Raw genomic sequence first — 71,751 nt, 5'->3', positions numbered from 1 at the left:
CAGTTTTATATAATTTGCATAATTTATGCGCATGCAAGAGCATGATTGATGTATGATTATTCTGGCATCATAAAATATTTTATTTTTTTGTAGTTATCTTCTCTAAATGATAAGTTGATGTATGTAAAACTTATGCTTGATCCAATAAGATAATGTAACGTATACTTACTGAGCTGTGTAGCTCATATCTCATTTTATTTTATTTTCAAAAAAATAAGGTCACTAGAAATAAAGGATGATCCAAGATTGGAGTTCGTGCAAGCAAGCTTAGTGATTTTATGGCAAAATTTTAGTTCTTTAATTAACTATGAATTTGTAATGATTACTTTCAAAATTTTGAGGTTATGAGTTTTAGTATTTAAATTTGGATTTATTCGCTCTAAACTAGTACTTATTTATTTAATGGATGATAAATTTAGATCCTTTTGTTATATTTTATTTGTGATGAATTTGTATTCATTATGATTGTTCGCTTCATGTTATCATGGGCAATCCTCCTCGATAGCATGGTCGTTTTATGTCTAAAATTTGGGGTATGATAACTTTGGCCACTTTAGGGAGAGTTGGATAGAGTTCAAAAGTGAGATCTACCATATCCAGAAGCCATATTGCACCCCAAATTTTTAGAGGCCCTAACATGCCCATATGGAGTTCGATTAAATTGTTGTTATTATTATTTTTATTTTGAATCAAGTAACATTTCGAGCTCTATAAGGTAGAGTCTTCCCTTAAGGGCATGAAGCCCCAAGTGACCACGGTCAAGTTACATTTAGGCCTCGAAACTGACCGATCAATACATAATTTTTTTTTTAAGAAAGATTTCGATCAAGCGTATCTTCCCGTTTAGAAAGAATTAGGTGAAATGATTGAAGATAAAATTGATATAAAAGTTGAGTTCGACTTTTCTAGAATTATAGCTTTTTCATAATTACTTTTACAACTCATATCTATTATGGAAGTTGTAACTTCATTTGCATAGAAGAGAATTCGGATCCGAATTATATAAAAATAGACCTCATTAATATAATTAGAGGCATCGTAACTTGCTTTTAAAATTTATAAAGAATAAAAAGTGAACGTAGACCATCCTTTCATTTATTTTTTTTATTTGTTAATTTTAAAAAAAATTAAGTTGGGCGGGTTATTATTATTTTTTTCTTTCTGATTAGATCACTTGCACCTTCTATTAATTTACTCTCAGACGAATTTAATTTAATGAATGACTTTTGGGAGGATTCATGAATATGTAAAGGGTCGCCTTGATAGTGGTGATTCATGTATATGTATTTAAATGGTACATATCTTTTGGATTTTCTATGTGCATTTAAATGGTTTATGTCTTTTGGGTTTTCTATGTGTATTTAAGTAGTTTATGTATTTGGATTTATTCATGTACCTAGAAGTCCTATAAATAATATGTAAGTCTTATAGTTTTGTAAGTAAGGCAAGAGCCAAAGTGAATAGAAAAAATCTGAAATATTCTTCCTCTCCATCCGATTTCTCTCTAATCTCTCTTCCTATATTTCCAACAATGCTGCCACGCATGAAACAGCCGATAAGGGCGTGCGAAATAGCCCAACACCCTCAACCTTCTCCCATTTCTCCCCTTCTCCCCCTCAATTCTTCACCACGGTGGCCTATATCCCCTGATGCTGCCGCATCTCATCTCCTCTAACTTCCCTAGTAATTCATGGTGTGCCAGCCCCACTCCTTGCTAGATTCCACTGAGAAATCGGACCACCTTGCATCTCACATGCTTCAGAGATTACTTACCCTATCTGTCACCTTTCCTCTCTCTCTCTCTCTCTCTCTCTCTCTCTCTCTCTCTCTCTCTCTCTTTCTCTCTCTCCCTGGTCTCCACTCCTTGTGGTCGCTCAAGGGGCTGGCGGCATGCTTGTAGGACCCTGCCGCTCGGTGGGTAGCCAATCCAGAGTGTGACCTCTGGTCTCTTTCTCAAGGTAGAGCATCCTGTTCTCCATCTCCTCCACTATTCTAAGAGGCTCAGATTCCTCACTCCCTCAGGCCCTCATCTCTCCCTCCTTGCCATCACTCGACCTGCGGGCATGCCCACTAGATCTCGCCGCTCCATCAGGAACGATTGACCTGAGCTCTCCTTACCCTACATCCACCCAATCTAGCTTGCCGCCACCTAAGAATGGCCCTACGGGCTTCACCACCACCGCTGGGCCGTCAAGCCCAGCTCCTTTGATCTCCTCTCTCTCTTTCCTCTTAGGGCTCGTTTGGTTCGCAGGAAAAGAAGGGCGGAAAGTGTGGTCAACAGGAAAGTAATGAGATGCCTCTTATTTGGTTGGATTTTTCAAAGGAAAGAGATGGAAAAGTTATATTTCCATGAAAATATAATTCTCACATTTCATAGGAAAATCTTTTCCATGAGAAACATGAAAAAATTACTTTCCCACATGAGGCGGGAATCACTCCATCTTAATTTTTTTCCAAAAAGGCCTTCATCATTAAAGAGACATTAAAGACTTAATTTTTATTAAGGGTATAATAGGAATTACACATAACTTTTTCACGAAAGTGAATGATCAACCAAACATAAGCACTCTGAAAATCTGTCACTTTTTCATGTTTAACCAAACATGCCAAAAGTACATTTCCAGGCATTCTCTTCCTGGGAATCTTCTTCCCAGGAATCATATTCCTAGGAGGGAAATGCTTTCCGCGAACCAACTGAGCCCTTACTTGTAACCCCACCAATGGCCCTCTCACCCTGTTATCTCTCTCTCTCTCTCTCTGCACCTGATCGAAGAGTCTCTCTCACTCTCTGTCCTCCATACAACGCCACCCTCACTCGAGTTCCCCATTGTGGCCCTTCCAACGATTGGTCTTCGTTGGTCCTCGATGATTGATTAGGAACTTAAATTGATTTGTGATTGATTGTGCCTTACCAAATTTTATCAGCTTCCTACTTTTATATAGCGGCTTCTTTTATACATTGTAATATACGAGCAGAAATACAATTCTCTTTTCTTTTCCTTATTTTCAACACAGGCCATGCAAGGCAATAAGGCCCATTTAGGGGAGCTTTTGGACGGTCAAAAAGTACATTCTAGCCTTTCAAAAGCACCTTTGGATGAAAAAAGATTTTTGATAAAAAATTTGAAAAGCTGTTTTAGCTTTTCCAGAAAGCTAAAAACAACTTTTTGGAAGAAACTCAATTTTGGAGCTTTCCAAAAAGCTATTTTGAGCTTTCTCAGGAAGTTATTTTTTTGACCAAAATACCCATAATAAAGTATAACAATTACATACTTTATCCCTTTATAAACCTAAAAATCTACTGGAGTCCTAAAAAGAACCTAAGCCATGGATCAGACTCTCTTTTGTGCAAGAAAAGGTATTCTTGTTTCCTATTATTGTATTATACTATAAATATAATATTATATTAAATTATATCATAATACATAAATATGTTATGTTAAATAATTTAATATTATGTTATATTATGAAAAATTAATGTATGATAATAATTATAATATTTTGTACCTTTATTATTGTAGTATACTATAAATTTAATATTATATTATATTATATCATAATACATTTGATATGTTATGTTAAATAATTTAATATTATATTAAATTATTATGCTATAGTATACAATATTATATTACTATATTATAATATTATTTTATTATATTATAGTAATATTATTATATATCATATATTTATGTATTAATATATATTATATTTTATGATGCTTTGTTGTATAATACTATGCAATGTCTTTTATGGTAATTTTATCATACAAAAATACTTTCTTAGTTTGTTTACCAAAGTATGTTAAAGTGCTACATCACTTTAGAAATGTAGTTATCAAATAACAAACAACTTTCTATAAAAACTCTACTTCAGAAAGCTCTATTTCTAACAACTCTATTTTCAAAAGCTCTACTGCCAACAGCTTCCCAAAATAGGACCTAAATCTTTGGTTAAAATCCTGATCTTCTTGTTATTAATTTGGATCTGTGTAGCTTAGGAACCTAGGACAAGGGTAGTTTTGAGCATCAAACTTCAAGAAATTAGAAATTTAAAAAAAATTAATAAATGATTGATTTAAATGCTAGACAGGTGGTTCATCATAGGTGGGAGGGTTTTCATATTTCTATGAGCGTAAATAGTTTTCTTAATAATTTTAAATATTGATATTAAGTTGATTTTATATGTTAGGTTTTTTTCTTGGTTGATTTACGTACACACCCTGATTTGAGTCCCCTTTGCGTGCTATCTTATAATTATAATTCAAATATGTACATGTATGTTATAAAAAATGAATAAATTTGGTTGTGCATGAAAAATAACAATATTTTTCATTCTATAATGTGACCATGCTGATGTATTAAATTAATAAAATTGGGACTTGTATAGTTGGATTGTCGAGTGTAGTACTTTGACTAACTCTATGATTATGATTGCTCTATCATAAGCTAGAAATGTCACATTATCAATTATCCTGTTACATGTGTAGAAATGGAATATTATCGATTGCTCTATTATGGACAAAAAACGTAGCCGTAGTTAGTCCAAAGCCAAAAATAACTTAATATAATATAAAATTTTCAATGAATGGGTGGGTGAGGACTCTGAATTATTCACATTATTGTGGATTGCCAATCACAAGCCATAATATTGTGGATAGGTCAAAACTTCAAATATGAGTTCAATCGTGATAACCTGATCCGATACATAACCTATTTATTAAAGAGGTTAAATGGGCAAAATAGATTAGACAATTTTTAACGAATTAAATAGATTTAAATAGGTTAAACATGTTAAGTGAATCGAGTTAAACATGTCAGAAATAGTTAAACTGATTTCAAACAGGTTAAACAAGTTTTAAATAGGTCAAACGAGTCCGACCATAATCCGACTCAATTATTAAATTGGTCAAAATAGGTTAAACGGATTAAAGGCTTAAATTTGAACCCAATTCATTAAATAAATAGATTTAGACAGGTTGACCCATGTACGACCTATGTACACCTTCCATGAGTTAGAGTATATCTATATAGTTACATAAATAATAGATGGTCCTTAACGAGATTAAAAAACCATGACAGTTTATAATTCCTCATATTCGTCCCTCATAAGTTAACAGTTTAGCTTCAGTGGCGAAACGAAGTAGTGCGGTCCAACCAAAGAGGTTCACATAAGTACTGCATCTGCAGAATCCAACTTTTTCCCATAAGTATACTTGATTTTTTTGAAATAGAAGAAAAAGAAAATTCTAAAACCATTTGGAGGCAGGTCACAACTTAGAACAATCTCTTTTTTTGCCATTGTGAATTTACATGCATCTCATCTACATGATAGGGTTAGTTTTCCCTATCAATTTTATCTACATGAAAACATTAGTTTCATCAAATTTTTGAATCCTCGTTCATTTGGTTCATTCCTGCATGCACGTACACCTGCTATCACATTGGTATGGAATACGCCATTGTTTATTCTCATACTCTGAGAAGATGGCATGATCCCAGTTGCAGTTTCTAGTTCTGTACTTCAGCTGCAAGGTTTGTTGCATTGACAGCATTATCTCATGAGCATCTGGAGGGTGGATCTACTAATAATAATACGTGGTAGATCAATGGCAGTAATCTCTACTATCAGGTCAAGCATGCCATCAACAAAATAGGGGCTATCAGCTTCCATGAACTTGTCCCATGGCACAGAAAACAAGTCTTCATAGACTTCTGGCTTCCAAGACTGGACGGATAAACCCCATACATGTGTGGGATTTAGAAGAGATAGATAATTTTTCTTTGATCTGAATGAAGCCATGCACATGTAGTGATCATCTGATGGGGCAAGCTCAATTTGCACAGAAAGCCCAAAGCAGCAGCATCCATCTCTCAAGGTGCGGCGGGCAGCTGTTAGGACGAAGACGCCCTTATCGAAGTGGAAGCTCTCCGAGTGAGCAGGTGGTGATCGAGAGAGTCTTACACATTCATCTTGTGTAAAGCTGAGGTAGATTGTGCAAGTCTTGTGCTGCTGGTGATGGATGACTACCTTCACTGGCTTGCGCTTGTAGGCCCGCTCAACAACTTGCTCGTCAGTGCTCATCCCTGTAGTGCCTGATTCCCAGTCTGGTGAACTTTTCTTGTATTTTAATCCCCTATCAAGACCTTCACTCATGAATTTGCTTGTATCCTCGATCCGATATTTTGTTGTCATCTTCTCGATGTAGTTGGCCGACATGTACTGGTACCGAATGAGGGGTGCGAGGCGTGAATTCAAGATCTCAAATCTTTGCTCTAGAATTTCATGATTGTCATAATTTGATTTTATCCACTTAAACACAAATTTAAAGACATCGTCTTCTGACTCTACCTCAAGACCATCACTGCTCAGAACAACCTCGACTGCAGCAAGGGGAAACCTCAGCAGTTCTTTTCCTAGTGTTCTGCACTGGTGCTTTAGCTCTGCAATACACTCATTTAAGCAGGACTTCACTTCAAACTTATCAGCAACCATCAGCATATGTGCTAACTCCGAAGGTTTCCATGTCGATGGAGTGGTTGTCCCATGCATGAACTCCAGAAGCTTCAGAAATGCAGGTACCTCTGTTTGAGAAAATATGAAAATGGAGGTGTTGGCTGAGGCATCTAAAAGTATTCAAACTACAATAAGCTGCCAATTACCAAACTTAACTCTAAATGATACTCTGGCTGTAGGACACTACTGGGAATCAATGATTCTTATATGAAATTCTACATGTAAAATTTTCTACAAAACGCAAAATATTTTTCCATGGTCAACAAAACTTTGTCAAGCTATGTGCTTGCAAAAGGAAGTAGTGAAAGAAGCACTGGACGAGAGAATCTCATATCAACCTTGATAGCTGAGAATGATCATTCTGTTCAGCTTTTTGTCATCTTGACTATACATTCTTCTTAACCTTAGCGATCGCTACACTTTAATAAGAACCTATCTATGGTAGAACGAGTCACCCTGAGTTCTTGTGTTTCGAGCACAAGGCCACCGGCCCACCATATTAGTTGAAGAGTTCCATTGTTTTGCGGAAACTACATTAAGGAATTGATTTACTTGGGCAGGCATCCTTTGTAATTAATATACCTGATGCTTTAATCCGTAGGCTCACCACCTTCTCTTGTGAACTTTGATCAGCATTTTTAAACAGCTGTACATGGGAAGGAGGGATGGAGAGAGAACTAAATTGACGACACTAGACTAGTTGAAAAACAGAATTGCAATGCCAGAATCGGATCTTTACCTTGTAGAAGTACTGACTTTTTGCTTTCAAAATTATAGAACTTATGTGACACAATTTCCCAGTACAAGCAGAACCATCCATATCATCACAGCCGAGGTTGTCATGCACATTCTCATCACCTTCATAATCATTATATTTCAAATGGTTATGTACATGAAAGGAAAATAAGAAGATTGCAAAACTTCAAAGAAAAAGATATTACACAGTCATATTCCAGTAGCATCCACCATTAATAATTTTAGCTGCACACATTTGTTATCACCATTTGAGAAGCCTGTTCTTTTCTGTGGTTGTCAGGATAAGCTGCATTATTTCATTTTAGTGGTACTGTTAACTTTCATTTCAGTTTCTAAGATTCTTGATCTAAACTTTGATAGTATGATGTAATTTATTTTGGTTACCTAACTTATTTTCTGGTAGTTCTTTGTTTAATTTGTACTGATGTTCTCTATAAAATGACTTGAATGGGGTTTTACCCATACTCTCTCCAAAAAAAAAAGGAAAATAAAATAGAAGAAAAAGAAAATTTTAAAACCATTTGGCGGCAGGTCACAACTTAGAACAATCTCTTTTTTTGCCATTGTGAATTTACATGCATCTTATATACATGCTAGGGTTAGTCTCCCCTATCAATCTTATCTACTTGACAACATTAGGTTCATTGATCTTGAACTATAGGACATAAGGCTACCATATTAGTTTAAAAAGTTCATCTTAAGAAACATCTTAGATCGTCATACATCAAAGAGTAATTTAAACAGATTTCAGATAAGGACCTACACTATAGCATGCAGAAACTTTATGAAGTAATTGATCTACTCAGTCAGATATTGATTGCTGAAGCTTTCAGAATAAAATATATAATGAACAAACAGGAAACCTACTATGGAGATAAATTTCTAGTCCTGAACTCTTTTTTGCATCAGATATATTCACATGAATGAAAAACTAAAGATGGTAGACTAATCTTTTTTAATCAACAAGACTCTAAACTTCTACTATGTCAGAGACAGTGATTGCTACACTAGAACAAGGAATAGCATGATGTTTAGCAGTGAGCTACTTCCTTTGTACATGGTATCAAAGTAGATTACGGATTTCCATAAGTAACTATCAATTATCAATTCTCAGGATACAGATATTTGGAAGACTACAACTAAATTTGTGTAGAACTTTTCTTTTCCAAAGTAGAGATATCTTGACCTTATAGGTGGGGATGAAATAACTTGTGCAAATTCTCATTTCAGTTTGTTGAAATCTGAAGGGAATAAAAAAAATTGAGGATGCTTACAAAACGAAGATGAAAACTTATACAAATTTTTAATAAATTATGAATTGTAAAAAAAGTTCCTTTTCAATCTCTATTTAACATAAAATACCTGATTCATTTTCTATTCTTAATCACATTTTTCTTTAATGACCAAAACTCTAAGTATCAATTCTTCAGAAGTAACCATATCTACATAACTTAGATGATGTTTTACGGAAAAGACTGTGATTCTTTTGAGGAACTAAAAAAATGAATTATGTCAAGAATAGTAACAAAAATTAAGATTCATGTAATTGTTATCAGTTGCATATAGAAAATTGCTATAAAATGTTGGACTTTAAGTGATCCAAGACGATTCTCAAATTTGATGTGAAATACTTTGGCCACTACAAGCAGGGCTAGATAGGGTCCAGGAGCGAGATCAGCCAAATCAGGAAACGAAGTCATAGGCCAAATTTTTAGAAGCCATAACTTAGTCAAATGATGCCCTGTTGAATTTTTTTTTTTTTGAAATTAGGTATCCTTTTGAGATCTACAACTAGAAGAGTAAATTGAGATAAAATTCCACCTTTTAGACCCCAAAACGGTTCAAGCGAAAAGTTTCCTTTTTGGGTAAAATTTTGACTGAATGTAGCTCTCTATCCGAGAAGAATCAAGCAGAGTTATATGATGCAAAGATGATATAGAAGTCGAGATCTACCTTCTCAAAAATTTTAGATTTTTTTAAAATATTTCTAAATTTTAGCTTTTTTCAGAATATAGCTATTAATTATATATATTTTAGGATATCTAGTTCTATTCAAACTAGAAGAAAAGTCCAACCAAAATTGTGAAAGGGAAGACCTCGCTAGTATTATAAATAGGGGATGCGTACCTCAGTTTAGGAGGTGTGGTGGATGATCGATGAAAGAAAATGGGACTTAAGCTCTATTTTCGCAAATCTTCTATTTTATTGTTTTTTTTCAGAAATTCGAATTGAGCGGATTGGAAAAAATCTTTCTACCTGATCGGATCAATAGGGCACAAGGAAACTACACAATCTAAGTTTTAGCATGCAGGAATCGAAACTTTGACAAGAAGCATCAAGTGTTTTACCAATTGGTTAGAATATTCCTGCAACATACCATGCATATTATGCATTTGATGCTGCATAAGTTCCCATCAATGGGACTGTAACAACCCAGGACCTCACCCAAAATGGTTAGCCGGAAGTTATTATTTTGGTTCCTTGATCCTGAATAAGTACCCAAGATCTACCCAGCGAATAACCGAGTGGGACTAAACACACGACTACACGGGTCCTCACATACTCTCCCCGTTCAAGCCCTGACGTCCTCGTCAGGCTAAGGGTTCAAATCTATTCAAATCTAATCACAAACACTATGATTGGCCCATGGTCAGCCCTAATGGATCATTGCTGCAGTGTCCCCTAGTCCACATAAATTATGGGCCGGGTCCGCTCTGATACCATTTGTAACAACTCAGGACCTCACCCAAAATGGTTAGCCGGAAGTTATTATTTGGATTCCTTGATCCTGAATAAGTACCCAAGATCTACCCAGCGAATAACCGATGTGAGGACCTGTGCGGGCGTTGTTTAGTCCCACATCGGTTATTCGCTGAGTAGATCTTGGGTATTTATACAGGATCAAGGAATCCAAATAGTAAATTCCGGCTAACCATTTTGGGTGAGCTCCTAGGTTGTTACAAATGGTATCAGAGTGGACCCGGCCCATAATCTATGTGGACTAGGGGATACTGCAGCACGGATCCATTGGGGCTCACCATGAGCTGATCGTGGTGTTTGTGATTAGATTTGAATGGATTTGAACCCTTAGCCTGACGAGGACGTCAGGACTTGAACGGGGGGAGTATGTGAGGACCTGTGCGGGCGTGTGTTTAGTCACACATCGGTTATTCGCTGGGTAGATCTTGGGTATTTATATAGGATCAAGGAACCCAAATAGTAACTTCTGGCTAGCCATTTTGGGTGAGGTCTGGGTTGTTACAGGGACTTCTGAACTTTGTTTCATAATTTTATTCAGTTAACACTTTGCTCCACCAAAAATCAATGTGACTTTGAATATTTTCATTACCAATCAGATTCTGAATAATGTTAAATTGCAAGTTACTTCATATTCTGGCACTTTCCCTACACCTGTTCCTTCTTGTAAGAAGAATTTCTATTGTACTATTTTCTTGGGCTTGTGGAACTAATCCTGAATTCTAACTTAATACTCTAGATAGCTGAATAGCTTCGATTAAAGTTTGATAAGCCATAACCTCAGACCTGCTTTATCATCAAAAAATTATTCAAGAATCTCCTTTCTTTTTTCTTTATGCGCCTCCGTTTTCTTCTCTTTATAACATTCAAATCATGTCTCTTTTACTACATGTTTTGAAACATTTCAAGACCGATAAACCTATGAGCACTGAAATTCTCAAATGTCAAACCAAAATTTGTTACAAGAAAAGCTACATGAATCATAGTGAAATTGGGAAGAAACAAAAAAGCGCCAGAAAGAATAGGGGAAACAATCAAAGAATGATACTCGAGAAGAACACTGGATTCTCACCAGTCTTCTCCATTTCTATATACTTTATATACTCATCAAGTGTCTGAGTAATCAAATCCAATCTCAGAGGTATCAATGTGTTCTAACTCGGTTCTAAAATATTCTAAGATAATTATCAAAAGAAAGCAAGGAATTGGACAAAAGCAAACAAGAAAGAACTGAAAATAAAAATGGCATCAAAGATTCTGGAGAAGAGCACTGAAACCTCACCAGTCTTGGCCGGTTCATCCATCTTGTTGAAGTCTGGAAACTTTTGATTGTCTGAATCATCAGAGTCATCCTCCGTGCTCTCATCCACTTCTGTTTTGAAAGCAAACTACAGAGAACTGAAGAACGGAATGGGATCAAAGGTTCTGGAGAAGAACACTACTGAAATCTCACCAGTCTTGATCGGTTCCTCTATCTTGTTAGAGTCTGGACGCTTCTGATAGTCTGAATCATCAGAGTCATTTTCCGCGCTGTCCAGATCTTTATACCCAAAAAATTATGACAAATATTAAAGAAAAAGTTAAGGAAATATGGTTTTCACAGAAGATGTGAAAGGCCAAAATCTCACCATTCTGTTCCTGATCCATATCTTTTAGTGAACATGCTAAAGCTCTTGCATCAGGCTCAACCTCAATCTTGAGATAGCAGTCACATTTCGTGGTATCAGCAAAAGCTAGAACCGGACTCTTCCCTCGTTCTTGCAGATTCATCTTCATCTTCTATGATGAATGCAACACCAGAGTGGAGAGGAAGACTAGTTTCCAAACTGAAACAAATCAACAGGCCAAGCAAGTGAGGAGTACAAGCTTGTGAATTCGTGCACCCACACACACACATGCTCGCATGCAAACATAACAGAGACAGACAAATAAACACACACACACACACACACACAGAGAGAGAGAGATCAGGGAATCTCAAGGTAGTAGTCCTATGAGTTATTGAAATCCTCATTCCCAAATTTCAAAAGGAACCAAGAAAACGATGCTACTAGTAAAAGAACCGTTCAAGACTGATAAAATGTCTGCTACTTGTAAAAGAACCATTCCAGACTGATAAAATGTTTCTGTCCTAATAAATCGGTTGTTCTTCTTCTTCTCATCACTACTGATAACTCCTTGGTTCTTAGAATTTATGATATTTCTCAAACTTAACGAAAATAATAGTTGTTGTTAAAAATATCTATATGAATTAATGATTCTTAAAAACACTGTGTTAACCAACCACTGTCCCTCATAATTCTTGCCCATGTCAATTCTTAAACAGTAAAAAGAAAAAGAAAAAAAGAAATTTACATTAATAATCTATCACCAAAGCAAGCAAAAACAACACGTAATTAAAACCGTGGAACAAGAAACAATCAACATAAAGGGATTAAGGGATCTAAAATTCGCACATAAACCTCAGTGTTCAAGAAAAATTTCGTGGATGTTGACATATAATCTATATCAAGTCCCCTACCTATGCATCCAATTCTCAATAGAGTTATCCAAAGAAATATGTTCAAGAAAATTAAAGAAAACTAATTAAACAGTCATCCTGGCACCTTATCATGAAGAAGAAATGATAACGTGTCCAAGCTTTATTTCCAGTACATGGATACAGTTCAAGAAATGGGAGGAAGATGACAGCCTCACCTTTCTTGACAATGCTTGAATCTTTCTCTGCAGGCTTCAGAGGATCTTGTGTGGTGTCTGACAAGAAAGGATTGAAGCGTTTCAGGTCGTGCATTCCACCCCCTTCACTCTTCCTGCAGGCTGCTCCTCAGATCTCAGCGGGAGAGAGGGAGAGAGAGAGAGAGATGCGTATCTTAGCTGAGAGAGGCAAGAGAGAGCGATTAAAAAGAAAGTGAGCCCGCCAAGGAGCAGAAGAAACCGTTTAGGAGAGTACCGGAGTTTCCCCATGCCAGCGTCTGGCACGTGATAGGGATGGGACGATGGCATGGATACATGTGAGTCGCCAATCTGAATGCATTTCTTTTAACGTCTTGGAATTATTTGTTAAGTATAATCTCTATTACAGGAAATTCAGTTCTTCCCGAAAATTTGATTAAGGCGTTATCTTTAGCTGAAACAGTAAAATATGTGCGAGAAAATGAGAATAGGCCTTAATGGGCTGAAGCCGGCAGGCCGCCCAGCCAAACCCCAAATCTAGAATAGGGGAGCTTTGCTCCGCCTCCCTCGGACTAGAGAGGCCACAGAGTCGGCATGACTCTACGGGCAGTTGAACTCCCCGACCACGCGAGGAGTTAGAACAACCGCCAGCCATTCCATGGTGCCGTTGCCCACGATCCTTGCGGGCGGTGCAACCGCCCTTGTGCTTATCCTCTTTGCCACTCATCGGTGATCTTCCTTTCCCTTTTCTTCTCTATTTTTCATATATTTCTCTGTTTCGGCCCCAAATCGAGACTATTCTCAGTTTCTCCTTCTCGATGGTCGCCGCAGCAGCCGGCGGTCGCTACTACGGTTGGCTGGCCGTCGACCAAATGACAACCTCTAGCCACCTAGGCCCGGCCAACCCGCCGGCTTCTCTTTCCCTCTCTTCCTTCGTCTTTCCCTTCCTCCATGTTTCCTGTGCGCGTCGAGATGAAGAATGCCTATTGTGGGCCGAGCAGGGCCGAGCTTGGGCCCAGTTTAAATGTGAGCCCAGTTCAATCATTTTGGGCCTTATTGGGTTGTGCCCATTGTGGGCCAAACTTGGGCCCAGTTCAGCCATCTTGGGACCTATTGGGCCATGCCCATTATGGGCCAAATATAGTCCCAGTTCAACCACCTTAAGCCCCGATGGGCCATGCCCATTGTGGGCCAAACTTGAGCCTAGTTCAGCCATTTTAGGCCATGATGGGTCGTGCCCATGATGGGCCAAACTTGGGGCACTCCAACCATTTTAGGCCTTGTTGGGCCATGCCCATGGTGGCCCAAATTTGGGCCCAGTACAGTCATTTTGGGCCCTATTGGGTCGTATGCATCGTGGAACAAGTTCGGGCCCTATTGTGCCATGTCCATTTTAAGCCGAGTTTGGGCCCTATTGCGTCGCGCCTATTGTGGGCCCAGTACAGGCTCTGGTCACACTGTCGGGTCATGCCTATTGTGAGCCAAGTTTGGGTCATGTTCACCTTGGGCCTTTTCATCCATTATGAGGCCATGTCGAATAGTATTTTTGACTTTGCTTAGTTCTAAAATTAACAAAAAAATTAATTATATTTTAATGACATTTAAACAGGTGAATCTGATCTGCTTACCTAAAGTAGGATTTAAAACGAGAAAAGTAAGTAACCTAATGCTACAAAGTGTGTTTTTCAAATTTATTTGGATAAATTAATTATTAGTGGATTAGATTTTGATACATATTTTGTATTTAGTTAAAAAGGGTCAGGCATGTTAATAATCATTTTAAAATTATGTTATATATTATGAAATCTGAAAATTTTGACTGGGTCAGTTATCTATTTTGTATATACATATTTTTAGCATGGCTATGATCTAGCCCAGCCAATAGAGATTATTCGTTGGCCTTGTCGACTTGTAAAATGTGAGATACCAGTTTCAATACAGCACCACCAGTGGTTAGAATAGTAGTATTTGGACACCGTTACTACCGGTGGTTAATGATAGTGGTTTTTGGCACTTTGTGCGACCCATACCAATGCGTTGCGTGGCCATAGCCTATTGATGATGAGCTCCTAGTATCAATTTTTTATAAAAATGCTTAATAATTTTTTTAAAAAAAATATGTTTATTTGTGATTTATTTTTCAGTCATTATTTTATGTTTTAATTAAATATCTGGCATGCTTGACCCACTCTAGGATATTATGTTGCTTACTAGGCTAGTTTAGCTGATTATCATATTTTTTTCTATTTTTCAGATCTAGAGGCATGATCTCATGGGACTGGAGAGTGCGCTTGATTTTGAAGATTTTATTTAGTTATTAGCATTTTAGTTAGATTAGCAAGATTATTTGATTTATGTTGGCACATGTTACTCTGAAACTTTTGTATAAAAACCATTTGAATAAATTAATGATAAAATAAATTTTAGAATTTGTCATTTCTTTGATATGATCCGTTGCCTTGCATGCTTGTACGGTCCGCCATACAAGCATGTGGTGTCTACCGCACTCCGAGCTCGAGGCATAACAGATTTGGTGGTATCAGAGCCTAGGGTTTAGGATTCTTAGGATTCTTCGGAAAGTCTGAGAGATAGGTAGAAACTAGACAAGGGGATAATATTAATTGCTTGCTAAAAACCTTTCGTTATTCCGTTTGGATGATCTTATGACATTTGCCTATTTTTACTGAATCAAAATGCCGCCTCATCGTGCCTGTAGTCTAAATCAGATAGTTAGGGGATCTTGGGATAGAGTCCCTACTAATAAAGTGGCCGAGGCATCACAAAGCCCGGGGGCCCAAAGTATGGCCTTCAGAATTCACCAAGAAGGAGGGGCTGGTCAATCAAGCATCAATCAGTCAATCCTGGGTCAGTCAACAATGACTCCAAGAAATGTTGCTGGAAATCAGACCTGGGTGATCGAACTGATTGAGGGGGTCGTGGGGTTGGTACGTCAACAGAGGCAACAACCTCAGCAATCAGTCCAGTAAGATGTTGGTTCTTCTAAACAAAGGAGTATAATGGAATTTAAGAAAATGGCTCCTTTAGCTTTTAAGGATACAACTAACCCCCATAAGGTTGAAGCTTGGATCGATAAAATGGAGAAAGCCTTCAGGGCAATGGAGTGCACTGATGAAAGAAGGTCAGATTTGTCATCTATATGCTTCAAAATAGAGCTCATCATTGATAGAAGTCTATGGAGCGCACATTGGCTCAAGAGCATGAACCAGTTACTTGGCAGAGGTTTTGCACTGCCTTCTACTCCAAATTTTCCCCTTCTAGTCGTCTAAGGGAGCTACAAAGGGAATTTCTCAATCTATCTCAAGGAGCTATGACCGTGGATGAGTATGAGATAGAGTTTGACAGGCTGTCACAGTTTGCTCCCACCCTTGTTATGGATGCAGAGTCCAGGATGAGGAGATTCAAAAAAGGGTTGAAGCCTCTAGCCACAATGCACTCAGCAAACTATAATGATCTGGTAGATAGGCCCAAGAACATGAAGATTATCTAAAAGGAGACTCAGAATACCAGAGATGGGAAACAAAAGAAAAGGAGTAGAGATTTTGATAACCGCAGTGGACAAAAATCTAGCAGGATTGCAAAATCTCGTAATAGATATTGGCAATCAAGAAAGCATGAATCCTATGAAATCTAAGGAGTGGCAACAAAAACGACCTTTGATATAACTTGTCGTCGAGGAAGATATAGTGGGAGGCTTGTCACTTTATCCAGCAGGCCCCAACTCGGTCTACATGAACTTTTCCATCCTTTAAGAAGTCGACGAGAGGGTCCATCTAGCTCAGCTCGACGGTGGTGTTTGGCACAACCTCAAGCTCATTGATGCTTTATATCTCCAGAACGTCGAGGTAGGTGGTTTTGGTCAGTTCTGCAATCTTCAAGGAGGACAATCTCGACAGCAGGCCGGCTCTTGTATTCTCAATTCAGGGGATCTGCTATATGTCCAAGCTATGAAAGGCTGAGGTGATGTCCTTTACCTTTTGTAGATACTTGATCATCGATAGGACCTGAGCCAAGAACTCACCTCACACTTGGTTGACCACTAGTTGTGAGTCGCTGAAGACCTTCAGTTACTGAACTCCGAGCTCCATGGAAAGCTTGAACCCGGTGATGAGCACCTCAGACTCAGCCTCGCTATTTGAGGCTGAACACTCGAACCATAGAGCATACTGAAAGTGAATCCTAGGTTCTTCGGTGTTTAGCATGCTGAATTTCTTTTTTTTTTGAAAACCATGGCTGAACCTGATCAGGTTGCCTACGTACCCCTTCATAAGGGGGATCAAGCCATACGCAGTTCTTTTTAAGTTTCAAAAATGCAGCGAAAAAATCGAATCAAACAATTTAATTCATGCATGCTTACAAGATCAAATCTAGAAATTAGCACCTTAAGAACACATAGGATTATGCTGGAATTGTTTAAACAATTATGCTAAAACTTTCATGCATGATTAACTATCAGATCTAAAACTTAATAACTCTATTTTAATTAATCTCTGAATATCCATCGAATGGATTCTGGAGATATCTCCGTGAGGAGCCCCAAAAGAGGGTAAAACCTTGGGAAATCGGACCTAGATCTTGACACCATAATAAATCATTAATGCTAGATTAATACCTTTTATGATGGACGAAAGTTGTGGATCTGATCCTTGACTTTGCAGCCATGCACACGAATGGCCTCCACAAGAAGTACACGCGAAGTTTCTGAAGAGATCTAATCCTACGGAAGTGCTAGATTGCGCAAAATTTCTTGAGGCTGAAATTTGATCTTCCCAATGCTATCAACTTTTGATCCACCTTCTTGGAAGAACTTGGAGGAAAGGTTTAGAGGGATTGAAGAGGACTTAGATCTGATCTAAAGGCTCTTATCAGGGACCCCTAACACTAATGGCATGATGGACTTAGAGGAGGAAGAAGTCGAATAGATTGAATGCAGAATTTTTCCATGCATGAACTAGGGTTCCTCTCTTTTCTATTCCCTTTTTTTTCTTCCTTTTCTCTCTTTTTTCCTTCAATTCGACCACAAGCTGATGGAGGTCCTTTTAATGTTGCTATCCCCTCTAACTTCATGCCAACCATCCCATATTTGTGGAAGATTTTGTGGGGTTTTGAATTTTGAATTCAAAATTCAAGTTCATGTGCCATTACATGGAAGAAGCTTGATCTAATCTAAACCATTCATCATGTTGCCACTTCCCTCTTTCAATTTCGAAATTCCCATGCCCCCAATCAGATTAGAGGGTCACGTGGTGATTTTGTGGTGATTAAATTCGAAATTCAACCTTAATTAGAAGTGAGATAAAGATAAGGATGACATATGCCATGAAGAGAGAGAATTTGATCTTATCCAATTCTTTTCATGAATTTATCTCTCCATTTCGACCCATCTAATGATGAAAGAGGTCTCTGATGTTGCCAAATGTCCCATGGCACCATTAAATAAATTAAATTAATTTTTAATCATATTAAAAATCATTTTATGGCGCCATGCATGGATATGTGACAAGTGGATTTCAAGATCCGAACAGTTTCAGATCAAACCCATTTAATTTAATTAAATCCTAATAATTAGAATGATCCAATTATCATGGGTTGAACCTAATCCAATTAGGTCAATCTCTAATTAAGCACAAATTTAATCTAATTTAATTTGGTCAACCTAAGTCCTCTTGATTCTGACCTAATCCAATCAGGTCAAAAATCCTGATTGAGCCCAGAATTGAATCTAATTCAATTTGGCTCATCCTTAGTCTAATTACTCAATCCAATTAAGTTCATTAGCAATCTAATTACTAACTAATCCTCCGACAATTACTTTAATTATTTTATAAGATAATTTGCCAATCAAATTGACCAAATTATCCCTTAATGATTCTTAATCATTCATCAGCCTTCTTGATCAATCAGGAATATTCTATGCGTGTGACCTCATAGGTTCGAACCTAAGTCGTTAGTATAGGAACGACTTCCTACACTAATCGATGTGACCATCTAGCAATGGTACCCGATGTCCGGATAGGCCGAATATATGCGAAGCAAATATTCTGGAACCCTGAACTATGGTTACCTCCTAATGCCAGGATGACTTAGAGCTCACTGTCAACCCTATAATTAGTACATCCATTATGTGATTAACTTTAGATATCCCGTGACTCCTCACTGGGATTATCCTGGCCAAGGTTTTGCTAAATTAATCACAAGACATTATCTCCTATTTTCAGGAGGGGTCAATTCCATCTTGACTCACAATTGACTACGCAAGTACTTGACTGCACCCAGTGACCTTCCGACACTGAATTAGAAATTCAGGTAGTTTGGTACCAAAGTACAGTGAGTTGTTTGCTAGTCACAGGTTGCGGTCTCAGGTCAGAGGGCCAAACTTATACCCATATCCACTCGGAACATCTCTTGACAGTAGAGCGTTCCGGAATTGGTCACGTTCAGTGAAATGTACTCCTACACTTCACCTGTGTGGCATACCAGTGTCTCCACACTCCTTGGTTAAGAGGACAACCAACGTATATGTCACACAACGACCTAATCTCGATAATGCTGTCGTCCTTGTAACAACATATCATTTGGTCGCGAACTAGTTTAAGGACTCGAAGATAAATCTTCCTTTATCATTAATAAGTCCTAAGGACTTCATCATATAAGAGTTCATTTGAAGATGTAAAATGATGAATAATGCAAAAAAAAAGACTTTATTGATTTGTCAATTCATTTACAAAATACAATCATCAACATGCTGACGATTGACATTTAGGATACAATTCCCAACACATACTTCATAATCACTCCATCAAAGCTGGTGAGTATGAGTCCAACCCTGCTGCCCCTCGGGCTTAGTGACCCATCTACATGCAGGATGCCTGGCCACTTTGTCACCTTCATTTTCTTGGGAAACTCGGAAGGATCTTCATCAGGGATGGTGCACTCCACCATGAAGTTTGCCAATAATTGAGCCTTGATAGACATCCGAGTCTGGTATTCCAGGTTAAACTTGCCAAGTTCTATCGCCCACTTTGCCAGCCGATCTACATTTTCGAGCTTCTACCGAACTTGTAACATCGGCTGGTTTGTCAGGTTTATGATAGAATGAACCTGAAAATACAGTCTAAACTTCTAGGCCGAGACGATGAGGGCACGGACTGTCTTCTCCAATTTCGAGTATCTAGTCACGGCATCATGCAAGATCCGACTTGTGTAGTAGATCTGTTTCTAACATCCGTCCTCTTCTCGTACCAAAACCGAACTCATAGTAGTGGGAGAGATGGCTAGGTACAAGTAAAGTGTTTCTCTGACCTATGGTTTTGTGAGGAGGGGCGACGAGATAAGGTACTCCTTCAGTTGGTCGAAGGCCTCTTGACACTCCTCAGTCTATTGGAAGTTCTTTAGATGCTTCAAGGCCTTGAAGAATGGGAGGCAATGCTCTATCAATCTAGAGACGAATCTCGCGAGTGTGGCAATCCATCCAGTCAGGCATTGGACTTCTTTGATATTGCTTGGTGGATGCATCTCTTTTATTGCTCAGATCTTTCTAGGATTCGCCTCGATGCCTTGCTGCCTCACCATGAATCACAGGAACTTTCCTAAGGTGACCCTGAAGGCGCACTTTTTTGGGTTGAGCTTCATCTCATACCTCCTCAAAGTCACGAATGTCTCTACCAGGTCGGGTATGTGCTACTCCGCTACTCAGCTTTTCACAAGCATGTCGTCCACGTACACTTTCATGTTTCGGCCAATCTGCTCCTTGAAGATCTTATTGTCAAGGCACTGGTAAGTTGCCCCAATATTTTTTAAGCCGAAGGGCATTACCTTGTAACAGTAGAGGCTTTTGTCAGTAAGGAAGGCTGTTTTCTCCTCATCCTCATAAGCCATTTCAATCTGGTTGTAACCGAAGAAAGCATCCATAAAGGTCAACGGTTGGTGTCCTGAGGTTGCATCTATGACTGATCAATTCTTGGGAGCCAAAAGCTATCTTTTGGAAAAGTCTTGTTCAAGTCGGTGTAGTCGATGTAAATTCGCCACTTATTAGATTTCTGACAAGTACAACATTTACGAGCCAATCAGGATAGCTTACCTCACGAACAAATCTGGCCTCCAGGAGATTGTCAACATCCTAGTTTATGATCTGCTACGTTTCCACAGGGAAGTTCCTTTTCTTCTGCTGCACAGGTTTGTGAGTTGGGTCCACATTGAGCTCGTGAACCATCACCTCGGGGCTTATGCCTGGCATGTCAGCAACTGACCAGGCAAAGATATTTGCATTGGCACAGAAAAAGTTGATCACTTCGGCTTGGTCTTCTTCACTTAGACCGGAGTCGATTTGGACAATTCAGTCGGGCTCCTCTTCCCATATAGGGACCTGCACCAACTCTTCGGTCGGTTCTCCTCGCTTTTCCTTTAGCTCATTCCTTTTGTCCAGCCTCTCAATCGGTAGGGTTTCTACCAGCTTTTTTTCTTTGAGGGTGACTATGTAACACTGAAAAACTATTGCTTGGTCAACTCGAATTTCACCCACTCCACTCCTTATAGGGAATCACATGAGCAAGTGGTATGTAGATACTATAGCTCGAAGAGCGTTCAGACCAAGTTGGCCTAAGATTATATTCTAGGCCGACGGGACTTAAACCATGAGGAAGTCTATTCTCAAAGTGTTACTTCAGCATTTTTATCCCGTAGTGACCAGTAGATTGATCACTCCTACAAAACTGAGTCTCCCGAGAAGCTGACTAGAGGAGCATTGACTTTTCGAAGTTGTTCAGCATGCAATCCTATTCTTTGAAAAGCATCATAAAATAATATATTGGTCGAGCTTCCATTATCAATAAGTATTCTTTTTACAACATATTTTGCAATAGCAAGAGAAATAACTATAGCATCGTCATGAGGAGTTTGAACTCCTCTTAGGTCGACGTCAGAGAAAGTGATAACATCTTCTGTGCACTATCTCTTTGGGGCACCTTCGGCTTCTTGAGGAGCTCAACTGTCCGAGGTGCTTGGGACCTCGGCGGGACTATTAGTAATGGTGTTGATGACCCCAGCAGTCGAACGATTGTCAATCGACTTTGGGTGGCAGACCAGAGGCCGAAGCAGGTGCTTCTCGGTCACACCGAGTTTGGACATATTAATCCAACCGCCCGCGCTAGATAAGTGCCTCAATTTGATCCTTAAGCTAGATGCACTCTTTGGTGACGTGACCATGGTTCCGGTGGAAGCGGCAATACTTCTTCTGATCCCTCTTGGTTGTCAGGCCCTTCATCCGATGCGGGGGAGTGTAGATAGCCTAGGCCCTCAATCTTCAAAAGGATCTGAGTCCTCAAAGCAATGAGAGGAGTGTACCTTCAAACTTTCGAGGAGGGCTCTTAGGTCATCATGAGCCTCTTTCATGCTGAGGTGAAACACTCTCTCTACTCCCTTCGCTCCTCGCACCCCTCCTAGCTCTTTGGGGAGGTCGCCTGCCTACGAACTCACAATGGGAGGCCATGGCCTCCTCTATGTTGGCATACTTATCCACCTGGGCCAACATTTCGGCGAAGTCGGCAAGGAAGTGCTTCTCCAAAGAGAAGAGGAAGCGCAATGGCTACAAACCACTCTTCATCGTCGACATCGCGACTGACTAATCCAGGTCACGGGCTTCTAAAATCGCTGCATTGAAGTGGCTGATATAGTCCCTATTCTTCTGCTTGATGTCGAGCAGCACATCCAAACCACGGCGTAGTCTTCGACTGACGACAAAGTGTATTGCGAAGAAGTGGGCTAGCTTCTTGAAGGAGTGAACAGACTCGGGCCTAAGCCTGGAGAACCAAAACTGAGCCACCTTGCGAAGGGTCATAGGGAACACCTTACAGAGCATGGCATCAGTGGCTCCATGGAGCATCATGAGAGCCTTGAAGTTCTCCAGGTGATCTAAAGGATCGAAATACCATCATACAGCTCTACTTGGGGCATCTTGAACAGAGGTAGATCGGTTCCTTCATGATCTGTCGAGAGAAGGAGGCCTCCAAAGAGAAGTTGAGGTCGTTGTTCGCCCTCAAAGCCTGCCCCTAGATTACCAACCCATTTTCTTGATTCTCCGATCGAGGTCGGCATCTCGCTAGAATGGGGGATTGGAGTATGTTGTTTCCCCTATGCTAGGTGCGTCGACTTTGATGCGATCGCTCAGGGTCCCGTACTAAGAGTGGTGGCTAACCAGGTGCATGCGGTGTGCCAGCGACTGAGAGTGGTGGCTGGGCTGGCCAGATTCTGGTTGGACCGGCTCCGGGCATGTCGTTGCCTGCTGCAAGCCCTAGACTGCCGCGGTCAGCGCCTGCACCTATTGGATGAGCAGGTTGAACTACCCATTGTCCACAGGTGCGGCTCCCGCAAAGTAGGTTTTGGGCTCTGCAATGTTTCTCAGGAGATAGAATCTTGGCATTATGAAGTATGCAATATACCGCAGGCTCCTCACGACCTCATACTGGTTGTCTCTCCCTTCAATTGATGTCGATGTAGCTGGAAGGTGGCCCTTTCTCTCGCACCAATATGTTGTCGCAATATTCAGACCGAGGTCGGCGCATAGCTCGAACAACCTTGAGATTAGCTGGAAACAAGCTGAGTAGGTTGGTTGAGGCATCAGGAGTTGGTCTCCTCCGAGGTTGTTCTATAAGAAATCCGCTTGCCAGAGAGTTTCCGACGAAGGACCCTCCTATGCCTAAGTTAGAATAGGGAGACAACAACATGAAAGGGAGAAAATCTCAGCAAATTGTGGTTATGATATTGCGTAGTATGTGTTCTCGCGTACCTGAGGTCCCCCGGACTGCTCCTCTATATAGGCGAGTCAGTTTTGTTGTTACCTAGGTCGACGTGTACCAATGGTCAGGTGGCAGTCAGTAGTACGACCTCGCGTGGGTGGCATACAGTACGACCGCGTGCTAGATGCAGAGCTGTTGCAACGGCCAGTCGTTGTCGCGATGATCGATTGTCTTGGTCATTATTAGCACATGTTGATTGGTTTCTCGGTCAGAGGCAAAGCTGTTCACCTAGGTCGGAGGCAAAGCTATTTACCTCGATCGGTCGGCTGCGTAGCTAGGACCAAAATTGCCTGTCCCGATTTATACTGATATTATCAAGGTCGGTCTGATCTAGCATTGGGGTGTCCAAAATTTCTCCAATCAGGAAGAATTCTTTATCTAATCAAACAATTGTGACACGAAAGAATGGGATGCCATCCCATTGATTTAGGTTTCTCAGGGAGAGCTTTACACTCTTCAATCTTGCCTAGAAAGAAGTGCATAAGCATCTAAAGACTAAGATAAGCACAAACTACCAACTAGCCTTTTTAGAAACTTATAGATGCCCAATGGATTGACGTGGCATATTTACATTGGCTGAATTGATGTTTTTAAACCGGAGTGACAACGCATGGTGCATGTGGCTAAAGGAGGGGTCCTAATCATCCAGCTATCATCACGTGATCCCATGCATGCATGGACCAACCACCGACAAAACTCCCCATCGCCGTCCCACCGCACTTTTTCTGGCGGACACTGGACTTGCCCACCTACTAAATGCCCTTCATACTTCCCCAATCCACATTTATACCCCTTCAATAATATTCAATCCAAGGAGCTCAGGTTTTGTTTCCCTTTTTAACCATTCTTACTTGAGGGACATTTAAACATTCTGAATATTGGTATTTACCACTTTAGTAAATAGAGAGAGAGAATCACTCAAGTTAATATATTACCTACATATATATATATATATATATATATATATATATACACACACACACACACACACACACACTATATATATATATATATATATATATATATATATGCCAATGTTCAAGTACATATGTTATGGACATGTGCATACATAAACCTACTATTAGATTATTAATATTATGTATATCGAAAATATTTGCAATCATATATGATTGCTTGAAAATTGTATTGTGTGTTTATGAAATAAATATATTAATTTATATCTTGCCATACCAATTGAAGTGCTTCTTCTCTGCTTAATTTTATTACTTTTATTTGTCAATCCAGATTCAAAATAGGAAGAAGATCATAGTATCTTCCATCACACCCATGGAATACTTGTGCATGATAAAGCCTAGTAATATGCGCACCTTTCTAATTTTTACTTGAGATGCTACTGTAGCTTCTTGATTAACTGCTGAACTTCAAATGCTGGAGAATAGCGTTGAAAGCAATCATTTCCAAGTCACGTATCTGGTTAGAAATGAAAGTACCTATCATTTCCCAAGACATGAGAAATAGTATAGTGAAAGTTGCCTTTTGCTTTGATTACTTCACACCGAAATCCACCAGCTTGTCCGAGATATGGATAATTCATAATGACGATACAAACCTTGATTTAGTGCATTCAACTGTTAAACTGGGTTTCACTCTATTTCATTTGTCTACCAATTTTACTTCCATAAATTTCAAGGAGAAAATATTATAATCAGAAGAAGAATGGCATCTTCGCAGTTTTGAACGACTCAGAGGACTCTTCTCTTTCTGCGATCACCGTCCCTCCCACGCTGCCCTTTTTCAGTGTTGTACCTCAGCAAACGCAGTCCCAACTCTTTCCCAAATCCCAAGAAAGATGGCTCAGATCAGCTCTTGCAGCGGTTTCCTTCCATTCTCTAACTGCATCTTCTACTTCCTCATCTCTTGTCTCTTTGTAATCCTCCTGAATTGCCAATGTTCCAATGCTTACAAAAACTACACAGTTGGAGACTCCTTGGGCTGGTATGACAACCTCATGGAGCCCAAGGTTAACTACCAGAAATGGGCTGCTGGCAAGAACTTCAGCCTTGGAGATTTCCTCAGTAAGTCCACAATTCCAAACTCTGGAACCAAAATGGGATGGTATTCTGTTTGTAGCAGTTGTTCTGTTTCCCTTATCATGATTGATCTCATGGGCTATTGACTGTCTTTATCTTTCATATTAATGGCATGATGATAACAAATTTTCCTATTTTATGATATTCCAAAGGTTCTCCTTTTCATTGTCTGCTTCCCCTAATTTTGAAAATAGTCCCATCTTTGCTAACATAAATTGGAAATAGGAAACTTCCTTGTTTTTAAGAGCGTGTTTTCTGCTGCAGCTTTGTTTATAGTGCAAAATATGGTTCATAGGGCTCTCCTGAGTTTTGTTTGACTACAAAAAATGATTTCAATCATCAGTTAGTTTATTTGATCAACCTAGTTTAATTCATGTCTTCCTCTATCCTTATTGGTCCTATTCATGCAATCAGAGGGGAAAGTCCATTAAATTTTTTGAGAGACATGGGGAAAACAATAATAATAATAATAAACTTTCAAGTTAGAAGGATTAGCTGCCAATTGGAAGGTTTCAGATGCATCAGAAAGCTTAGGCAATCCTCTCTCTCTCTCTCTCTCCCCCCCTCTGAGGGAAGAAAAGAGGTTAGGCAATCCTGTGGTGGACTTCCCCAACCTAAATTATGAGTGAAAAGTTTTTTCTTGCAGTTACTTGTTAGTTCATGATATTCTGTAAGAGTTTTGAGTTTGCTCTAAATCCTTCTGTTCCCAGTGACTCTCCTCTGTTGAAGGGGAGTTTGTTTCTGTCTTCCTGGGTGTTTATGTTGTTCCATCTGTTTCATTTTATTAATGAAGTTCGTTAGACCTAGACCAATCATTCTCTCTGAATAAAAGATTCTCTAGGGGTCGCATGGATTCTATTTTGTGCCAATCAAATTGGCCAAAGGAGGGAGAAAAGAGTTTCCAACTAGAATTGGGCTGCAGCCTAATTCCTTCTGCGATTAGTGTTGTAAACCAAAACCTTGACCAGTCTCTCAAAATGTTTGTATGTAATTCATTCCACTCTTGCCATTAGATTATGAAATGCTCCCTATGGTGAGTTCCTTCTGTCATTTAAGTTCTGAGAAAATGACAGACTTTCCTTTACACCATTTAACCCAATTGGCAGCAGATTTTAATATGATGGTGTAAATTTATGATCAAGATCAGCTCACTTCGATCTGCACAATAGAGGTTAAGATTGTCTCCTAACTTACTTTGTGAATTGTGCTCCATGTAGCATAGATGTGTAGGTTCATTTTATATGTTTAGCGTGTACTGGTTAGCTGTTCCATCACCATCTGACATTTGTCGGTTTAACATACCTTACAAATTTCTAACCATCAATTATTTTTGATCTTTTTCATCTCAGATATGATATGAACTTATAGGACCTCCCTTAAATTAGTATTGAATGGCAGAGCAATGGCTATATGCCAATCAAAGACTTGATACAAAGACCAACCTTGCCACAAGCCCCTTCAATTTAGTGGTACTAGGTCCAGCTCAAATACCTCTACGAAATATCTGTGATCGAGTAAATAGCTCTACGAACGAATGGATCCAATCGAAATGAAAAAATTTGTACAAGTTATATATTTCGTCACCACTTTATGAAAAAATCTTAGGTATGAATATATCAGATATATGTGACTCGATTGGTAAAATAGTTTCCCTCTCCAAAAAAAAACATATTTTTTTTACGGACTCACAAAGATAATATTTTGTTGCAAATGAACAAGCTTCACAAGCTCTATGCTCTGTAAAAGTGCATCATGAATGTCTCTTTATTCGTATCGATGAGCAAGTCTATTTCAGTGTCCCTGCATATGATGTTGATATGGCAACTAAGCAGCTGACATGATTACTGATTATCCTGGACAGTGAAAAGGTTGCTGAAGATAATCTCTAGTTTTCAATTCAGTAAACCGTTGCCGAATGCTTATCATTATATTTCCAAAGAGGTTAATAAATCCTAGGTGACTGCACGGATTTGTTCTTTTGGATAGAGTTTTACATCCAATATCAGTAAACATCTTCTTGTGGGGATCTCGATATTGATATTTAAACAAATGCTTCCATCTCTAATTGTTGGACTACAGACCATACTTAATTCTAATGAGAAGGCATTGTCCTGCCGTGTAGTTTTCAACACAGACAAGAACCACTCAGTGGTCCAGACCTACAATGCAACCACGTACAAGCATTGCAACTACAACGATGCCGAGGACGATGACACGATGGAATGGTCTGCCGGAGAGCCGGAGTTCAGCAAGGAGGCGGCGACCGTCGCCGTGCCACTGCTCAAAGAAGGATTGACCTACTTCTTCTCAGGCAATTACGATGGCGAGCAATGTCAGCAAGGACAGCACTTCAAAATCAACGTCAGCCATGGACAGGGATTGCCTCCTAGCCTCAAGAGCCCGTCGGCGGCACCGGCGCCGAACAGCCCGGATGATGAGAGCTTGGTGCCTGACACTGTGGTTCCCTCCAACTTCAATAATCCAGCAGACACCAGCCCTGTTAATGCAACATCAGGGGCTGGTGAGGCTCTGCCCAGATTAGTGGGGAAGGAGGGTGGGAAGTTGCTTTTGGGGTTGGGGCTTGTGGGGGCTCTTCTGATTTATTGATGAAACTGAGATTAGCTGTGTTTCTCTAAGTATAGCTTATTTTTTATTGAATTTATTCCTAATAGTTAGTTTGGGGTATGGTATGGTGCTGAATTTATGTTTGGTTGATTGGATGTCTTTCATTTGTATATGAAAATAAGAATGCAGTTGCATAATCTTATTTTAGTGTTTGATTAATTGTGTCAACAAATGATAGTTCTTTGAGGAGCTAATATATATATATATATATATATATATATATATATATATATATATATATATGAAAAGATGATAATGAGAATTTATGTGCATGTTATTTATGAGCTTTCCGAGTATTGATACAATATTCATTTATTCGGTATTGTTAATTGATTATTTTTTATTACTTATTGTGTAGCGGTTTGGAATTTTTATTGGGATGGAAAAACTCATACTTTTTTTTCTTTTTTTTTAAGAGTCACAGGAGGCATAATTTCAAATGAGAGGGATGTGGAGTTCATACAGCTAGTCATTAGTTAATTAGTTATTTTTTTTATTTTGATGATATCGATGGATATCGAAAAATTTGTATTTGAACTAATTGATGTTTTAATTCTAATTGTTGGTATTGTATGAATTTTGTTTATCTTAGGCTTAGCATATTTTTTAGGACTCTACCTTATGGAGTGTGTGGTTATATCTCGTTCCAGATCCGAGTGTTGGGTTTGGGGCATGACAGCTAATCCCTATTCCTTAGGCCATCTATGGTGAGAAGATCCAGCAAGGAGAAAGGGCAAGAGAGATCAAGAAAGGAAGGGAGAGGGAGAGAAAGAGAGAGAAGGGAAGGATTTGATGTCATACCTTTGTGAGAGAAGAATCACTAGGGCTGAAGAAGACGGTACAAAAGGGTCGTGGGCACACATCACAGGGAAGCAAAGAACAGGAAGGATTCGGGATCAAGGTTGGAGGGAAAGAAAGACATGGGTGGAGAGGGAGGGAGAGAGAGAGAGAGAGAGAGGAGATCAGTGGGGGAATTGAAGTGGCCATCCACCTTCCATCATACATATCCATTGATCCAAGTGATTGGGTCAGCAAGGTCAATCCGAAGCTTGGAGGTCTCTGAATGGGCCAAGCTCAAGCTGAGGGTGCTTAGCCCGATTTTAGGCCATGACAATCCAAGCAAAGGGTTGGGTGCAAGTTGTTATTATTAGATTTAGATGCATTCCATCTTGATCAATGCTTAGATCTACTTGTTGGTTTGCTAAAGTTGTTTCAGGCGTTATTTCAAATCCCTTAGACATCAAAATTCCCTCAAGTGACATTGTTGATCTATAGGCTATAGAACTCTTGCAATGATCACTTGTTTGATGCTCAATCTTTGATTCAAGTTTTAAGACATTGGACTCTATAGATATATGATCCTGTACCATCATAAGTCAGATTTCTTTGACTGAAGGGGCCAAATAATTTTAATAAGAGGCCAAAAATTATCAAATATGAAGAATATGACTTGGATATATTTCAAGTTGTGTTGGAATAAAACCAAAGGCTACATTCAAATCTTTCAATGCCACAAAAGTCCTAGGTGACCTTTATACCACTTCTAAACAAGTTAAAGACAGGAGAGGAAGCGACCCATGACTACAAGTGTCCAATGAGCTTACTTTTTGTGAACTATGTCTAAATAGGTTAAGTTTTAGCAGCAAGAGTAGTCTAGTGCACATTACTTACAAAGATGGCATCAGCTTAGTCAGCAATGAATTATATTCTAGGTGCATCTTGAATCACCTAAGGTCAAATCAGTAAGATACAATCGTTTGAATGAAGACCTATCCCTAATGATGGATTTCAAGCAATTTATGAAAATTGCATTCCATTGCCATCATGAGTAAACAATAATATTTTTATAATTTTGCTAAACTTTTCTTAGTTTTTGCTTCTATAAACACTTGATGAATGACTTAGAAGTTGTGTAGGATTTGGAAAATATTTTTTTTATTTTTAAGATTAATTATATTTGTATGTAAAGTTGGAAAAGGGCTATGCCAACTCAAGTTTTCCTACTACTTGAGCCCTGCCCTAAAAGAAAATTTTAGGCTTCGGGCCATGCCTAGGCCCGATAATATTTCTAAAATCCAACACGAGCCTAACTTGAGCCCAAACCTGAGCTTGGTTTGAAGCATAAATAGGCATGATTTTTCTGAAAGGCTAGGCTCAATTCAAATCCCAAACCCGAACCCCAAACCCAATTCCTAAATGCTAATCCCTATTCCCTAAGCTATCTATGGTGAGAAGATCTCGGCGAAGAGTAAGGCTGTAAATAGGTCGAGTTGACCCATTATCTGACCCGACCTGATTGGCTTAGAACTAATCTGGACTCAATTTAAAGACCCATGGGACTAGGTCGGGTTCCAAATTTGTACCCTTTCCACATTCCAGTTCAGGTCTAGGTTTGTTGAATTCTGACCTAACCCGATCCGATTCAATTATTACCTAGGTCTTATTTGAGTTTTCGGACCTATGACCTGACCCAAAATCAATATACTCGTTAATTCGAGTGCCGGCATATATTCCATTTATCATGCATAGATAACTGGCCTACTAGGTATGGTTCTTGTCCTCTGTGTAGAAGGGATATTTAGATCCTTCCCTTGTAACTTACAAAAACTTGAGATATATGCATATGAAATGTTATGTATCTGGGTTCTTCTAATTCTTTTACACATGCCTTGTTATTTTCTCTTTTTCTGAGTCTAGATAGTTATGGAACATGAAATGCAGCTCACTTTCTTTATAACCACCATATATCTTTTATTATAGACATGCTAACTTGTAGATTAACATTTTTTAATAGTTTTGCCTACCACTTGTATCATCTATCTATTTCATGTATAATTTGTTCTTAGTATTTCCCCTATCTTAAAAACAAGATCATTCTAAGGAATGTAGTGCCACATGGATTAGAACATTGGCCTTAAAGAGAATACTATGTCAAAGTAAGTGTTGGATAAAACTGTGAAGGTTATGGTTATGATGGATTAGAATAGGGGAAATTTTGAGATTGTATCATCGAATCAAAAGTAAGTGAGTGGATTTATTTATTAAAGTAAGTGATAAGAAAGAGGAGCACACCTGTTTCTCAAAAAGAAAGATAAGAGTCCTTGTTAGCATTAAGTATTGACATTATGAATGATCTGGATCCAACCTAAACCCGACTCGGATCCGAATTTTTCGAGTTAGGACTGGATTATACATAAACCTGACCCAATCTGAACGACCCATTAGGTCAAAAATTTTAGTCGTAGACCTAATACGACACAACCTAATCTTCCATTGGTTGGATCTAGGTCCAATATTAAAATCTGAACAAGTAACCAGATCGGGACAACGTCACTCATGACCCAATCCGATCTAACCCATTTACACCCCTAGCAAGGAGAAAGTGCAAGAAAGATCAAGAAAGCGGGGGAGGGAGAGAGAAGGGAAGGAGGGATAGGATGTCATGCTTTTGTGAGCAAAGAGTCACTAGAGCTGGAGAAGACGGTAGCAAAGGGCCATGGACACACATGGTGAGGAAGTCAAGGACTAAAAGAGTTTGGGATCAAGATTGGAGGGAAAGAAAGACAAGGGTAGAGAGAGAGAGAGAGAGAGAGAGAGAGAGAGAGAGAGAGAGAGAGAGAGAGGAGATGGGTGTGAGAATCGAAGAGGCCATCCACCTTCTGTCATACATCTCCATCATCACACCTTTCACTGCCACCATTGCTGTTATGCCTTTCCAGAGGGATTTAAGAGGAAGAAACAGAAGGAATAAGGAGGGCCATGGCCCAAGCGCATGGATTGGAGAAGCGCGCATGCAGAAAAAGTGCACTCCTAAAAGTTTCTTTATATAAGTAACGAAGTGGGTGGGTGAGGTTTTCAAGGGTCTCTATTTAAGTAGCTTGGCCACTTTGTTATTTGGTCAAATGGTCATGGGTTAAGGTCAGGTCTGGTTCACAAGGTTAGAATCAACAACTCGTGCTGGGCTTCGAGTCTGGCATTGGGATGTTCTTGGCACCGGGTCGAGCCTGGCATCAAGTCGGGTCTAAGCTGGTCCAACCTCGAACATGGACCTAATTCAAAATTGAATTGGTTTATAGATTACAGACCCGAGTTCAAATAAAACATTACTTAGGCTGGGCACAAAGCTTGACCTGAAGGTGGTCGACGGGGCCTATTTCCGCCCTTATCTACATAGAATTAGAACTACCACGGGCCTTTGAAATCCGTCACTATAGTAGCCCCCATGTAATCTTAGTCACACTATCTTTTCTCGACTCTTGAATGTACTTTTGGTGTTTCTCAATTCTCATGAATGGTGGATTCGCATGTGCTTTGATCAATCCTACAGCAACCCTTAGTAGATCCCAGGAATGCTAATAGCGAGTTAGTGGATTGAAGGAAGTCTCATTCATTTATAGTGATTCTAGTTAATTGATTCTAAGAGTTGACAAAGACCTTTAGTTATTAAGATAAAGCTACTATTTCTCCCATATCTTCTAGATTTCTTCTCTAACTCCCTTCTTTTTTCTTTTTTAAGGTTGTAGTTCTTTTCTAATTAGCTTCTAGATTATTTGAGTATATTTTTCTTTCAATTTCTACTATGTTCCTTTGAAGCTCACACCAACACCCCTCTACCTTCATTAATCTCAAACTAGTTTCTTGTTGGCCTATGGAGTCTTATGGCTTGCTGCTGAGTTCAAAAGGCCCAATTGTAAAATCATCTAACAAGCCTTTCAATATCTCATCTGGCCCTATCTTCGTCTTTTACTAATGATCGGTCGCTTATTACCGTTACTGCCTACTTCCTTCAATAAGAAAGAGCCCCCATATCGGACCAAAGGCGAAGAGCTCTCTAAGTATGCTGGCTTGCTTGCTCGGTAAGCGCTTGAAAAGTGTGTTACAAAGACTGCGCACTAAAGCTACTGGGATTGCCTCAATCATGCTTATGCTATCTCCATCTATTGGCTGCCCCACTGTCGTAGAATGGTGTAGCTAAGCTTCGATAGCTCCATTTGTGAGAACAAATCATTTTCTCCTGCTAGGCTGGTCTATGTTGCAACAAGAGGAGCTCCTCATGGCATTGCCATGAAAATTAAAGGCAGCTTGGGAGGGTGCCATGGGCCAATGGTTTATGGATTGGATAAAAATTTGACCTTAAGATGATAACAATTGGTCATTACTTGAATCAATCACTATTTTAGGTCAGGCCGCTTCACAAGTTTGTTTCTGCTGCTCATGCCCATACCTTTTTTTTTTTTTTTACTCGGATGGCTTAGATTCTTTTTGTGATTTTAATTTTACAACATTATGTGTTGCCTTCTACTTCCCTGGCATGTATTAATTATTTTATTTACATTTTTAGCAGACGGAATATATGTATACATGAATACATACATACATATATATACATATATACATAATATACAAACATGCACATAATATAAATACATGCATACATACATAACATATATATAAGATAATAGAATTTTCAAAAATATAATAAAAATAAAAATAAAAATTCTGAGACGTTGTACTCTTAAATCTTTATTATGGAAAAAAACGAAAAACATGACGCGACAAAACCATGTGCAAGTTATCAGCCCACTCCAACATTTATGGTACACGTGTCGCTCTTTAGGAATTTCCTTATTCAGGAAGTAGCGCCATAGATCAAAGAAAAACAAAGAAAAGAAAATAAAAGAAAACTTTCGGGCTTTCGTCTCGTTGTCCACCGCCTATTCAAATCCCTCTCTATAGCCCGCCCTACTCTCTTACTCCCAGCCTTCCGAAAACCCCCACTCCCCATGGAAGAAGACGACGATCTCTGGCAGCGGTACCTCGAGCTCGACGACGACGACCCCGGCGGAGGGCCCGACTCCCAGCATCTCTCCTCCTCCCCCTCCTCCCCCTCCTCCTACCTCGCTGGCTTCCTCATCGCCAACATCGTCGGCCTCCGCTACTACTCCGGCACCATCAGCGGCCGCGAGATGGTCGGCCTCGTCCGCGAACCCCTCAACCCCTACGATCCCAACGCCATCAAGGTCCTCAACACCCGCATGGCCCAGGTCGGCCACATCGAGCGTTCCGTCGCCGCCGTCCTCGCCCCGCTTCTCGATTCCCGCCTAGTCTCCGTCGAGGGCATCGTCCCCAAACCCCCCAAGAACCGCAATCCATACCGCCTTCCCTGCCAAGTCCACATTTTCGCCCGTCCCGACGCCATCCCCCTTGTCCGCGATGCCCTCGACCAAGGCGGCCTCCAGCTTATCGACGAGTCCGATCTCCAGTTCGGCCTCTCCGAGGCTGCCATCGTCCAGGAGAGGAATTCCAATTCCAATTCCAAGGCCGGGAACGGTGCTCGGAGGATCGACGATATATTTGCTCTCGTTGGTAAAGAGGACGAGGCGAAAAGGTTCCAGCTTGAACCCCCAAAGGAGTTCGTCGTATCAGAGCTCTTTGCGCACCAGAAGGAAGGGTTGGGGTGGTTGGTCCGAAGGGAAAATTCATCCGATTTGCCGCCATTTTGGGAGGAGCGGAGCGGGAGCTTCGTGAATGTGCTGACGAATTACCAGACCCACGAGCGGCCGGAGCCGCTAAGGGGTGGGATCTTCGCGGACGACATGGGTTTGGGAAAGACCCTTACTTTGCTCTCTCTCATTGCCATTAACGGGCCTGGTAGTACCAGTAGTTCCTCTGTGAAAAATATAGGAGGAGAGGATGAAAAGTCGAGAACTTTGGGTCGTCGGAAGAAATCGAATTCAGGTAAAAATGATGGGGGTGCTCGTCAAAGACGCAAACTTAATGACGGGATTCGGAGTACTGAGGTTTTAGGCTCGAAGACGACGTTAGTTGTGTGTCCACCTTCAGTATTTTCGTCATGGATAACTCAGTTGGAAGAACATACGATGCCTGGTAGTTTGAAGGTCTACTTGTACCATGGGGAACGTACAAGGGAACCGAAGGAGCTTCTGAGGTATGATATTGTGCTGACAACCTACAGTACTTTGGCTGCAGAGTTTAGTGATCCTGAGTCACCTATGAAGGAGATAGAGTGGTTAAGAGTTATATTAGATGAGGCTCATTTGATCAAGAATTTTGCTGCTCAGCAGACGAAAGCTGTCATTGCTTTGAAGGCGGAAAGGAGGTGGGCAGTAACAGGGACACCCATTCAGAACAGTTCCTTCGATTTATTCTCACTCATGGCTTTCTTAAGATTTCAGCCATTTTCAATTAAGTACTATTGGCAGAGCTTAGTACAGCGCCCATTAGCACAGGGGAGTAACAGCGGATTATCACGTCTGCAGGTAAGTTGGCTTTATAACTTACCATGCTTTTATTTCCTTTCTAATTTTATTTGCACAGCTTTTCTAGGTTTGTTGATGACACAGCAGTTTGTAGACGGTGTTCAAAATCCAGCTTTATCTTTAAATGTTTTTCGCTCAATTTTAATCCTTATGTGGTTATTCTAGTGGATTATAAAATTAGCATGTTCTAATTTCCATGTGGTCCCTTTTAAACTGCAGATCATTACTATTCACATTATTTAAGCTCCTACATTTTTTAGTTGACTCTATAATAGAATTGTAAATAAAACTGCACAGGTTGCTAATTTAGACTTGAATAAATCTCTCTAAGCTAGCTTTGTTGCATTTCAAGTAAGTTGCAACTGGAAACAAATTTTGAGAAGGACTTTTATTACTATTGTACATCTCCACGCCTCTCCAACCAAACCCATATAATCTCTCTCATATTTAGGAGCATCTTTATTTTCATGTAAACGGTTAAAAGTACATCTCTTACCACTGCCATCAGTCACTTTTGATTTATTGCATGTTCTGATAAGGAAGAAGTACTAGACTTTCTTTTACTCTATGCAACACAGTTTGATAGCATCTATAAGAGTTCCACATATGATTTTTATACCTGAAATAGCACATTAAGCTTGTTTGCATCCACACATATGTTCATACAAACAGGCCTTTAAAAGATAAATATTGCACTAATTGGTGGTGGTCATCCATGAGAGAGGTGGGTGCGCTTTCACCTGCTGTCCATCTAATTTCATCATACTTACAAGGAATAATGTGCTTCCTGACTGATAAAGAACTATTTTTCCTGTGGCTGTTTTTTATTTATATTTAACCTTTGAATTATACCTAAACACCTTGGAATCACTTATTCTTAATACCTTATTGAGCAGTAAGGAATCTCAAATCGTGACTCCAAGCTCCCCTAGTTCTTTGGTCTATTTGCCTTTTCAGCACAGTGTATGCTTTTATTTAATCACTATTGATCCCCCATTCAATAAAAAAGAAAAAAAAACTCTAGTGAATTTTTCTTTTTGCTTGATGCTTTAAGGAACTGATGCATGATATAACATATGTAGGCAAGCATCTTGTTTGCTTCAGATAGGAGCATCTGCATGCTTCATCAAACTTTTGATTTTAAATATGACACCTGCAATGGGATGCAGTTGAAATATTTTTCATGGTCCATGCATTTATTGTTCATATAAGACAGTTAAAATCTTAGCTGTCTTATATAAACAACCTAATTGGAGGTCTTGCTAAAATCTAGAAAGTCATATCTATACAAACATGTGAGATTTGCGTGTTGAGATATATATTTTAACCAGAAAATGTTTCCAATGTGCATCTAGCCATCTCTTGATGCAACATGGTGCAGATAATAAACAGGGAAAAGGAAATGAGTTGACCTTCTTCAGCAATTTGGTTGTAGTGCGTATGAAGGATTGGTTGTTTGGCATCATGGGTTTATCTTTAAGTTTGATTAGAAGGATTAAGGTCATGTATAGAGAGCCACTGGTATATAACTTTCTCTATGGTGAAACTTTTGTCGTGTCAACGAACTTTGATACAAATGTCTTATTCATAGTATTGAGCCCTTGCGATAGAATTAGCATAACCCTCTCAAATTTGGTTGCTATTGATTTCCTTGATGGTGTCTGATATTTATGTAATACGTTTTATTTTGCTCTTATTTCAATTCTTAACCATAATTCAGCAATCAGAAGATTCTTCTAAGAGCCCTATGTTGTGGTGCATTAGAGTTTTCCCAAAGTTTGTAGGCAAGATTTTAAAGTCCATGTTCCTTTTAGAAGAAAGGCCTTGAAATTGGAGAATGTATTCTTCATCTAGTTTTAGGTAATAGGGGAGCATAAAAAAGTCAGTTCATGCCATTAGAGAGGTCTAGCTTAGTCTCCCCTAAATGCAGGCATTACCAAACTGATAGTTAAACCATGAAATTCTAGAGATAAATAAACCTACAAAATAAACACCATGGACTGTATCATATTACTAAGATTAGCACCTTAGATTATTAGGTCTAAAGGGTCTGCTTAGCTTTTTTCATTGATTGAAGTTCTTAAGTTTTATAGCCTAATAGAGTTTGGCGCCTTAAGATATGCTTTAGCTCACATCAAGTATATCACAAATTACATGATGATGTTAGTGTCAAGGTTAGAGATATTAATTTGGTTTTTCTGAAAAATAATAATCATATAAATTGTTTCTTGTGTTCCTTGGATTATGGTATAGAAATAACCCATGGTGGAGTAGTGTCTTTAGCTCAAATAGAGTGCTTAACAATGTTTTTTCAGGAATTGAGTGGTCAAGTAGGGTCCAATAAGACACAGAGATGCAGGTTCTAGGAAACTTGTAGGAAGGTAGAACTTCCTTCAACCATTTCTTTCTTTATTCTTTTTTTTTCTCTTCTGTTTATTGTTCCGATAGCAAAGACAATAATTGCTAAGACAATGATGTTATTGTCTCTTATAGACATCATTGAAAAGGAGGTCAAAAGGAGGAGGAGGGAGGGAAGGATGAGTTGTCGGAAGAGGAGGATGAGGTGATTAAGAGGAGCAAAGGAATTTGCTCTCACACTTGTGCCACCTGTACTTCATGCCAAGTCTGTACAGCCAGTTGGTGTCTCTGTCGTTTCTTCCTCACTCTGGTCCCATTTCGTAAGCTCTCTATTTTTATCTTGACAACTGCAGCACGTGAGAGAAATGAAAAGCACACTTGATCCCGGTTGCCTATTTGTAAGTTGGCATGATACTTATTGACCTTACCTCTTGCCTATTTTTAATATCATATAAGTAGGCTGCCTAGGCCTTAGGCAAGGCACCTTGACATCCAAAGCAGTTGTCTAGGTCATCTTTTAGTGGACTACATTTAAGCGTTATTGTAAAAAATCAACCTCAGATCATGGTTTTTGATTAAGATGAAAATTGACAATGATATTCCTTAACCATCATTTACAAATTCCATTCGAGAAGTTTATTTGTAGCATTAAATGTTTCTTTGAAGTGATTTAGAGCTTGCCAATAACCCTATATTTTATGTGAAAATGTTCATAATGTAACCATGGGCTTTGCAAATCATGGTGGTAAGCTAATTCCTCCCATTTGCAATCTCATTGTACTGTCTCCTTTTGTATATGTGTACTAAACAGATAACCGGGTATGCTTTGGCAATACTTGAAGCAAAATATTTCAGAACTGATACATATCAAGATTATGTCCAATAGTAAATTATATTTGAAGAAAGCTTAGTGAAAAGCGATAATATAATAGTTATGATCAATCTCACACTCAAGGAAATAAAATTGATTTTATCTAATTTACAACTTTTTATGTGAACAGACAAAACTATATCTTAAAGTCTTTGACAAGTACAACTTTTCTGTCCTTTCCGGAGAGAAATCAGGCTGAGCAAATGTGATCAATTTCTTATCTAATTATGTTTCAAATTCTTATTTCATTTAGAATACCTAAAAGAAGTAGACATAATTTGTATTGATGCAAGCTTCTACTTCAAATTAAGAGTATGAAGAAAGAATAAAACAATTCTAATTATCTCTCTTCAATGTTTTGCAACTTTATAAGCAAAATATTAGGTTCATCAATGAATTTAAAGAGACACTGTAGCTATTAGGATTGTAGAAACCCATAAGAACAGAAAACACCTCTGCACTGAGATGGAAGTAGCTTGAAATATACATAATGTAGTAGATATAGTGCAGTCAATACTAAACACCATTCTATAGAGGTCATCAAGAAATCCTTGTTTTTGGTGGAATGTTTGGTTAACATGCCAGTATTTAAATGCATGAAGAAAGAGAAACTGAAGAAAATCAAATGGTTATTGCAATTGAGAGACAATGAAGTATCCCCTCACCCAAATGGAGTGGAACCTAAATCCTTGCCATCTCCTCCACAACCAAGATAGCAAACTGCGTATGTTGCTGTTTCTACTGACAAACCTTACCCTGAGAGAGGAGTTGGAGGCAAGGTGGTTATGCTGGCGGCTAATAGTATTCACAAGGAGTAGGTGGCCAGCTGGTGGCAGTGGTGCTAGAAGAGGAGGCCTTCTTTAATTTGTCCATACAGAAGAAAAAAAGAAGAGAAGGCTTGCATAGTCAGACCTCGCATTCCATGAGACTAAATACAACAGGAATTATATTAAAGAAGAAGAAGAAGAAGAAGAAGAAGAAGAAGAAGAAGAAGATAAAAGATATTCAGACCTAATGAGCTGTTAATATTTCTATATATAACTTTTACATCAAATATGCCTGGTTACTACTGTTCGAGGAAAAATCAATGGAGCATCTGGTTTTGAGAGGAAAGTTATGGTTATATAAACTGGGAAGTAAGTCGTGGAACAAAGTTGGATTTGGATATGCTTGGTACTTAATGCTTTTAGAAGGTGAACCTGAGATGGCGGTGTTTTTTCCTAATTGATATGATTTCTTTTCGAAATTTTGGATGAACTTTGTTAGTGTTATATGTAGATAGCACAGTGTTTCCATTCTGAATTTGATCTCAACGGGTGAGAATAAGTACTCAGAATATGAGCTCATGTTATCTTAGATGTATTTTAATTATCTTTCAGGCCTTGATGGGTACCATTTCCCTGCGGCGAACAAAAGATACCCAGAGCGGAAACAAGAGCGTGGTTGGGCTGCCACCAAAAACTATTGAAACTTGCTTTGTGGAACTCTCTGCTGAGGAATGTGAATATTATGATCATATGGAATCAGAAGCACAAAACACAGTGAGGGAGTACATCGACGCAGACACTGTGTTACGCAATTATTCTACTGTACTTCATATTATATTACGGCTTCGCCAGATCTGTAATGATATGGCATTGTGTCCATCAGACATTAAATCATTCCTTCCATCTGATACTCTTGAAGGTAACATATTTTTGATACATCCGTCCTAGCAAAAAAAAAGAAAAAAGTAACATATTTTCATTCATTTTTAATTTAAAGTTCTTTAAAAGGTTGTTATTAATCTCTTATATTAGGCATTTGCTGGAACCATGTAGGTGTTTTTCATAGGCAGTACTTTGTAATGGATATATATGTAAAAGCTTTTGATTATATTAATTATAATTGTGATGATGATACTATCTTTAAAGAGTTGCTACTGTAGTGCTATGCATGTAATTAGCATAAGTAAAGCAACATTCTTCTGGAGACTAAACTTGTGGTGCAAGTTCTGTGAACTGTACTCTATATTTGCCATTTTATGTTGTATGTGGCATTTAGATTGCTTTTAGGAAGATTTATCTGTGGAACAAAAATTTTGCTCTTTTTATTTTTGTTAACCAGTTTTGTCATTTTTAAAAGTATTGCTTTTGTTATTTAGCACTCTTTATGCTACTTTTAAGTAATACTGTGTTTACTATGTGTGGTTGATTTTAGCAGCTTTCTTTCCTATTTGAGTTAGTCTCTAAGAAACTGAAAGGCTTCTAATTGTGAGGCTTATGATAAGCCTTCTTTGTTGTAAAACAGAGTCAACTTGATCTAGGTTGTTCTATGGTAGCCAGTTGAAAACAAGAGATTTCTAGCTCTCTCTGCCCTCTTCAGTTGGTTAAAGTAGAATAGATCCAATAGAATGTGCAGGAAGGAGAAGTTATATTAGTTTTATGGAGATGCTGATTCTTAGATTTTTTTTTTGTCATAATCTTGACCCTTTGTACATCAATTTAAAGTATTTGCATGCCAATACCAAGTACTACATATCAGGAGCCTTTTATGGATCTATTATTATTTTTACCTTTTGTTTTGCTTTATTAATTTTTGGGCTTTTCATATTTATTCAGTTTTTGTTCTGTTTGAGATTTTGATTTTGTATAAAAAAAGCTAAAATGGCGATCTAAAGCCCTAAGGGATAAATTATATGGTTGATGTTAGAGAGGCTTCCAATAGTAAAAGAGGACCCAACTTTGAATTTTCCTAGCTCGATAGTCAAAGAGCAAATATTTCACAACTTTAATGGCATAAGAATTGTTGATTATTGTGAATTTCAGTATGAGTAAAATTCCTATGGAATGAAGCTGTTGAAAGATTTGTCTCTAGGTACTTAACCCATTATACAGCTTGGTTTGTATACATATTATCTTGGTTATGGTCCTTGTGTCTCTAGGTTCATAAAGGGGCAAGTTGTTTTCAAAAAAATAATTGAGGTGATATTTCAAATGTTCAATGCATGTATAAATTGATATGTTCATATAGTTTGCAAGTCAATAATATAATGAAACCCTTGATACAAATTTATATTTGATTACTATTGAAGATTATCTTGCTTGAATGTTTGGGTGAGAATAGTTTGGAATAAGGATTGCTGTACTGGAATCGAGCCCTGGATCGGTTGTCTGGCAGCACAGGTCGGTACGACCCTATCCCATGCCGTGTCAGGCCCGTACTGACACAACAGAGGTGGCAGGGGAAAGGGAGAACGGGAGAGAGAAAAACAAAGAGAAGGGGGAGAATGGGAGGGAGGCCGGTGGACGGCTAGGAGCGGACGGCTAGGAGAGGCCGGTGAGCCGCAAGGTTCGTTTGAAACAGGGGTTCCAGAGGGGCCTCCTATTTCGAACGAAATAGAGGATCGGAGGCAGAGCCCCTCCTTTGCCTCCTCTGTGTGGTAGCTTTATAGCCCTCTGTCGGCTAGCATCCACCTCCCTCTCTTTTCCTTCCTCTCCCTCTCCCTCCCTCCCCCGCTCTCTCTTTCCTTTCTTTTCTTTTCCTTCTCCCCGTTCGTTGCCGATTCTCATTTTGTTTGCTATAACCATTTCAGTCCGCCGCGGTACGGCTTGATACACTCTAAACTGGTCGGTTCGGGACAGTTTCGCCAACCATGGTTTGGAATTATGAATGTGTACTTGATTGTCATGTTGTATGATGTTTATTGGTGCCCTATAAGGGTCGTTACATTTTTTGGCCTTGAAGTTAATCTTGTTCATTCATGACCTATGAAGAATACATGTTATTGTTATATGAGATGCATGTGACACTATGTACTAATGTCTCCATCTATTGTAACATCTAGTATATACTGAAAAAAATTGCAATATATGATCTTATATTTGGTGCTTTGCAAATGAAGATGCCTCTATCAACATGCTTTGAATGTTGAGGAACACTCGCTCAACTGCATATCCATGTATTAAGGTAGCACATGCCAATACCATGCCAACTGCCATTAACATTATATTATGCTTGGTACATAATATAATGTGTCAATCATTGTGCCATGTGTCAATCATTGTGCTATTGTCAAACAATTGGTAAGGAACAGGATGGGTATATGTTTTGTTGCATCGACCATGCAGCGAGGCACTGAGCATCCATGATAGTACCTAACACTATGTGACAAAAAGTTGAGCAAATACATCACACAGAGATTCTTATGCATCAACTCTATGACAACAAGACATGTGCATCCATCAGTTTGGGTAAGGCCATGACCCCATATCAATATCAAATCTTTAGGCCCAAGCTTGGTCCAGACTAGCCTCAGGCCTACTTTTCATAGTCAAGCCCACCTTGCAGCAAAACTGCAGGCTTGAGCCAAACTTGGTTAATCCGACCTATGTGACCAAGGTCTAGCTGCAACATTGTGTGAGAGAGAAGAGGATGGAGAAGGGAGGGAGGGAGAGGGAAGAGAGGAGACTATCTTCTGTGGGATGCTGGATGGAGAGGAAGTGGCTGGTTATAGGGGAGAAGGGGGTGCTGAGCTACATGCACACACATACACAGAGTTGGAAGGGAGAGCGGTGGAGCTGTGGAGGAGAGAGGCACAACTGATCATGGGGAGAGAGGGTGGAGAGATAGAAAATGTTAGAGGAGGAAGGTGAAAGCATTTTTGTGATTATATAACATTATATTGAAATAAATCATAGTTATTCAATAACTAGTATAGGATATGTCCACATTGATTTTTGAAACGAAAGAGTTCGAGTGCTTTTATTATCTAATTCATTTGCGGACGACTCATTCATAGATATGGATAATTTAATCATTGCACATATCACTGCTACGTTTAAAATGACTATGTGCTTTTTCTTAGGTGACCTCAATTCATGTGCGTGCTTCACATATAGGGTCTGTTGTAGGGGTTCCTGAATTTAGTCCTACATCGACCGAGTAGCGGAAAGGTCTGTGCCTTATAATGGGGGCTCAAAGCTTTTCCTTACGAGGGCCCTTTTGTGGAACAAAACCGTGCGGGGTGGCTCCTCTCGCGTGCCCAAGTGCCCAGAGGTCTACGATCCCCAGAGTGGACAATACCTCGTGGGGGACCCAGCTCGCTTTCCCGCTTGCGCTCGGTTAGGACTGTGCTGTTGCTCGGGTCAGCCCGGCAACAGATGGCGTGCCAGGTAGGGGCCCCGACCGGCATAGGACCTTTCCGCTAGGGGGGTTGTATTGTAGGGTTCCCGAATTTAGTTCCACATCGACCGAGTAGTGGAAAGGTCTGTGCCTTATAATGGGGGGCTCAAAACCTTTCCTCACGAGGGCCCTTTTGTGGGACAAAACCGTGCGGGGTGGCTCCTCTCGCGTGCCCAAGTGCCCAGAGGTCTACGATCCCCAGAGCGGACAATACCTCATGGGGGACAGCTCGCTTTCCCGCTTGCGCTCGGTTGGGACTGTGCTGTTGCTCGGGTCAGCCCGGTAACAGGGTCTATTTGGTTTTTGCAGCAAAAGTGACTTTAGGGCACTTTCAGAAAATGCATTTTGAAAAAGTGGGCATTTTTATCCTTTGGTTTGCTGAGAAAGTGATGGTTGTTTAAGTGTTTCATGGTAAGGTAAAGAAAGTCATATTTAGCATGTGTTGAATGAGTAAGATATTTTTTTTTATTATTATCTTTTTTTATCGATGTTTAAATAATAATATTATTATATCAAATATGAATATAACCATGTATTGATTTAAATACAATAATAATATTTTATTATTTATTATTTTCTTAATGTTTAAGTAATACTGATAATACTCCTGTCAGAAAATTTTATTATTATAATTATTATTAGTAATATAACTATTATTTTTTTTGATTAGTAATAGTTATTAAATAATTTAATAATTGTGTAATATAATTCAACAATAAGATGTTATTATATTTTGATATAATATGTTATAATAATAATATACTACAATATAATAATCATATAATTTGATATAATAATATCATCAATAACTATTATTACAATATAATAATATTTAAAATAAAATCAGTACAAATAATAGAATTAATCATAACTAATTCTAACTAATAACATTTTAGTAATTTAAAATTAGTTATTGTAATAAACAATATTATAATATAATAAAAATACAAATAATATATTCTAAGATAATAATATATTATAAAACTTCTTTGACACCAAATTGTAGAAACAAGGTGGTTGAAGATGGCATTAGAAAATTGAGGAATTCCATATGATCCTACTGCGGTGATATGAGGAATTGGGTTTGAAACTCAAAGATACAATGATGTTTGGCCAGTGCACTCTTCTTTGGCCGTCACTTGAGACCTTCCTAGACTTACAACACTATTAACTGTTTAAAAATACGATTGTGATTTGGGACCTTCAAAAGGATACAAGTAGGCAGGTCTTGGTCCAGGTCTAATGTGACAAATACCTTTTCTGAATTAACTTTAGTCCAAGATTTGAAATTGGAACCAACCAATCACTTGGTGGGTCTAGGTTAGGTCGGGCCAAGCCCTAAATTTAATGCTAAACTCTTTGAACTAAATCTTGTGGCTCAAGACTGACCCAATTGAAAGTTAAGACCGACCCAATTGAAATTTGTGACCTTATTTGGGATAGATGCCTAACCCATGGGTTTTAATTTTGGATACATATTGGATTTAATTTGGCCCAGATTCATGTATGATCCAGGGATACCAACCTGTTTTGTTCCCAGGACTTCATGAATGATAGAATGAGAACCTCTTGGTCTACCTATGATCCAACTATGTTATCATTGTCATGCATTTGACTACTGGAACTTAGTTTTGGACAATTGCTGAGCCTTTTGGTCCAGCCAGAAAACAACAAAATTCTTGGCACTGATGCATAAGCTGGAAACCAATTAGATTTTGAGTTTTGGCGAAGCCTTTTGGTTCAGCAGGAATCCAACAAATTCTCAGCATTGATCAATTGTTAAGCTGGAGTTTAATTAGTTTCCAGCAGTTATTTTGGCTGGATAATTGAATAAATCTTTCCCATTTGAACCAATGTACTAACTGTTCGATGTTAAACAACAAGAAGCCTTTCTGTGTAGTTGAACATTGTATTGCAAATTTGATGGTCAGCTTTGGGCTTTTCCATTGAACAATAAGCTCAAAATGTGCTGGTGCTAACGTGATTCTCAGCATATCTTGATATCTTGCAAATAAGGACAGAAAATAATCCTTCGGTCATGATATATCAGTTGACTACATACATGACTTCTCTATATCATGTTCAGCAAACTTTTGCAATGCTTATCTTCAACTGCCTGGCTAAACAGTATTTGTAGCAGTTAATTGTTTCTTTTGATATATGCAGCATCCATAAAGGATATTATCAATAGAGGTGGAGTTTTAGAACTTTATCCCCTTTCACACTGCATGAACCACACTTTTGTTCTAAGTTGTGTTTGGTAGAGGGGATAACTTTTGTAGGGTTATCCCTCTACTATTGGTCTATTCCACGAGAGGAGCCAATTTGTGGTATATGATTGAATGGATGAGTGGAGGGAATAAGTGATTGCAACTATTTTCATGATAATGACAAATTGTCCTCCCATTTTTTGGTGTATTTAAAGAGCGGATAGGGGCAAAATCATAGCTAGAAGGGATAAGTTTTCGCTATTCTGCCAGATAATTCTATTCTGGCAATTTGGTGGAATAGAATTATCCAGATAAATCCACTTGGACTTATATGGATAAGGCTATTATGTAGCCTGTTTAGGGGAATATGGATAACTCTCAATTCTTTTGTTGCAGTTTAGTTGTCATGTTCCCTTTGTCATTTTTTTTATCATGTAACTATTCTAATAAAAAAGATATTGTATGTGCAGATGTGTCTCGAAATCCAGAGCTGTTAAAGAAGTTGGCCTCACTGGTTGAAGATGGAGATGACTTTGACTGCCCTGTCTGCCTCTCTCCGCCAATCAAAGCTGTCATAACTTGTTGCGCTCATATTTTTTGCCAAGCTTGCATTCTAAGAACCTTGAAGCACCTGAATGCCTGCTGTCCTATTTGTCGCCATCCCTTATCAAAATCAGACCTTTTTTTAGCCCCATCAACAGAGTCATCCAAAGATGATGAGTCCAAAGTTTTTGTTTCTGATAGACCTGTCTCTTCAAAAGTTTCTACCTTACTGAAGCTTCTATTGGAAACCAAGAAACAGAACCCTGAAATAAAGTCGGTCATTTTTTCTCAGTTCAGGAAGATGTTGATCCTGCTCGAGGAGCCACTAAAGTCTGCTGGATTTGAAATTTTGCGATTAGATGGCTCCATGAGCGCAAAGAAGAGATCTGAAGTGATCAAGGAATTTGGCAAGGGTGATCCTGGTGCACCCACAGTGCTACTGGCCAGCCTTAAGGCTGCAGGTGCAGGAGTAAATCTAACAGCAGCTTCAAGAGTATACCTGGTCGAACCATGGTGGAACCCAGCACTTGAGGAACAGGCAATGGACAGGGTGCACCGGATTGGGCAGCAGCAGGATGTAAGGGTGGTAAGGCTGATAGTGAGGGGTAGCATTGAGGAGAGGATCCTTGAGTTGCAAGAAAGGAAGAAAAAATTGGCAAGTGGTGCATTTGGGAGCAAGGCAGCCAAAGAACAGAAGCAGATGCGTGTTGAAGATGTTCGCATTGTGATGCGTCTGTGAGTTCTTGTCACATGCTTTTGGGTTTCAATCAAGCATATAGTATAAGTACATGCATGTGCACATTAACAAACTATAGGTGCATAGTTTTGTTCCATAATCCATGTGCACTGCTTGGATAGCTATTTTCCTGTGATGCTATTGGTAACATGTAGGTTTTGGATTAGCTCGGCCTCTCACATATATCGTAAGTTGGAGGAGAATCTAGAATATGCATATTTTGGAATTATGTATAAAAATAGCTATAAGCAAAAACAGTGATGATATTTATAGGTATGTCCTTCTTGAGGAGGTTGTTATTTTAAATGAGATTACAAACTTGAGCTTTCCTTACATTAGTTAAATTACCATTATTGTTCTCTTGTCATAAAATACATAGGGCTGCGACTAATATCAGTCTCATAGCTCCAGTTCCTCGTTGAAACCTCTTGTTGTCTAAATCATGAGAAAATTATGATAAAACTTATTGTGCTGGCCAATAAAACATTATCTCAGCTGGTTGGCATGATTCTCCCCATACTACAGGTCCAGAGTTTAAACCTTGGTGGTGGCAACCTCACTATGTTCCTCAAAAAAGTAAAAAGAAAAGCAAAAAAGAACTTGTTGCGAGTTAGTGGAAATGGCAAGAGTTGCACTATCTACTCTAATGTTCACTAAAAAAGTACATGAGGAAACAAGCAGATAAGTAATGTTATTATGTTGCAAAATATTAATTTTATTTTTCTTTCGTTTTTCTTTTAGAGTATGTTTGGTTGTCGGCAAAAAGGTTTTGGAAAACCAAAGCTTCTGGAACAGTTGGTTTTCCAACTATTTAGCTGATTAAAAAACTAATAACAAATTTAACTTTTTTTGAAATTCTCTGAAAAATGTTTTCTTTTTCTTTTTATTTTCCATAGTTTTTTAATCAACCAAACATATAACAAACCATATAACATCCGAGATAATCACTAAATTAGAGGTTTGATAATTTTGTCTAAAAACTCCCTAGGAAACTAAGTCTAACAAAACATGTGTTGCTTCGTATCTTTATGCAGCCTTCAAGTCACAAAGGGTATATGATATGTTAAGTGTTAATAATCCCACATAGAATAGGGAAAGAGCCTTAGTGGTGCTTATATGCTCATGGGCTTATCCACAAATTAGCTTAAACTTTTGGGTTGAATTTTAATATAGTATCAGAGCTAGGTTCCTTTCCACTTCTGATGTGAGTCTATTCTTAAACACCCCCTCTCACTTGGGAGCCCAGGGGATGGAACCTAGAGCGAGGCAAAATACGTGGATTAAAGTGAGGCATGGAGGCATCAGTGTAAGAGGAATTGTGGGCTCTGATACCATGATAAAGTTTAATTCAAACCTCTCAGGTGGAAGACTGAGGAATGGAACTCAGAGCAATGGATGATGGGTGGATTAAAGTGAGGGTGTGGAGTCATCTGAGGATAAGAGAAATTGTGGGTTCTGGTGTTGAAAGAGTGGAAGTAATCCGACATCAGATAGGGAAGGATCCTAGTAATGCTTATATAGTCATAGGCTCATCCACCTCCTAGATTAAGCTTTTGAGTTGGATTTTAATATAATGAATTTAGAAATGTACCAATAATCAGTAAACACCATCCAATATGACTCTTAGATCTAAAGATCGTGTTCTGAATTTTTCAAGTATCTGACTAATGGAAGGGCATCTGACTTTACCCAAATCTTTCTTGAACCATTTCATTTAACCAATATCAGCTCTCTGATTGCTAATAGCTTCGCCTGGATATCTTCTATGTTGCATCAAATTGTCAGTGCCCATAGTGGTTCTCTGATTGCTAATAGCTCCACATGGACAGGTTCTATGTTGCCCCAAATTGTCAATGCCCATAGTGGCCTTCATGTGACATCTCTAATCACAATGTGAATTGGTGATTTTTTTCAGTCTTGGTTTCTTCAGAATTTATCACAAACCATGTCAATTTTAGTTATCTTCAATTACAACCTGTTCAGAATAGTGCCCATCTCTTATTTCTTCTCTTGTTTGTAATGCTCTCTCATTCCTTTGATTTGGATTACTGGCTTGTTCCATGAACTTGGGCTTACCCCTGTGGTCACACCACTTAACATTCTTATGGTCTAACATTGAATATTGATTAGTGCATTCCTGTGTATTGGGACCTAGATAACTATGATCTGAATAGGTCTTCCTCCCTTTCGCTCAAAAATTAAGAAAAAGTCATTCCTATCCTTCCATTGTGCCTATCTACTGCATCCAAACTCTTGTGTTCTTCTAGTAGGTTCATTTGTAATGGGACCTAAAATGACTCAATAGCTTGAGGATGCAAGCTGCCAAGCTGGTAGTCTCTTGGTATTGTTTATAAAAGATGCAGGTTATGAATATCATCCTCGCTACATTTCATGATCTTAATGAAATTTTGATGGGTTTTGCCTATTTATGTATCAAAGAAGAGATTAATAGAGGGACTTTAAAATGCTGTTTCGTTGTTTGTTCCAATTCGGAATTATAGTTTCCAAAGCTATGATTTTTTAATTATTTGTTATTGAAAAATGCAAATGTATTTACAGTTGCTTAATTATGCGAAGCTGAAAGATATTACAATATTTAACAATACTATATATTATTATAATAATTAACTATATATAAGAGTTGATTTTATTTCTCTTGAGAGGAGAGGGTATCTACTTTTCTTGACCTCAAAATCAATATAGGGCATTCAAATTGAAGATCTGCAACATTGATCAAGAAGGAAAATTTACGTATTTTGGTGGTCTCTAACTTATGCATTGTATGGACAAAAAAAATGAACTATTAAAACGATATAAGATCATGTTTTTCTATGATCCAAGCATTAATAACTGTTGATTATAAATCTCTCTCTCTTTCTCTCTATGTATGTATCAACTTGTGTAGATCATGATCAATACTGTAGATTCATGTAGATCATGATCAATAATGTAGATTCTGAATTTGAATGTTTTAATATGTATTTTAGCATACTAGCATAATGAAAACTAAAACTATCCATTTTTGTATCTACATAATCCATAAGTTAGAAATCATCAAAATACATGATTTTTTTTTAATCTGAAATATTTTAGTGTAATAGATCATGATGAATGGTGTAAATCTTTGATTTGGATGCCCTATTATTGATTTTGTAGTTGAGGTGAGTGCATACCTTCTCCTCTCAAAAGGAGCAAAATCTATCTCTTATAATAATAATCACAACATTCATATGATTATATATTATACTATATTATATAATAATGACTATAGTAAAATTAATTTGGATTTATAATAAAATAATATTAATTAGTTTATTATTCTTCTATGATAGTTTTAATTATATTATATACGACAATAACTACAATATGAAGATAGTAATATTATTAAATTAATTATATATAAAAATTATTGTGACCATTTTTAACTATATTATGAAATTAATCTGGGGTCTTTTTATGAATCCTCTGATAGATTGCAATTGAATTGTAGATAAGTAAACAGCGGTAAAGGCTTGCCACAACTTCAATTACTGCAGTTAGTACTGCAATCCATGCAATTAGAGGCAATCAAACAGTCCCAAAAACTGTCCTGTAGCCTGAGACCTCCCACTTAATCTCCCAAAGCTCACCTTCTTTCCAACATTAGGGGAATAACTTCTCCAAGTTGTCATCCTCTAATCCACAACAGAAGGTTAGATTGGATATAAACATCATATGCTGTAAAAACTATTGTCAGGATTTGTTGCAACCTACCACAGGAACATAACCCTCAATAGGGATGCCACTTTCCAAGAATTACTCCATATTACAATTTCGTCATTTAAGAAAATGAGGTAATATGATTCTTATGATAGTTACAAGCTGCTTAAATCTCTTACGCTAGCACTTGGGTGATAAATCTAGCATACTTCATCTTCTAATCTGCAAGTTGGAAGTGGTATAGATAATATCCTCTCCTGCACTATAGTATGAAGCAACTCTCCATTTATCTTCGTTTTAATTACTGCAGTGTGAAATTAAATCCTTGTTAGAACAGCTTTTTTCTTTGATGACAATTTTAAAGAGGCTGTCTAGATAGGGTTTTAAGAGTTGCTCATCCTTGACATCAACAATTTTCCTGCTGGAACCTGAGTCCCATTTTAATGCATGAATATCTTTCCCTCCTATCTTGGTCATATCTCTGAGTATTGCTGGATTTCCATTATTTTTTATAGGAATACGTTCATCTGATTTATGATTAGCTCCAACCATCCTTTTTGATGTAATCTTCTTTGCTTGAAGCGAACACCAACTCTTTTCATGAGTAGTTAAAATTGCATATTTAGCATCTCTTTGATTCCCAAGTCTCCCACTTCTTTGGAGATGCATACCTTATCCTAATTAACTGGCATGCCTGATCCATTCTGAAATTTACTCCATAAATACTTAATCACATTCTTTCCATTCTTTGTAAATATGGCATTTCTGAGTACCATGTATGCAGTCATTCATGAATTAATTGATTGGAGATGTGATCATATGACATGTTTCCACCAAAATATGATAGATTAGCTGTAGCCATCAACTTTTGGGACACCATATTCAAGCAGATCATGAAAATTCTTTGCTTAGTCTATTATCTACAGTATTACCAAGATATAGGCATTATCAGTTGCCGTCACAAACTTTCTTGTAGGGGCTCGAAGAACACCAAGCACCAAACTACATTGTAGTCTATATAATTTGATGTGGAAGAACAATTTAATAATATCAGACAAGAACAAAGTAAATGTACTAAATTGAGCATTAAGAAGTGACTAAGATGATGAGCGCGAAGGAAGAGTAAACGAATTCAGGATACAGTATGAAGGAGATGAAAAAATATTACGGTAAAGTAGATAAGAAAAATTGCCATGTTCCAGAGTTGACATGCTTAATAATTTCGTGCAGGATGAGATGAGAATTAGTGGACAATACCAGAAGTAGATTAACAAATGTTTAGAGGCAATCAAAATCAAGCTGAACATGGGATATTGGTACAGAAAACAGAGGAAATCACAGCATGTTCAGAACCATGAGAGCATAGTGATGAATGACACTGAAGATTACTGGTTACAAAGTGTACTGGAGGCAGGAGACATGCTAGAGACCTCTACGAGAATTGCTTGAGATGCTCAGAAGGATCTACATTTTAATTTACTGATACATCTGTAATCAGTAGTCTAAGGAAAATGATCGAATGAGGACAAACCAGAATATTTGATGAGCACAATTAAGGTGCAGCAAGATTAATAGAAATCAACTTATATGACTTAATGACTTTCAGTTCTTGCAGACGGACTTCTTTGAGGAGCCAATGCATATATTTTTTCTAAAACAGTATTAAAAGATAATAGAGAATATGACACAAGTGTTTTGCAACAAAAGCAGCATAGACAATGAGCAGACATAAGCACTGGACAAAACCAGAGCCTCTGCATCTAAAGAGCAGCCAGCTATGAACCTTATTCAATTCTCAATTTTGCTTGCGCCCCTTGAATCTGGTTCATCTGTTACCTCATCTCTTCAGCATTTATTTTTCAAACTCTCCATGGACCATTTCCTCAATTTGAGGTGCAAGTTTTCTTTCTTTTCTCGTTTCTTTTTTCAGAAAAAGAGTTCCGTTTTCTCTCTCTCTCCTCCTCTTCAAGGCAGTATCCTGCAGCAGAAGATTACATCACAGCACTCCACACGTCAGAGGGCTTCCTAGCCCTATGGACACACAATCGAATGCGTTGCATCTTGCTAAAAAATTCTGCTGCATGAATAAGTATGACGAGCAGGTTAGAACTATGCATCATTTATAATGTACATTAATCAAGCATGTCCATCTATCTTGTGCTAATATTATTTCTTTCTCCTAGTTGATGCTATAACACCTTCCAAGAAGAAAAGGAAAGAGACTTGAGAGAATTCAGAACCCAGAAAAGGATTATGAACTGGTTTTCCCAACTATTCCAATTGCCTCATATGACCATCCCGGCCTTTTTCGAACTTAGAAGGTAAGAAAAAAGCTAGAACTCAATTATTGAGGCATTCCCTTGATGTTGGTCAAATACTTGAAGATTGGGCTATATTGATCAACACCTGCTAAAGGTGGTCCCAATGCAAGCTGCTGCTGCTGCCTTCCTTCCTATCCTAACAACCACAGCCTCCTTTGGTGTCACATGTCCAATCTTATAATATCCTCCCCCTTGTGGAGGATGGAAAAGGGAATGGATAAAATCCCATGCAAGCTAAGAAGATAGCCTTGCATTCATGCTCCCTTATGGGATATGATCAAATCTTTGACATAAAATAGAGGGAGGGCCATGTCCTCCACATGGCTCCTTGTTATTATTGTTGGAAATGTGCGGGGGGATCAAATGTCAATTGCGTAATGCATAGGTGGTCAACCGTTAGCCTTTCATTTTCTATCAAAGTTAGTAAAGCTAACAAATTTCGGAAGGCAAACAATGCGGCGGATTGGATCGCCTCCTTTGCAGTACCACTTTGAACCCATCACATAGAGGGCACTAGAGCACGTACCAATGGCACTATAGCGTATTCTGTATTGTCAATTTTCTGGACGTACTCACAGCCGCATGTAGTGAGACGCCGTTGTACCAAAAAAAAAAAGAGAAGTGCTAACAAATGGTGAACCTTTCTTCCAACAATTCGATTAAATGTTGCAGTACTGCGATAAGTGTGATACACATGAGTTGAAGTGGACCTGATGACTGCGAACTCGATCTAATTCAGATTTCTTTTATTTTATGTATGAGATTTTGAGAGAGAGAGAGAGAGAGAGAGAGAGAGAGAGAGAAATTGCCCTTAAGAAAGTGATGCATTGTTACTAAGTGTCAATAAACAAATTGCCCTGAATAAAGTGAGGTGATTATTTACTAAGTCCTATGGGAAGTTTGGGTTATAAAATAGTAGAGACAAAGACATCCAAACCACAAAAAATGGTGGCAAACGTGATTCATCATTCATGCAACATGACATTTTCTCTGGGTGGGCTCCACCTGATGTTGATTTATTTATGTTTTAAAAATACCACCTGATGTTGATTAACATAATTTTCTGAAAGAAAGAAGGTGGCGTAAGTATTGATGTGTTCCAAGACTTAAATTGTGGCTGGAATTTGTCTGATATTGATGTGTAGTGAAATCTTTGGCTTGAACCTCCCTTGCATCTTAAAAAAACGTTCCACGGATATTCCATGTTTATAGTCTGAACTAGAAAGACTAGTTTCCTTGACTTAAAAAAAAAAAAAAAAAAAAAGAAAAACGTTCCTGGGGGACCAATAGAGATGACATTCATGCATGGAGATGGGCCTCATAAAGATGAGCCATGGTTGCCATGCTATCTATCTAAGCCTTGTTTTTCTACTCTATGCTCAATTTGTAGTTTTAAAACTTGCCAAGTCAAAATGCATCCAAATTGGTCTAGTATGGTAAAATTTCCATATTTTTTTATGGATTGCTTGAGTTTTTGGTCGACTGGTGGATCAACCATTCGTTTTTTATCAGTGGATTGGTTTTTGTTTTATATCCGTGGTCATAATTTACATTATACGATCAAATATTTCTTTATGGATAGATTTTGGATACTTATACAGGATCAAGGAATCCAAATAATACCTTCCGGCTAGCTATTTTGGGTGAGCTCCTGAGTTGTTACAAATGGTATCAGAGCAGACCCAGCCCATAATCTATATGGACTAGGGACACTGTAGCATAGATCCATTGGGGTTGATCACTGGCCAATCGTAGTATTTGTGATTAGATTTGAATGAATTTAAACCCTTAGTCTGACGAGGACGTTAGAGCTTGAACAGAATGAGTATGTGAGGATCCGTACAGTCGTGTGTTTAGTCCCATATCAGTTATTTACTGGATAGATCTTAGGTACTTATACAGGATAAAGAAATTCAAATAATATTTTTCAACTAGTCATTTTGGATGAGATTTTGAGTTGTTGCAGAGAGCGAATAAATAGAGGAAACATAGTGCTCTTTTTGCATCAATGTAATGTTCATCCAATGGCCATGGATAAAATGCGAACATGAACATGCTTGTTTTTCAAGAAAAGGAGTTTTCTATTTCTATCATCCAAAATAAAAAGAAAAATAAAAATGGTAAAGCCTCCATCGTAGGAGTCCCACTCAATACCTGTCCTGGAGTCCATATGGAAGGCTTTGTCCTCCTTGTGACCGACGCAGGGGCATGAAGGTAGCGTCCCTCCGCTTGCATATCACTCGCAGTATATTTAATATAATCAGTGAGAAATAATTATTGATATGTCATCAGCTGGTTCTCCAGGTACATTTAGGATGTGAGTGGAGTACTCTTTGGTAGACCTGCCTACAAGATTGATTGAACTCAACTCCAAGCTATTCAAGCTTAGCTAAAAATCTACAGTCTGAATTGACTCAAAGCAGGGTTGCTAGTTACCTGTCAAGCCTGATCACTTCAAAGTTTTGGAACCTTCATGGATTTTGGTCCAATGTAAGATTGGTTTAGATCTACCACACAATGAAAAGAACTTTCATTGTAATAAAATGTTGATCATGGTTTCTTCAATATTCCTGTTTGGATGGCCACATAAGGTGTGGCCGGAATAGTCCCTACACAGTATATGGTGGAAAGAAGTTTAGCTTCAATGGAAGAAACTTTATTCAGAAGTAGAAAACTCACATTTATACAAATCCAAATATCTCGGGGCACCGGGAATCACCTTTTAGAAGGAATCGATTATTGGAACGGTAACCGACATATGCTACAACCCATATCATGTAGGAATATGGGGTTGATTATGCTACACGAATATTGATGGCTTCGCATATTCATTCAAAGAGAGATTTTGATAGTTATCAGATGGCTTTCAGGTCCATCTTCTGCTAATACCCGACCTCATCTTTTTATTATGTAGCTAACCATACTGGGTTTATACAAATATTCTGGTTCAATTATAACATATCGTGCTTGTCTATAAACTCCATTGTATTGCTGCAAGCGAAAAGGTGCAATCCATTATACCAAAAAAAAAAAAAGCAATCCTCTAAAGTAGACAATCATTGACTTACCAAATCGAATGAATATGTCCAAAATCCCCAACTTTGGTTTGTCCAGAATAAAATTATGCCAAGAACCTCGAAATATATTGTTTGCCAAAAAAAAAAAGATTTGTGCGGAATATAGTTTGTTTAATTCCTATAATCTCGAGAAGGGAGGTGCTAGAACAGCACAGAAATCTGAAGAAGAGAACCTAATAAAAGTTGTTCGACAATGACGCCTCGGAATCAGACGGCTCACGCGTGTCGAGGCCGCTAGATTCTGATTGGCTCGCGTGGACTCCATAGTGCTGATGGAAAGGTGTGCACCTTTATAAAACTTGATTTCTTTATTCTCCTGTTGGGGGAACGCCGGGTCCGCATAGTTTATTCGTTAGGATAAGTTTCCATCGCCCTTCCTCGTGGGCCCACCACGCTAATTGTCGTCATACGTGTCGAAAAAGATAAGGCAACCATCTCCCCTAGATACGGGACAAAAACACGTGCACTATACCTCTTTGGCACGTGTACGTTGGTGAACCTCCGACGTTCCTTCCATCGGAGCGTGGATAGACTCATCCACTCTGCCACGTGTAAGTAGGGAAATTATGGTTGGAAGTGTAACGGTGCAATGAATGTCATAATAATTATTTTCTGTAAAATATTCAGATAATAATTATTCTTTTTTAAGATTAGGAAAGTCTATCCATTATCTGCTATATTATACTTATCGCATTTTTCTAGGGCCATGTTCCCTTGGATGAAGTTTCCATCCAATTACCACTTGAATAAGAAGTGATACCATCCAAACAAGTAGTTAAAAATTATTTTTTATTATTATTTGTTATAGTTAATTTTATATATTATTTTGTTATCATCTAGAAAGGTAATATTTTTTAATATTGACTTTCCTTTGTATTAATCAAATTTTAACCTCAAAAAATCTATCCAAAGTTGAAGATTAAAATATAGAAGGTGAGAAGGAACCCAAGGCTCCTCTTCGCTCTCCGTCTCTCTCTCTCTCTCTCTCTCCAAGCATGGGACTGTAGGCGGACAAATATGAAAGAGATACACAGATCGCCTGCTTTATATATAGAGAGCTCCTCAAGGGCTTGGATCGACATGACAGTTCGCCTGCTCGGCCTACTCTTCATCATGTGTCATCCAGACGTTTGATCCTTGGTGATCACACGGATCGTCACTACCAAAAGCATCCAATTGTTACTCTAAATATCACGCCGTGAATGATATTGCTCCGGAAAGAGTAAATGCCAGCACATAATTATAAATGCAGCTTCCAAAAGATTTTTGGAATTGAAAAGACAACTCCAGTTGATCGGTTTTATGGCTTGCTTCGGTTGGTTGTCTCCGCCGAAGAGATTATATTCTTTGCCAGAGCCAAGCAAGTTAACTTAGTCTCGAAAGTGAGGGGAAAGTTATATACCTTGGAACCGACTATAGCCAACGTGGCAGACCGGCCAATAGGAGCTCGCCATATAGCCGTGAGCTGACTAATATGAGCCCGCCACACAGCCGACCCTAGAGGCATGCAGAGAGACCTTTAAATTTCAAACTCTCGCTCCGGTTAGCGATGACTTGACCACGATCGCGAACGATTTCCTTAACTACATGACGTGCGAGCGATCCACGTAAGTATGATACGCAGGCATGATGTTCAAGTGAGATGCATGGTCTGTTGCGAAAATGGCCCACACACTTGTCTGATTGCTCGGTGATGGGTGCCAGCCCTTGTCTATATAAACTATACCTGGGAGACCTTCCAGATAAGTTTTCTAAGTTTCTCAAATCCTCTAAGCTCTATATCCATCCATTTCGCTGTTATTCTGCTGCTTTCATAACATCTCCATTGTTCTCTGAAAGTTGAGTCTGATTTAAGCATCAGAGGGTTTCCCACCAAACACTATGGGACATCGACTTCCTTTGTCAGTATTATTTCAGGTTAGATCCGGCATTATAGCCACCATCTGAGCACAACCCTCTCCATCTCTTTCACCTTGGGGACGTGCAACAACCTTCAAGTCGACTCCTCCGACCGGGACAATAGGTAGGCCGACCTCTCCAGCGATCTCGTCAGCTCGGCACCTGAGTCAAGCCATATCTCAGTGTCAATAATATTAAAGCTGTAATATGCATGATTGGTGCTTGTTAATCATGCAAACTCACAATCAATTTAAGATAAGATTCACATCTTGCATTTTAGTCTAGTGCTAGTAGCTCCTGTCATATTTGATGTGCTCTGGATGCATGGAAGAACAAATACACCATCTGTAGATCGTGGGGAAATTCGGTCTTCACCTACTTGCCTTATAAATGTAACAAGGTGATTGACCAAGATCTACCTCTCATGGTTGCTTTATGGTTAGTGGAAAGAGGGATCAAGCTATATTTTATAGTTATTACTAATTCAAGAGTTTTCTAACTAAAGATAATTCGATTCACACAAAGAAAGTAATTCCAACATATAATTTTTCCCTACTGATATCCACCAATGCTCTTCTTATGCCCTCATATCTTAAACTTCTTCCAGAAGGCTTTACTTGCAACTGAATCAGTTCCAACTTTGCGACAATGTTGCAAAAAAGAGAGCATCGATCATCATCGCCATCCTTTAGAAACCATGAGAAATAAGTTACTAAACATCTTGTTTCCTTTTCAAATTCCATTTATTTACCATGAGTGTCTTGCATATTAGCAATGCAGCTGGCTATTTTTGGTTCTACTTAATATCAAAAGATACATGGAGTGTCTACTATTCGACTAATTGAACAAGGACGAGAGCGAGGAATAATGTGGTGCATTGAAGTATCTTTTCATATCAAGATGTTTAGTATATAATTCGAGCAACATTAAGTGTTTAGTTTCTATCTTAGCAACCTTGCACTTGAGCTCTGTCCAGGGGTTGTGCAAGTCCATCACCCTACCAACTGCCCAAATGGGTGCGCTTGGGCTGAGAAAACTGCTGCTTCTTGGATCTATATAGGGCGCACGCTATAGAATAACATATCAGATCAGACTCCTCTTTTGCCATATTTTATCTCGAAAACTAAAAGTCAAGTAAGGATAGAACTCGGAATCAGTCAATCCCATCATTATAGAAAACAGAAAGAAAATTGTATGTGCCAAAAGAGATAGTTCATGAAGAAAAACCATCCATATTCTTTTTCTTCCTCGTCAAGCCTCTCTATATATCCTTTTTCTTATCAAGTTGTCTATTCCATCTATGAGGTCTTTCTTCTCTTCCTAAGTTTCTTTCTCCTCTTCTAAATTTCTCTCTCTTTTCGAAGATCTTTGCCCCTAAGAAGTTCATGAAATCTAAAAAATGTATACAATTTTTTATGTTAGATAAAACTAGAAAGCTATGTAACCGTACTAATGAACACCATATTCTAAAAACTATATATCTATTTACCTAGATATCTGTATTGGCTTACTAGATAACTAATTTATTGGTGTGTATTATCTAGCCATATAATATATATTAGTAAAAAATATATTTTAAAAATTATATACCAATTTATTTAGATGTATGTATGAAGTCACTACTAGGTGTGTATTAAATAAACTTACAATATATATCAGAAAGTCAACGAGGTGTGATATTATATATATATATATATATATATATATATATATATATATATATATTGATATTTTAATTATAAGACTGTGGATTCTATTAATAAAAGAAGTCTTTAATTTTTAATTTTTTTTAAAGATAGATACTAAAAAAAATATATAGTAAAATTGGAACCCCTTCATATCTCGGATACCGGCCGATGTGATTTTTGTTCCTAGATTTCAGAAGCACTTGGCACGGGTCAGGAGTCCAGAACCCAAGCGCCGGAATAAACCGTGGACGCCCGAATGCCACGTGGGGGCAGCAGAACGCCCTTCTTTCTTTCCTTCTTCCTTTCTTTTCTTTTCAAGTAATCGCCGCGTCTCGTCGCTTCCCGCGCCGTGGTGGCGCCGAAACTCCGTTTTGGATTTTTTTTTTTTTCCGGAGCCACCAACCAGTGGACGGACTTCTCTCCTCACCGTTACGCTAACTCAACCTTTAACCCCCTTCCTTGCACCAAATAACGACAATGCCCTGCATCACCGTCTGAAGTGCGCTGTCTAGAACCACCGCAAACCAACAGTCCTCTTCATGACTTCAATTTATAGCTGAGATTAAACTGAACCCTTAAATTATCTCATTTTACCAGACTTTAGCGACACCCCCTCCTCTTGAGAGAAAACAAAGAAAAAGAAAACACAACAAGAGGCCGTTCTGTGCTTCTTTTTTTTCTTTTTTTTTAAGAACAACCAAACATGACGACTAAAGGCAGAAATAAAAAACTGAACTTATTCACTGAAAACAAGCAAGAAAACCTTGGGCAAAAAAAAAAGAGAACGGTGGCCGCTGGAAGTTGCGTGGCATCTTCGTAATTAACGAATCCCAGAGGCCCAAATTATCGCACCAGCGATATTAGTTGCTAACAAACCGCACCGCACCGCACGGCATCCCAACCGATGTCACAGGATCCGCTCACTACCCCGTTGTCGCCAACTCGGACGAACCCACATAAACCTCCCCTTCGTCACGCTGAGCCATAGTGAGTTAACCTCACGGGAGGGTGACTGGATCCCCGCTAGATCCCTTCATTGACGATTCACGCGGCGAGACGCGCCGACCCGCCAAATTCGTCGTTCGGACACGTGAAACGGGTAGCTCCCAGTATCTGAAGATTAAGTAAGAAAAATTAAATCAAAAAGATAAATAAACAATAGCCGTCCGATTTTGACGGTCCCGATCCAACTGATGACGGCCCCAAACACGAGCCGTCCGATCTCATCACTTAATTCTAGTTGTTTGGAAGGTGACGGCTCTCCCTAAACGAGGGGAATTAAACGGCGTTTGCTTCGAAGAAAGGAGGAGGGTTTGGACGAGTCAAGAAGGGCGACCGCCTTCGCTCCGTCAACTGGTCCTCCCTACTCCTCTTCCGATTGGGTTTCTAATTCCTATTCTGACTTATTTTATTTCATTAATTATTCTGGAATAGCAGCGCAAAATATAGCATTTATAGAAAAGGGATTTGGATTTATTCTCGTTAACCGGGAACTACGGGGGATTGGGATAGATAAACAATCGATCGAAGGGATTACTCGCCCGTCCCTATCCATCGCTGTATTCGCCCTCCCTTCTTTTTTCCAGAGCGGTAGAGAAAGAGAAAGAGAAAGAGAGGTGAAAAGTTGGAACAATTTTTTTGGGGAATTTTGGTCTCTGTCCCAAAGTTCCCAAATCGGAGGTTTTGGATTCCGAGAGGGAGGGGAACAGGGAAATCTTAGCATGGTCGAGGGGGTCAAGGGATTGAAAAAACCATCGGGAAGTTAGGAGTTTTGGGGTGTTGGAAAGGGGACGGCGATCGGTTTCTTGGGTGGAAATTTGGATTTCTTTGGGGAGGATCGTTGGGAATGAAAAAAAGGATCCGATCTTACTTGCCCTGTTTTGTGTCTTTCTTGCTTGTTGCGATCGGAAACAAGTTTGATCGGTGAGAGGGGTGATAACCCTTCGGGTTTTGGGTTGGCTGCATCGGAATCGGCGGTCAAGATTCGATAAAGAAAGGGCCTTCTGGGATCTCTTTGATCGTTCCTCGCCGGAGCTCCGATCGACGCCGCCGTGCCACCGCCATCGCCATGGCGAATTCGTCGGCTTCGCTGGACTACTGGAGGAAGTTCTTCCGCAGCGCGAATTCCGACATCTTCGAAGTCCTCGAGCAGGCGATCCTCGTCGCGGCGTCCGATTACCCCCAAGAATTCAGAAGCAGGAGGGATGGGATTGGTGAGAAGCTCTACACCTGCCTCCTGCCGCGGTGTTCCGGGTGCGATCGGGTCGAGTCTCGGGTGAGCACGGAGGGTGGGGAGGAGGGAGACGGCAGCGTCAAGAGAGATGTCGAGAAGGAGAGCAAGGTGGACAGCAGCAACGAAGTGTTTGAGGACTTGAACCGGCTCGTCAGCAGCTACAGCTACGACGAGGCCGAGGCGTTAACTGAGGAGATCGAGGAGGAAAGCCAAATGTTTGCGGAGGTTTTGAGGATTAAGGAGATTCTTGCCAACAAGCATGATCAGGTTTCTGCCATCTTTTATCATGAATTCATATTTTTGTGTATTGTTAGTGATGCATTTGCAGAGCTAAATTTGAAAAGAATTTAAGATTGTAATCGTCGAATTGATTCTAGGATTTGTTCTATTTCTGATTTGGATCTTTTTGAATGTAATGAGGCTGATTGATTTGTGACTATTGTTGCTTTGCAGTCGGATAGTGTCTTGTTTGACTCTTTGAGGAGGCTGCAGCTGATGGAGCTTTCTGTAGAGACCTTGAAGGTGTGAATTGGATGTGTTCTTTCCTTGATAATTGTCGCCACATTCCTCTTAAAAAATGTGCAAATCCATTGCAATGGAAGTAGTTTTTTTTTGATTGCTTGGTTTCTTATTAGACTTTTCTATCCTTTGGATCTCAGGCAACTGAAATCGGAAGGGCTGTTAATGGTCTGCGGAAGCACAACTCAAAGCAAATTCGCCATCTTGTGCGAACTCTCATTGAGTAAGTTTCTTGCACTCTTGTAAGCTTGCTGCAAGAAAGTAAGAAACTAAATACCAGTAGCTCTGTTGGATGGTTCATTGAGGTTTCTAGTGTAGTATTTGATAATTCTTGCCATAATGACTGCATGTATGAACCATTAAGGTGTCCTTTATACACCTTGTCAGTTATCTTCATGAATTTCATATGTAGTTGCATTCATTATCACCACTTTTTTGTATATAGTTGGTTACTGCACATAGCTTATGATGTTTCTGAATTTGTAAAGGGTTATGTTCGGGTCTGTGTTGATAACTGACCTACACAATAGTGTCTCTTTGGTGCTACTCTTAGTACCTACGGTTCAGCTGAGACTGCTACATCAGCATATGTTTGATATTTGCCTGCAGCAATGTACTTGCTTTTGTTTAATATGCATGTTGTAATGTGTGTGAAGTCATTTGGAACCCGCATGGTACCAGTATAGGCTGCTTCAGATTCTTTTGCATCAGATATTGAACATCCTTCTGACTGTTCACCATTTGGAACTATTCATGCATTGAGAAGATGAATGAAACTGTTGTTGATGGATGTTTAACAATTGCATCTGATACTGACCATATAACATTTGATTTCATTTCTGGGTTGCAGTGGTTGGAAAGTTTTGGTTGATGAGTGGGTCAGTGCGACAGCTGCCATTGCAGGTAAAAAAGACGGACTTACTAATTCTGGCTTCTCTGGCATTATGTGATCTTCTAATATGGTCATTAATTATTATAAAGTCCTAAGTGGCTTTGACCTGCATTTACAGATAATTCCCCAGCCTCTGTCAATCCTTCTGTCGTGGATGAGGAGGAAGAAGGACTCCCATCGCCTCCATTGGATGAGGGAGCTTTATGGGCTACACAGACTACTTCCATCCAGCTCTCCAAGGTATAGCAAGCAAACATTTGTTATTTTCTGCAGATTAGAGTACTTTTTTACATGAGCTGACTAGGTTCCATTTTTATGTGCTTTTCCAAAACTGCCTGGCCATGAAGTTCTTCGATGGAATGGATGATGATGGAAGTGAGTAGCTGAGCTTTCTTCTGCTGTCTGTTTATGGTCTTGCTGATTGCTTCTTTCCTATTGAATTCCCCTTGTATTAATATAATCCCTGTGCTGGCAATGTTGCTGCAGATTTGAGAAATAATGGCGAGTTTGACAAGAACAGGGAAGATGGAAGGAGGCTTCCGGTGAACCATGAAACAGTAAGGAAGCAGCAACCTCCATGCCAGCCAGTTGTCACTGAAGATAGGGGGCAGATGAGGAAACAAGAACCGGTGATGAGGCAAACAAAGCCACAGGAAGCCTCTGCTCCCCAAGCTAAGCCTCAACGCATTTTGAGGAAAGAAAGCAAGCCTCTCAGTGCTAACTCTGGGCCTGGAAGACCAGCGAAGCTACCTTCTGAGCAGAAAGCTGTTGATGAGATGAAACCTAAACAACAAGACCTTTCTTCTGTCCAGAGGAAGCCCCCTGTGATTCCACAAGATGTAAGTATAATTATATTTCGAGAAATATGTGGAACTATTCTAGTATGTGAAGTCTTCAATATACTTAATTCTCCATCTTCTGTGTAGAAGTCAAAATATTCTGAGGAGGCATTGGTTCGGGCCAAGTTAGAGGCAGCAAAGAGGAAACTTCATGAGGGTTACCAGCAAGCTGAAAATGGTAAGTTCATCTCAATATAAAAATTATTTTTCAGATGATAGTAACTAGTATCTTAAAGTGTACAATTTGACCTGATGGGTACTTCTTATTTTCCATTTGATGCAGCAAAGAAACAAAGGACGATACAAGTAATGGAGCTGCATGATATACCAAAGCAGAGCCATCACCATAGACAACCTAACATGAAACCTCGAAACCAGTTCAGGAGCTGGGCGAATGGGCGGCATTAGTTTGTGCCAGTTGGATCAGCGAACTGCATCCATGGATGATCCCTTTCTACAAGTGGAGGAAGATGTTTTGCTTGCCGCCAGGATTGTATCTACCGGGCGAGCACACTTGTCAAGACCAAAGAATTTTTTTTCCCCAAGTAGTTAGATGAGGACTCAAAAGAGTTCAACTGAAAGAAGACATTTTGAGAGGTGGACTGTATTCTAACCAAGTCATAAATGATTGGTTCATTATTAAGATAAGCTTTGTAGAAATAACTTAACAGAATTCAAAAAATCACCTTATCATTTTCCATTCCTGCTATTTTTTTCCTTTGCTGGTCCCTCTGTGATGTAACAACAGCACTATTTAGCTGACTTATGGAAACATTTATATAGTCTTAATTGCAGTTCTTGTGGATGTATTTGTTGGTTATTGATGGCCTCCCTTAACATCTACCTGTTCCACCCTTTTCAAAAGCCACTCTTATATTTGTTACATTACAGCAGCTGTCAGACTACTGAAGCTGTTTGTATTTAATATATGTAGAAGACCATAAGTGTTTATGTGGGGCGAAATTTGATTTAGCCTTGGTGGTTTTCTGAAAAACTGAGTTTTGCAACCTAGCCTTTTGTTGAATCTACAGCATTTTCTGTTAAGAAAAATGTTGGCATAGGTCTAAGCTATTTTATGCCATTGACATTAATCTTTCATAATACATGGTCTAGAGTCTTTTGTTGCCAGTGTTTGGGGTTAAGTGGAGGTTGCTCCCATGGTCGCACCCCTCAGACTCGCAACTGGAGTTTCTGTATGTTGGTGCATTTCCAAATATTCATTCACAAGTAATTATAAAACTAATTATACATATTATCAAAATTTTCTTACAACTAATTATTATTATGGAAAACTCTCAATAACAGTAATTGTTATCTAAAATGCAAAATCCATATAATTTTTTGCGCACAGTTGCTTATATGCAATCCGATCGTGTACATACTAATCTTCATATCAGCTCGACCATCTTTCGATGGAGGGCCAATTGTGCATCCGCGTCGACATATAAAGCTATAACTATGAACGCATTAGGTAGGTATAGCACCTCTCATTCGGGGAATATCATCAATGAAATCGGAGGTTAGTCTTGGTACATGCAAACTAACTGATATAACAGTTGCTGCTCCTACGTTCTAATTTGTGTTTCAAAGTAAATTGATGTTTTTGGGAAATTTGAAGAACTTGATTTTCATGTAAAGTTCTTCGGAGACAACCATCTTTTCATGTGTAATAATGTTATGCCTTGATTTCTACTTTGAAGCTAGTATGCTGGAGTCAATAAGACTAACAATTGTCCACCATTATTTTAACTTGACAGGTATAGTCTTCCTGTTTCTACTTTCATTCCACATTTATCTGGTGTATTTGCTTAAAATAAGAAAATTAAATTAACTTGGTAAAAGGCTTGAAGTTTTTCTTTAATGTACTCCAATTTTTGTTATGTGCCGTAGACTGTCTGTGTCTCATATGTTAATTAGTATTTTATGTGAGAGAGTCCACGTTTCATGGTTCGATAGGGTAGGAAGTGCATTTAAGTAGCCCCCGGGGTTTTTCTCTTTAAGTTAGAAATTTAAGGCAGAGATAAGTATATCTTTGTGGTCCTTAATTAATTCTTTTTGTCCCCTCTATCCTTCATGAAATACATAAATAATTAATATAAGACTCCTAAAATTAAGATAAAAAAGAAGATACTTAAGGGAGTATTGTAGGCCTAAAACCCTTCTGGATTTAAATAAAACATCAGCTCAAAACTATCCACCCCATGGTTGTTGCTTGATGCCCAAATTAACTGTTGTTCGCATAGAGATGGATTATATACTTTGTATAAAATATCCCTAGTGCAACAAGAATATAGTGCCTAAGTAGGAATCCTTTTCTAAGTGTTGGGGCATGCATATGCTAACTTATTCACATATCCTATTAATAAATCGCCGGCAAATTAACTAAGGACTTAAATCCTAATAATCCAGATGAGTCGATTAGACTCGACCTAACTTCACCATCTCAAGTCTCCCTAACAAAATTTGGACAAGTATATAGCTTGTGAGCCCAAATTCTAGACTAAGGATAATTATAGCACCAAGCCCCATGTTAAGGAAATAGCCTAATTTTTGTCCCTTAAATAATGACTTGGACTCTAAGGAAACAATGATCAAGTGGGAAATGGAGGAGTGGAGTTACGACCATGGAGTGGTTTGAGCGTGCCCATGCCCCCTTGCTTTTATCTGTGCTTTTGTTTGCAGTCCCCATTCCCCTTTGGAAGTATGACCTTGTTCTCTATACTTTATTTGTTCCTTTATTTTTGAGAGCACCACAAAGACCTTTCCAACGCCGTCCTCAGCGACCTTTTCCCCTCTTGAAGATTCGGTCCTAGCAAGAGCAAAGACTAAAGACTCCTTAGGTTCCTCAAACAATTTAAAACTAAAGGTTTCCTACCTTGACCCATATGGGAAGGTCTAATCTAATTCTATTCAACTCCAAAACAATCTCCCTTGACAAGTCTAGGTAATTGGTAATGGTGGAACGTTTATTTATTAGCATCCTTGTTCTATGATTTTATTTCATCACCCCATATGTCACTGAGGTGTAATATTTAGCACATGTTTCTCTTTTCCATTATTTTTGTCCTTTTGGTAGACTATTGAGGGCTCGTTACAAAGAAACACCATCTCTATCCGCTCTATAGCAGCAGCGGATGATTTTAATATATTGTTATGATCTATATAACAATGACCCTAAACCTGGTAGGGTCATATTATATTATAGTAGGCTATTAATTTGCAAGGGTATGGTAGTTGACTATTGATAGGATAAGATATTGAAATACTTTCAACTTGTAATTTATGAGAGAATCTGTATTTGCTAGGCGCCTAGGCCACAGGTGTTTCTAAATGGAAGTGATATTACTTATAAAAAAATGCAACAGATTTATTTTGGAAAAATTAGAGCGAAACATTGTAACTTTTGCGAACATTAATATAAAAAGCTCTTCTTTGGTAATAAAAACTGTTCTATTGGCATGCATTATTTCGGGTTTTTTATGAGAGTCAATGCAAATTTTGTCGTTGATTTTTTTTTTTTTTTGTTTTGTTTTTGTGAATCCATCGAAACAGTGTTAGGTCATATGAAGTAGAAGCCACTGTAAAATCTTTTTCAATGGAAAATAGTGGGTGAACTCAGCATCTGACCAATTGGATCTATATAATTTTCAATAACACCTTTCAATCCGTATACATGACTGCATTTGTAAGGGCTCTGATACTTTTCTAACATGAGTATTAGTTCACATGGATTTGGGTGATTAATTCATGTACGAAATGTTAGTTACGTAGTAATTTCCAAGAAATAGCAATCTTCTGAGCAGTTCCACTGAGACTATAGCCACGGTCAATGGCTATAGTTCGATCCACAGGTGCATTAAAAGAGAGTGACCAAATTCAACTTGGTCTGTAGATGAACAGAATGCCGGAAAGGTGAGAAAAATGAGGGAAAGGAATAAAAGCCGGAAAGTCCCATTTTTCTTCTTTCTTTATGTTTTCTCCATATTTTTTATAATATGTTTATTCTCTTGCATATTATATAATACGAACATCCATATATATGGCTGCCTCGGATCACTTCACCATCCAACATCTTATTGGAAATTAAAGTGATGATGCCCCTAGAAATTACTATCCATGGTGCAAAATAATAAACCAAAATTAAAAATTTAATTTAGTTTTTTTAAAAAAGTGATTGGTGGTAAGCTTGTTTGGATTGAGCCATGTGTTATACACTATTTTAAGAACGTGATTCGCTCCATACGTACAGGTATTCTGTAATCTCGTTCCTAAGATACAACAACTTAGTTGGACCCGATCTTTCTCTAACGAATACAGTAGTTGAAAAGATTTGATCCGAATAATTTTTTCATATGCCTTAAAAAGAATAAAAAAATAAAATATAAAGAGAGAAGTAGAAATATTCTCTATCTATTTTAGAAAGAAGAAAGCAGAGGAAATAGAGAATCGATTTGAGTAAGGGCAGATAGTTGATTCAGTGATTCAAGACGTCGTTTGATCTAGAGTCTATTTATAGACTTTGTTTGGTGACCGATAAGACACTATTTTTTTTAAGGAAGAGTCGTAATTTATCAAAAGAAAAAAATTCTAATATAAAAATATTTTAAACTATTTAAATTAAAAAAGATTAAATTAAAATTTTAACGCATCTAATATCCCAAAAAGTGGATTTGTGGTACAATTGGAGCAGACATACATGTGTCACGTCCTAGCGGCCACTGGACTTCCTTAACCAAGAAGTAGTATGGATTTAAAGAGAGATAAGTACAGAGAATCCTACTCATCTCATAAAGCTGCTCTGCGCGGCCTCCACACAACCAGCCCAGCTTTTCCTCCACAAAGATTGCCTAACCTTTTAGCTTCCCAGGCTCATCCTCAAAGACATTTGCGTGAAGCAACAACATGAAGCTCAATACATTTATCTGTCTACTCTTATTATCTTATAAACAAAAAAATATCCTTATGATAACCTAGCTTGGGTTGCTTAACAATTCTGCAAGTCACTAATCTGAATGTACTTCACATATCAACATGAGAAAATTCAAAGCAGGAAAAGAGAAGAGAAAAGATGATTAAAGCAACAAGTGTATAAGCACGTCCGGTGCACGCAATTGAAAAATTGACTCCCATTCTTGAGAAAGAACTTGATATAGCTGTTGCGAACCGATTAGCCTAACAGCGAGGACCACAGCTTTGGCAAATGGCAATCGTATCGTGTACTAAACTATGCTTGCATCGATCTTATTGACATCGCAGGAGCACTTGGATTATGGAATGGAAGGTCAAAAAAGATCCCATAGTGATTTATGATTCTATGATATAGTATTGCCCATCATGATGCATAATTTGAAATACTTGTGAACAAAAATGCTATATAAAAAAAGAAAATATTATTGCTTATAGGAAAGTCATAATAGTCTTGCTAGTGATGAATTGGTCAATAGCCTAGCAGTTGTAATCCTTCTCTCAGTGGAGGCGGTTCCAATTTGGAAACTTAGAGGCACTATCAAAGTACTTAGTTGATGAATACTGATAGAATTATCTGATATCGTTAGGATTATTTTCTTTTCTTTTCTTTTTTGAGGCTAGCCCCCATCTTGCTACCTTATGCCCATCCCACCCTTAGAACCGACTCCAACCGGGTTTAAAACCCTGTCTCCTTACTAATTTAAAAACCAATTCCAAGAAAAGGAGAAAAAAAGGAACATATTTAATTTCAAAAATAATAAAATCATCTATATTATTTTATTAACCAATGTATAATTTGAATACAACAATTATGAAAATATACAATACAAAATATTCGCATATATTGTTATAAAAAATAATAAACATGAACTAAAATAGTTACAATAACTAATGCTATCTTTATGATACCCATATTGTGGACCATTAGCAATATTATATTTTGTCTCCGTTACAAAGTACTTGAAAGAGGAAGAAGTGACCAATAATTTCAAGTATGATTAAGGTTTTACCTTCCAATGTTATATTCATCTTCTTGAAATGTTCATTTATTGCCATCATAAATAAGCTTCCATTTATAGTGGCTATTTTATCATTTGTCCCTCCATTTTTTCACCTATTCTCCAACAAAATCTCTTCGCATTTATTACACATTAACCAAGCTCTACCCCTTTCATAAGAAAATTATTTTTAACCTATACATTATCCAATTTTCCAAGAAAGCAAAAAATCCTTCTCTCTAACATAGACCTTAAACCGTACTAGCAATCTTTATTTGGTAGAATTTACCATTGATCCCCCTTTCCAAACATATAATGATATGTGCATATCCCTTTTTCTTCTATTGCACACAAGCATCGGAGCTTACATGTTTTGTATTGGGCAGCTAACCTTAGCTCAGCTTGTTGGCATCTCTATTAACTTGTAGGAGATCTAGAATTCAGATCCTAGTGGTGGCTAATGAACTAAAATAATTACAATAATTGTTGCCATCTTTATGGTACCCTTATTGTGGACAATTAACAAAGTTATATTTCTAGTTTTCTTTAGTATTTACACCGTATCTTAACATCCAAGGTTCATCGTACACATGGTGGTTCTAAAGAAGAATTTGATAAAGCTGCTTCAAATTTTGAGTTAGGGGATATACAATTGCCCAGTTAGCTAGTAGGATGATTATATAGGGGTAGACAAGTCAGTATTGAAGGTATTCCCAAATATAGAAGACAGTATTATAGGCCGAATAAAGATGGATGAACAACAAGAGTCATGTCGGTACAAGCCCAGGTTGAAAAGAAATGATTGTCAACCTAACAATTAGTGTAGAGTAGGTTATGCCAATAAACATGCATAGTGAAAAGACAAGCGCATCAATTATCAGAACCAACAAGCTAGATATGGTAGTAACCATTAAAGTGGGCATTTATTATTTATTAGTATAACTAAGTAAACATTATACATTGTAAGGGATCCTTCGACAATCCAAATCAATGAATTTTATCTTATTTTAGTTCTTAATCTACTAGTAGCTTCTACTCTAGAAGTAACTGTAACTTAGAATCTCTACTACTACAATTTAGTATTACACTCATATCTCTATCTAGATTTATCTCCTTCAAATGGTGGTGTGATGGTGGTGAAAATTCTTAAAAGTTAAGGTATCTAAACTTGTACTCTCTATTTTTTCTTGGATCACCATCTTTTTGATAGATCTGACATTAGTAGCACACCCGTGCACACATCATACCCTACCATCCGACTTGTGCTA

The 71,751-nt window shown here is 38.5% G+C and overlaps 4 protein-coding genes across 7 annotated transcripts; 3 read left to right on the top strand and 1 right to left on the bottom strand.

Annotated features, from left to right (window-relative positions):
- Positions 1-5,553: 5,553 nt before the first annotated feature.
- Positions 5,554-11,805, bottom strand: LOC103713297 (BTB/POZ domain-containing protein POB1-like). Its single transcript, XM_008800174.3, has 6 exons — positions 11,658-11,805; positions 11,483-11,569; positions 11,312-11,401; positions 7,256-7,374; positions 7,099-7,162; positions 5,554-6,626 (listed from the first exon to the last, which is right to left on the bottom strand). The coding sequence occupies exons 1-6, from the start codon at positions 11,803-11,805 to the stop codon at positions 5,554-5,556; spliced, it is 1,581 nt and encodes a 526-aa protein (XP_008798396.3).
- Positions 11,806-25,265: 13,460 nt separating this feature from the next.
- LOC103713264 (early nodulin-like protein 18) lies at positions 25,266-28,361 on the top strand. Its single transcript, XM_008800131.6, has 2 exons — positions 25,266-25,549; positions 27,687-28,361. The coding sequence occupies exons 1-2, from the start codon at positions 25,324-25,326 to the stop codon at positions 28,169-28,171; spliced, it is 711 nt and encodes a 236-aa protein (XP_008798353.1). The 5' UTR covers positions 25,266-25,323; the 3' UTR covers positions 28,172-28,361.
- A 5,495-nt stretch (positions 28,362-33,856) lies between these two features.
- On the top strand, positions 33,857-53,471 carry LOC103713263 (DNA/RNA helicase protein). Of its 3 annotated transcripts, XM_089928722.1 has the most exons (5): positions 33,876-35,469; positions 40,078-40,384; positions 46,542-47,349; positions 52,980-53,151; positions 53,233-53,471. In XM_089928722.1, exons 1-5 carry the CDS (start codon positions 33,973-33,975, stop codon positions 53,242-53,244), a joined length of 2,796 nt encoding a protein of 931 aa, XP_089784848.1. In that variant the 5' UTR covers positions 33,876-33,972; the 3' UTR covers positions 53,245-53,471. The 3 variants fall into 3 exon arrangements, with proteins under 3 accessions (XP_008798352.1, XP_089784848.1, XP_089784847.1); XM_008800130.5 differs by lacking the exons at positions 52,980-53,151; positions 53,233-53,471 and adding an exon at positions 52,280-52,648 and having other exon boundaries at positions 33,857-35,469; XM_089928721.1 differs by having other exon boundaries at positions 52,980-53,294.
- Positions 53,472-61,306: 7,835 nt separating this feature from the next.
- On the top strand, positions 61,307-65,306 carry LOC120112705 (Transcription elongation factor (TFIIS) family protein). 2 transcript variants are annotated; one of them, XM_039132273.2, is made up of 9 exons: positions 61,307-62,534; positions 62,721-62,789; positions 62,927-63,009; positions 63,637-63,689; positions 63,797-63,918; positions 64,026-64,053; positions 64,165-64,517; positions 64,605-64,695; positions 64,801-65,306. In XM_039132273.2, exons 1-9 carry the CDS (start codon positions 62,103-62,105, stop codon positions 64,923-64,925), a joined length of 1,356 nt encoding a protein of 451 aa, XP_038988201.1. In that variant the 5' UTR covers positions 61,307-62,102; the 3' UTR covers positions 64,926-65,306. The 2 variants fall into 2 exon arrangements, with proteins under 2 accessions (XP_038988201.1, XP_038988203.1); XM_039132275.2 differs by having other exon boundaries at positions 61,415-62,534; positions 64,608-64,695.
- The last annotated feature ends 6,445 nt before the right edge of the window (positions 65,307-71,751 follow it).

This window comes from Phoenix dactylifera, chromosome 2 (genome assembly GCF_051530095.1).
Source record: "Phoenix dactylifera cultivar Ajwa chromosome 2, Ajwa_hap1_PhDact_Kaust_v1.1, whole genome shotgun sequence".
In the NCBI taxonomy this organism is placed as follows: Eukaryota; Viridiplantae; Streptophyta; class Magnoliopsida; order Arecales; family Arecaceae; genus Phoenix; species Phoenix dactylifera.
Note: the sequence above shows the minus strand (reverse complement) of the source record. Positions and strands in the feature narration are given on the sequence as shown.

What these genes read in the sequence shown, in the direction of transcription:
- LOC103713297 (XM_008800174.3), bottom strand. Translation starts at nt 11,805, where the DNA reads ATGAAGATGAATCTGCAAGAACGAGGGAAGAGTCCGGTTCTAGCTTTT. An exon ending in AGAGGAACCGATCAAGACTG is followed by an intron (nt 11,402 to 11,482) that starts GTGAGATTTCAG and finishes CTTTCAAAACAG; the next exon opens with AAGTGGATGAGAGCACGGAG. An exon ending in GGATGAACCGGCCAAGACTG is followed by an intron (nt 7,375 to 11,311) that starts GTGAGGTTTCAG and finishes ATGATTATGAAG; the next exon opens with GTGATGAGAATGTGCATGAC.
- LOC120112705 (XM_039132273.2), top strand. Translation starts at nt 62,103, where the DNA reads ATGGCGAATTCGTCGGCTTCGCTGGACTACTGGAGGAAGTTCTTCCGC. An exon ending in TGGAATGGATGATGATGGAA is followed by an intron (nt 64,054 to 64,164) that starts GTGAGTAGCTGA and finishes ATGTTGCTGCAG; the next exon opens with ATTTGAGAAATAATGGCGAG. An exon ending in TTACCAGCAAGCTGAAAATG is followed by an intron (nt 64,696 to 64,800) that starts GTAAGTTCATCT and finishes CATTTGATGCAG; the next exon opens with CAAAGAAACAAAGGACGATA.
- LOC103713264 (XM_008800131.6), top strand. Translation starts at nt 25,324, where the DNA reads ATGGCTCAGATCAGCTCTTGCAGCGGTTTCCTTCCATTCTCTAACTGC. An exon ending in CAGCCTTGGAGATTTCCTCA is followed by an intron (nt 25,550 to 27,686) that starts GTAAGTCCACAA and finishes CCTGCCGTGTAG; the next exon opens with TTTTCAACACAGACAAGAAC.
- LOC103713263 (XM_089928721.1), top strand. Translation starts at nt 33,973, where the DNA reads ATGGAAGAAGACGACGATCTCTGGCAGCGGTACCTCGAGCTCGACGAC. An exon ending in GCGGATTATCACGTCTGCAG is followed by an intron (nt 35,470 to 40,077) that starts GTAAGTTGGCTT and finishes ATTATCTTTCAG; the next exon opens with GCCTTGATGGGTACCATTTC. An exon ending in TCCATCTGATACTCTTGAAG is followed by an intron (nt 40,385 to 46,541) that starts GTAACATATTTT and finishes TTGTATGTGCAG; the next exon opens with ATGTGTCTCGAAATCCAGAG.